At 43.8% G+C, this 62182-nt stretch overlaps 2 protein-coding genes across 2 annotated transcripts; both read left to right on the forward strand.

Annotated features, from left to right (window-relative positions):
• Window positions 1-5737: 5737 nt before the first annotated feature.
• On the forward strand, window positions 5738-29255 carry LOC102387802 (meprin A subunit alpha-like). Its single transcript, XM_006035289.1, has 11 exons — window positions 5738-5810; window positions 17189-17242; window positions 18622-18662; window positions 18750-18825; window positions 20675-20792; window positions 22832-23007; window positions 23809-24030; window positions 24678-24824; window positions 27183-27398; window positions 28429-28902; window positions 29068-29255. Exons 1-11 carry the CDS (start codon window positions 5738-5740, stop codon window positions 29253-29255), a joined length of 1785 nt encoding a protein of 594 aa, XP_006035351.1.
• Window positions 29256-35867: 6612 nt separating this feature from the next.
• On the forward strand, window positions 35868-60407 carry MEP1A (meprin A subunit alpha). The gene is made up of 14 exons (XM_006035290.2): window positions 35868-35955; window positions 36044-36068; window positions 36217-36270; window positions 37861-37901; window positions 38021-38096; window positions 38437-38554; window positions 42244-42419; window positions 46287-46508; window positions 47110-47259; window positions 50339-50554; window positions 53115-53588; window positions 54226-54399; window positions 59245-59449; window positions 60046-60407. Exons 1-14 carry the CDS (start codon window positions 35887-35889, stop codon window positions 60191-60193), a joined length of 2148 nt encoding a protein of 715 aa, XP_006035352.1. The 5' UTR covers window positions 35868-35886; the 3' UTR covers window positions 60194-60407.
• The last annotated feature ends 1775 nt before the right edge of the window (window positions 60408-62182 follow it).

A 62182-nucleotide genomic window follows, 5' to 3' on the forward strand; every position in this document is an offset into this window, starting at 1 on the left:
AGAAAACAAGCAAGAGCAAGCTGGGGTGCTAGCCGTGAGGTTGGGAAAACCACCTGGCAGTTGGGGAGACATGGCTCCCAGTCCTTGCTCCAGTTACTATTTATATATTTGAAATGAAACAGTGATTGGATAAAATGCATAATCCCTCTTGAGCAAGGAATGGGTTCCAGGTCTCACCTCTCTTATGGGAGGACCATAATCCCAAGGCTACAGGCACGGGCATGTGGCTTTCAGTGTTTTGGCCCAGTGTCTTTGCCGAGTAAAGCAACTTGCAAAGAAGGGGCTGAACCCAGGTCTCCGACACCTTTCTTGAAGCCATTGACACTTGAGCTCCCAGATGAAGACAGAGTCATCACTGCTGCCATCTCTGGCTGTGTCCCACAAGACAAATTTGATCCCTTCACAATTCATACCCCAGGCCAAAACTCAGTAGAGTGGAAGAAGGTGCTTTATTGGAGCTCAGAGTAAGGTGCCTAACTCTGCGAGAGGGGCAAGGATTAAAATGTACCTATTGTCTAACAACCCTTTATGGATTTCGTACCTGTTGTTTTAAATGTTTCAGGCATCCAAGCAGCTATTCAGTTAGGAACAGGGGAAAAAATCATATGACTTGGGAGTCCAGTCTCCAAACACAAGTAATATAGAGTGAATTGGAAAAAAAAAACATTTATGAATAATCACCTTGTGGAATTGTGATAATCCAAACTATTAGGTGAAAACTGATGGCATTATAAGTGGCTTATGATCACTTGCAAACTGGGAAAGAAGAGTAAATTGTAACTAAAACAAGGCATTGTCCACTAAGTATTTTGGAGCCTAAACTACAAGAGGCATTAAATAAGCCGGTATCCTGAAATAATGAAAGGTGTTGGTTGCCCCACGCTTAACAGGTAATGATTCCTTATTGCTCATCTGTGGGCTTTGATGCCTTGGAAAAACCAGTGTTTTTTCTCAAACGAATGAACGATTTAAACATCAGTTGTGGAATAACATCAGCTAGAACTGCCAGCATGAATGTGAGCAGGGCTGAAAATAACCATGGCAGCCCTGCTCCATGCCAAGATAGTTTCATAGTTTCATAGTTGGTAGAGTCGGAAGGGACCTGAGCAGGTCACCAAGTCCGCCCCCCTGCCATGGGCAGGAAAGAAAGAAAGCTGAGGTCAAATGACCCCAGACAGGTGATTATCTAGCCTCCTTTTGAAGACCCCCAGGGTAGAGCCAGCACCACTTCCCTTGGAAGTTGGTTCCAGATCCTAGCCACCCTGACTGAAGTAGTGCCTCCTGATAGCTAGCCTGAATCTACCCTCAGTCAACTTATGGCCATTATTCCTTGTTACTCCCGGTAGTGCTTGGGGGAACAAGGAATCTCCCATTGCCTGCTGGTCCCCCTTGGCCAGTTTGTAGATGGCCATCAGATCCCCTCTCAGCCTTCTCTTGTGGAGGCTGAACAGGTTCAGGTCCCATAGTCTCTCCTCGTATGGCCTGTCCTGCTGTCCCCTGGTCATGCGAGTGGCCCTCCTCTGGACCCTCTCGATGCTCTCCACATCCCTCCTGAAGTGCGGCACCCAGAACTGGATGCAGTACTTCAACTGTGGCCTGACCAGTGTCGCACAGAGTGGGAGGATCACCTCCTTGGACCTGCTCGTGATCCATCTGTGGATGCATGACAAGGTATGGTTGGCCTTTCTGATTGCATTCCCACATTGGCGGCCCATGTTCATTTTGGCATCAATAATGGCACCAAGATCCTTTTCTGCCTCTGTGCTGACAAGAAGGGAGTTCCCCAGCCTGTAGGCATGCTGCTGGTTCTTCCTCCCCAGGTGCAACACCTTGCACTTGTCAGTATTGAATCCCATCCTTTTCTCATCCACCCATCCCTAACCTGTCTAGATGTAGTTGCAGCCTGTCCCTCTCCTCCAGCATGCCCACTTCTCCCCACATTTTAGTGTCATCTGCAAATTTGAACAAGGTGCTTTTCACCCCCTTATCCAAGTCTCTGATGAAGATGTTGAACAGTGAGGGCCCAAGGACCGAGCCCTGGGGGACCCCACTGCCCTCATCCCTCCAGGTCTGAAATGACCTGTCCACCACCACTCTCTGGGTGCAGCCATCCAGCCAATTTGCGACCCATCTGACTGTGTAGGCGTCGACACCACAGTTGCCTAATTTTTTATGAGGATGGGGTGAGAGAGTGTTGAAGGCCTTCCTAAAGTCCAGAAAGACTAGGTCCACCGCGACATCTGCGTCCAAGGATTTTGTGACCTCGTCATAGAAGGCCACCAGGTTGGTCTGACAGGACCTGCCCCTAATGAACCCATGTTCATTGCCTCGAAGCATGATCTCCCTGCTGGTTCCTCGCAGATGTGCTCCTGGATAATTTTCTCAAAGAACTTCCCCAGGACCAAGGTAAGACTAATGGGCCTGTAGTTTCCTGGGTCCTCCTTCCTCCCTTTTGTGAAAATGGGGACCACATTGTCCCTTTTCCAGTCCTCTGGCACCTCGCCAGAGCACCACGAGTGCTTGTAAAGCCGTGCCGGGGTCCCGCAATGACCTCTGCTAATTCCCTCAGTGCTCTGGGGTGGAGATTGTCAGGACCTGCTGATTTGAACATGTCCAGTCCCACCAGAAGTTCCCTGACTAGGTCCTTTCTGACCCTGGGCTTGGCTATGCCTCCCCTGGGTCTGTCTGGGATCCCTGTGTGGGGGATGCCCCGGTCCCTGCTCAAAAAGATGGAGGCAAAGACATTGTTAAAGAGGTTAGCTTTGTCATCTGGTGTGACCACTAAATTTCCTAGCGTATCCTGCAGAGGCCCTACATTACCCGGTACCTTCTTTTTACCTTCTGTTATTCTTGATCCGGGATGCTAGTCCCAGTTCCATCTCTGCCTTAGCCTTCCTAACAGCCCCCCTACAGTCCTGAGCAATGGAGGTATAATCCTCCTTGGTAATGGCCCCTCCCTTCCGTTGGGTGTATGCCTCCTTTTTGGCTTTGAGACATTCCTGGATGCTTTTGGTGAGCCATGGGGGCTTTTGAGCACCCTTGCCCCCTTTGATCCGCATTGGGATTGTCACCCTTTGGGCTTGGAGGATCATTTCCTTAAGGAACAATAATGTGTCATAAGTTCTTCTGGATGAGAAAAAACCTCTCTATTCTGAATGGACATTAATGTTTCCAAGGCCCTTCTCATAGCAGATGGGATCTGTAAGCTCCTTCAGGGCAAGGACAATTGTTTTGTTCTGTCTTTGTACAGTGCCAAGCAGATGGGATCCTTATTCATGACAGGGGCGATTAGGTCCTGCCATGATGTAAATAACTACATACTAAATAATGCTATAAAGCCTAGTCTATTTTATATGTAAAATACATAGCTAGATCTGAACACTCTCTCTCTCACTCACACACACACACACACACACACACACACACTCCTGAGAAAACTGCTTATTTTTCTTGTGCTGGTCTTTCTTGAGTTCCCAGTCTTCACTCTGCGGAGTTTAGTCAGGGGTCCTGACATATTGTTGTACCAGCACTTCACCTCTACCCCTATCTCAATAGAAAAAATAAATGTCCCTGCAATTCTGCAATCCAAACCAGATAGTCACGCTGGGCTGCTAGGATTAGTTTAGATTTCCACTTAATCAGTCATCAGCAGCAAACACAAAGGGTACAGGTAGTATTTCAATGAAAAATACTCAGTTCTCTCCTTCTATTACTTATTATAAAAAATGTAGTTTAGGGGGAAAAAACCCCTCACCAGAGACATGTTTCTTCAAAGTAAAGCATCTGCTTCTGGATGAAAGTAAAAGGGAGGTGTATTCTGTTACTGAGTATCAGTGTCACTCCCTGGTATTTGCATTCTATTTTGAAAGAGTTGGGTATAGAGTGAGCAGTGTTGAGATGTTCTTATAGGAAGCCTGAAATTCAGGCTAGAGCAATAAAAATGAAATCTAATATGCAGACCAGTTCCCATTTGTCTCATTAAACTGATTTGATGTCTTTTAATATCAGTTCTAGTCTGAGCATTAAATGTTTTACTCTGTGCAACATGTTTCTTGCAAACCACATTGTACCAGGCTTTGCACAAAGAATGTAGATTTGCACTGATGGAAAAGCCTTGCAAGAAATATATAAGGAAAGGTAATAAAAATGGGCCTGGCCTGTCCACCTAAGATCTGTGCCTGGATGCAATCATTCTGTAAAGTTATAAGCATCTGAAGCCCAGATTTTAGGGTATGTACAGGTTACAAATCTGGATCCAAACTTCTGAAGGGCTTGGGAGTGTTTCAGTGTGCTTTACTGGTTATGAGCTCTCTCTTGTGCTAAATAATAAAGAAGAGCATGACGAGGAACTTATGTGAAATATCTGGGTTTTGGGTGTTTTCTGATGAGGATGCTGATTAAATTAGTTGCCCAGCACGCTCCCAGAAGCCTGGTTTGATCTAGCTAAAAAAATTGTTCTCTGCTTGAGAGGTGAAGTGGATTGTAGTGGCCACTGTCTTTTAGGAAAACTTCCTACATGAAGAAAAGAACAGATGTGAAGCAAGATGGTCTGTAGATTCCTTAAGCATAAGTAAAATCAGAAGAGAACTAGTCAAAGTCTAGATGTTTGCTATGTGAAGGCCAAAGTACAGTATTAGAAAAACATGTGACTTTAAACTGACTGGTTTGTGACGGCTGCAGTTACTGCTATCAATAGGAAGTGGTTAATGGGGTTGAATCATCCATTTTCTTGTCTCTTATTCCAATCAGACTTGCCTGTCACCGCAATGTCTAAGCATTATAGATGTTTAAAGCCTGGTGCCAGGGTGGCCATCAGCCCTGCTCTTTGTCCAAGCTCCAGATCGTCAGGAATCCAGGTTTTGTCCAGGTTTTTCATCTTGTGCCAATTCTTCTTCTTTGTCTTCATTTTTGTCTTCATCTTCTTATGTCTCTACACCATGCTTGCCCATTATGTTACACATGCTTGTGCTCATTTATTGTATTCTGCAAGATCTTTCATTGTACGTGTGCCTATGAGTAGAGGGCGTTGTAGCAGGTGTTGCCTAGTCTGAGGCTCTGGTGGTTGAACCAATGGTATAGCCCCACATCTTCATTAGTTCCTTGGAGCATCTGACACCATTGTGTAGGTGGTTGAGACACACCACCTTTGCCATGATCTGTCAGACCCTGGTGGGAAAGACTTGGCTGCTAGAATGCCCATTTTTTTTTGCTGTCAGGTGTTTTCTTCAGCCTCTCATTCCACATCTGTAGTTGTGTCTCCTTGGGTGTGGCCTCGACAGGTTGGGTGCTGGTGAGGAAGCTCCTGTGTGACTTCAGTGTGCTGAAGGGATGGTCATACAGTGGGTGTCTCACATTTTCAGTTTTACATCATGGATGTCTCACATCATCCTGTGCCAATAACGGGTCCAGTGTTTCCCTTCCCTTCCCTTCCCTTCCAGGGACCAACACATGATTTTGGTGGTGGAAAGGGCAGAAAGAGCCCAACAATGAAGGGAAATTCCTTTCACTCCTTGTCTAATCCAGTGAAAAATCCACATGATTTGCTGCAAGTCCACATGATTTGCTGCAGCCCTACATTGGTGCAGGAACCAGATAACATGGAGTAGTGTGTAAGTATTTGTAACCTACATGATTTCATACCATCAAGCTGCTTTTATAAAATGTATGTGTATAGCAAAGTATGGGTGTCGGAATAGGCAACTGAGTAGCTGATACGGATGGCAGTGACTTTTGCGGAATGAAGGGAAGTGAAGGGTTACTCATCTTTTCTCAGGATGCCGTGATTGTGTCCATCGTAGCCCAGTCCCCAGGTCTGTCTGATGTGAAACTCCATGGACACTCATAAAACTGCACCACAATAAGAAATGGCCATGCTCTTAATTTCATACAACTCTAAACTAGTTGTTCTTCTATTACTAAGCAGGACATGGAAAGAATGTTCCTGATGTAGCTCAAAATATACACTTGCTTTTTTACAGTTATATCACATTGCTGAGTCCTCCTGAGTCTGTGATCCATCAAAACCCCTAGACACTTCTCAGTGGACTCATCTACATGAGATGCTTTACTTGGCATTAGACTGATCTAATGAGCAGTAAAGCATCAGTGTCTACACATGCACAGGATTTACTGTGCATTAAATTAGTCTAATGAGCCGTTTGCTAGTACAAATACAAACAGGCACTAGATAACTGGCACATTAGCTAATGTGCTGTAGTGCATATATAGATGCTGACAGACCAACTTGTTCCCAGTCAGCCCAGGCAGCAGGGGGTCTGCTGTTGCCTGGCTAAGCCCCAAGTGGGGGGGAGCTGTGCCAGCTGAAGGGGCAGCTGTCTCCCTGCCACATTGGGATCGGGATGGGTCCCAATCCCTACGTGGCCAGGAAAGCTGTGCTGGCTGCAGGGGCAGCTGTCTCCCCACCATGTTGGGATCAGGAACCTGCCATGTGGTAGGGAGATAGCTGGCCCTGCATTTAGCACAGCTCTCCCTGCCTGATGGAGATCAGGACTAGGCCTGGAGGCTAGCACTTCTGGGAGGCTGGAGCTTCCCCTGGCTGCTACAGTGAGGCAGAGCAGGGCATGAACAACCCTGGACTAGGCTGCTTCAATCAGGTGCAATTTGCTCCCAGTGGGGCACATGTGTAGACATGCAGCTGGGAATGTATTAATGAGCCTGACCTTTCTGCACAGAAAAGTCAGGCACATTAATTGCACATGTAGATGTGCCCAGTAATACTGTCATCTAGTCTCCCATTCTGTATTTGTGCTTTTGATTATTCTTTCTTACGTGAAGCACCTTGTATTTGCACTGAAATTCATTTTATTGCTTCTAGCCCAGCTTTCCAATCTATCAAGGTCCTATTGAAATCTACTCCTATCCTCTAGTATGTTGACAATCGTTCTCAATGACTGCATCTATACATGCTTTACTGTGAAGTAAACTAATTAGCTGTGGAGTAAAGCATAACAGTTTACATGTGTGACAGCATTAGGCCGCAGTAAATTAATTTATGCCAAGGACAGTACTATCTTACTCAAGGGACACTACTCCCTTACACAGGGACAATTAACTGCAATTAAATGCATGTGTAGATGCTGACCAGAGACAAATTGTGCCCGGTCAGCCCAGACAGCGGGAGTGAGACTCCTGCCTGCCACCTAGCCACATGGCTACACTTTCAGCACCCTCGTGCCCCAGCCAACCCCTGAGCCACCTAATGCTGCCACCGGGAGCCCGGGGCTGACCCCCTGTATCCCCTTCCAGCTGGGGCCTGCTCTGAACCAGCTAAAATTGCTGCTGTCCCAGACACACATGTAGACGTGCCAAGGAGTAGTTTATTGCAGCTCAAACTGCTCTGGAGTTTATTGCTTCACATTAATTGCACATGTAGAGGCACCCACTTTTGTGTCATCTATAGATTTGCTCAGGAACTTCTCTGTTCTGGCATCCAAATAATTAATAAACTTGTTGAACTGCACCAGACCCAGGGCAGATTGCTAAAGCTCAGCAGCTGTGAAGAGCTCAGTGTTTGCTGCTCCAAACACTGCAAGATAGTGCAAACCAAAATGTAGGTTGCAAAACTAAAAACCAAGCAGATACACACACTTAAACATGCTCAGCAAATCAAGTCAGTTCAGTTATCAGAAATCTCTTAACATTGATATAAGATAATAAAATTCTGTATCCTGTGCAAACAATATCCCAAATTGTTTTTCACAATTTTCATAGATTCATAGATTGTAGAGTCAGAAGGGACCCCAAAGGATCATTGTGTCCGAACCCCTACCCCAGGCAGGAAAAGGACTGTGGTCAGATGACCCCAGCCAGGTGCCTATCTAGCCTCTTCTTGAAGACCTCCAAGTTAGGTGACAGTACCACCTCTTTTGGCAGCCCGTTCCAGATTCTGGCCATCCTTACTGTGAAAAATTTCTTTCTAATGTCTAACCTGAATCTACTCTCCACTAGTTTGTACCCATTATTCCTAGTTACTCCTAGGGGTGCTCTGGGAAACAGCGAATCTCCAACTCTCCATTGTCCTCCCTTAATAAACTTATAGGCTGCTATAAGATCTCCCCTCAGACATCTCTTGTGAAGGCTGAAGAGATCCAGATCCCTCAATCTCCGCTCATAAGGTCTTGCACGGAGGCCACTAATCATACATGTGGCCCTCCTCTGGACCCTCTCCAGATTCTCTGCATCCCTCTTGAAGTGCAGCGTCCAAAACTGGACGCAGTACTCCAACTGTGGCCTGACCAATGCCAGGTAGAGGAGGAGCATCACCTCCCTCGATCTGTTCGTCATGCATCTGCTAATGCACGATAAGGTGTGATTGGCTTTGTTGATGGCTTCGTTACACTACTGGCTTATGTTCATCTTGGAGTCAACTCTGACTCCAAGATCCCTTTCAGCCGCTGAGCTGCTGAGGAGGTCACCCCGCAACCTATAGGTGTGCAGGGGATTCCTCCTTCCTAGGTGGAGTACCTTGCATTTGTTTTTGTTGAACTGCATCCTCTTTCATTCTGTCCATTGCTCCAACCTGTCCAGATCGGCCTGTATCCGCTCCCTGCCCTCTGCTGTGTTAACTTTGCCCCATAACTTGGTGTCATCTGCAAACTTGGACAGGGTGCTCTCCACACCCTCGTCCAAATCGCTGATGAAGATATTAAATAACACTGGTCTAAGGACCCAACCCTGTGGGACACCACTGCCTACCTCCTTCCAGGCCGAGAATGACCCGTCCACCACTACTCTCTGAGTGCGGTCCCTGAGCCAGTTTACCACCCACCTGACTGTGTAGGCGTCCACTCCACAGCCTGCTAGATTCCTTATTAGAAGAGGATGTGAAACTGTATCGAAGGCCTTCTTAAAGTCCAGGCAGATGACATCTGCCTCAGCTCCAGTTTCAAGGCAGTGTGTTACCTGGTTATAAAAGGCTATAAGGTTTGTCACACAGGATCTACCTGTGATGAACCTGTGCTGGTTTTGTTTCAGCATCAATTCCTCTGCTGGGCCTTTAAAGTTAAATATTTATAGTTAAATATGCAACACTATAAATAGCAGCAGAGGGAACAAATAGGCAAGAGAAGACAGCTGAGATTTGGAGAGATGAAGACATGACAGGCCACTGCTGGATACAAGGTAATTATTTCACTTACCTGTCTCAGGCCTCTGGTCTGTTCTAATATCGCAACTTGTGAAACTAGCTGCATAAATCTCTCATAAAACAGTAGGGTCCCATTTCTGGCGGTCCCGTCAGCTCCTGGCTGCACAGCCTGGGGCTGGCTGGGAACTGTCCTGGTCTGGGGCATGTCCCAGCCCCACAGATTTTTCCTAACCTGGGTGATAGAGGCATAGGGCTTGGATCTACCAGTGGGGCAGCTAGTAGTGAACCCCTGGCAGGGTAGGGAATCCCCACCCAATGGAGGGTCACTGCTAGCATCCCCACCAGTAGATTTGGGCAGGGGGCTGGGACCTCCCTTGCAAGCTCTTTCCAAGCCCTCTGTCCCAACTGGGGAGCCGGGGCTGGGAGCTCCCTGCTGCCAGGGCAGGGAGACATTGTCTCTGCCCAGGCTGCACCACCAGAGCCCACCGTGGCAGCAGCGCCTGGGGGCAGGGAGCAATCTCTCAGCCCCTTCCAGGAGACAGCTGTCTCCTGGCCTGGTGCTCCCTACCAGCCCCTGGGCTAGCATCAAGGGGGGAGCCAAAAGCTCCCCCTGACTGCTGCAGGAGGCCCATGCAGGGCCCATGCAAATCTGCTCCTGAATCCCCACACATGTAGACACCTACCTGGGTGCCCATCCTGCATCATTTGCATGTGTAGATGCACCCAAGGTGTTTCCTATGGAGTCTTTCAGGACCTGATTCAGAGAGGTGCTGGGCACCTGCATAAGACACTGATGTCTGGGTGAGTGAGGGGGAGGATGAACATTTCTCAGGACCCGGCCCTCATTACTCTGTGTACTTATGGTCAATTGTAAACTTTTCTGACATGGAAAATTATCAGTTATATTTTTAAAGCAGGAGCACTGATGTAAAAATCATGTCTGAAATATTTTACCTCTTTGGACCCCAGGAGTGAATTCTACCAGTGTTGAGATAGTGCTTAATCCATGTGAAGTGCTATAATGATATCCATGGTGTTCACTGTTTGTTTGGAGGCTGCACCCTCTGCTGTGAGAGAAGATGGGCAGGATTCACCTTAGTATGCTTGAACAGCATTAACATTTTTATTGTGTGCAGAGATGGCTGTATTTGAGTGTTTCTATATTTAATGGTAACAGTCTCTGCCCTACTTTGTGAAATATTTATGTTCCTTTGGAATGGAAAGGACTTTTGACTTTGATGTTAGACTTTTTGTTTGCTGGCTACCTATAAGAGATTTTTGTTTTCAGGTGATAAAAAATGAAATCCATGAAATTCATAACCAAAGCTAATCTCTGCAAAAATGTTTAACTTTAGCATAAGACAGGGAGATAGTTTTCTTCAGAAAAAAATCATCTGATAAATCCTAGTACAGTAGACCTTTAGGAAAAGTTTTAGCAGTACTGTGGACAGGAATATAAGCTGGAAGATGCCCAAGATATTACCTGTAGCATCTTTTTTGATCCAGTCAGCGCTATTCATATTTAGAATAAAAGCATTTATCCAAATTGCTACAGCAGATTCATTTCTCATAATGAATAAGGTGGTGCCCTTTTGCAGTGTTCGTTGCCTGCCATTCTTCCAAGTATACAGAAATTATGTATGAAGCTAGGAACACACATTGCATTTATTTCTGGATAAGTTTTACCTGGGTGTATCTATACATCACCCTACGGCAACGTAGCAATCACGTGGGTCTACAAATGATCACTGGCAATGTCGCTGTAGTGGTGCACTGCCTGGCTATAGCGCACTGCTACGGTGACCTAGCCGGTGAATCTCATCGTGTGCTACCCGTACGTTGCAATATGGGCAGCTACTGCACTGTGTTTTATTACTTCCCCCAAGCAAGAAAAATGGCTCACTACTAATGTCTCTGGACAGCGATGTGTAGACATGCCCCCTGTGTTTGTCCCAAAACAAATTTATCTTGAGATTGACATATGCACACATCACCCTTCCAATCATGGTTTAATTAGCGGCTGAATGCAAAGTTGCTTTTCTTCCATTAATTCAGTGATGCAATCCTAAGATAACTGTGCAGACATACTTTATATATCCCAGGATAAATGGTTACTTCCTCTTATCCAGGAAATATTTTTTAGAATTTATCGCTGGACAATAGACACATATCTCTGTATGACTGCACTTTGTTCCAGGATAAAATGGTTTATTCTGGGATAATTGCAATGTCTATTTGCAGACTGAAAGGAAAAGGCTCTGTTAGTATCTGAGTGATTGGCATTGTAACCTTCTATTTCTGTGTCTCATAGGAAAAGCATAGTTTTGTATAGGTTAAACAAGACAGTGGAGATGTTTCTCTTTAAAACAAAGTCTCGCAACACGAGACATGCCAGCCTGTGGAGTATTCTCTTACTGAGGAGGCTATGATATTTGCATGTTATCTGAAGAACTATGAAGAGACATAAAAACAATTTTCAAATGTTCTCCTGGGCCACTTGAGATTCATGAAGACACAAGAAAAACTTTTTCATGTTGTATATAGTTTCCAAAAGACAGTGCCTTTGTTTTTATACAATTGAGTTGCACCAGATTACAAATTAAAAAAAAAAAAGTGAATTCTGATCTCAGAGTCAATCAGGACACATTTCTGTCCATTCAGAATAATAACAAACAAGTTTTATGGAGGCAGGATTTAGGTAGAAAACAGGCTTCCCTGACTCAGCCATAATGTCTCCCAGACCTCCCTCCATCACAAGGTTTCCAACTGTCCTTAAATTTATGAACACTCAATAAATAACCAGGATAAAAACTCCCATCAATAAATTCCATAAAAAAATAATGCTGTCCTTAAAAATGTGAAGCAAAATCAGGTCCATAAAAACACAGAGCTGATTGAAGATCAGTGGTTAGAAAAGAAGCTAGATGCAGCCTTGAACCACAGACAGAGCACAGCAGCTTTCCCACTCCTGGTGTCTGAGTGGGAGACAGTGCCCTCAAGGGACTTCTTCTCAGGGCTTTGTGGTTCCTCCCCCAAACCCCATTCATGTGCTGCTGCTGGTGTTGGTGCTGCTCCAGGTGCTGCCTCCCATCTGTCTGTAACACTGCTGCGTGGCAGGTATGTGGACACTGGTCCTTTCTTGGGGATCTGTCCTGGGACGGGGGAGATGGGCTTGTGGGGTTAATACTAAAGGGTCAACATGGTGCAGGGTGTAGTTGGGTGTACCAGGGCATGGAGGTGAGTAAAGGATCTTTGGGGTAGAGGCAGTGTGGTGTAAAACCCTTGCAGTCAAGTACGTTCCTAACCCAAGAATTTTTTACTGATAATTGACAAACTTTTTACTGACACCCAAACTTTTTATCATGGTTTGAACTCCACCCATGTCTAGGGGCTGGCAGATGAGTTACATTTCCATGATGTAAAACATTTGTCAGTCAAAACATACATCAGTAATAATGTCTGGCTGTCAGTAAAAAGTTTTCAGATGGTCAGTGAAAAAATAAGTCTGCAGTTCTCAACCCTGCTCCAATGCCTCTGTTGTCACAGGCCAGGTGGGCACTGTGAGTGTATCAATTTTATCACAGGCCAGCTGTGCTGTTTGATTCAGTTTCAGATCGAGGAGGCAAAGTTGGGAGTGGAATAAAGGCAAATTTATTATAGTTTACGCACACACAACAGGTAACAGAAAGATAAATGCTATAAGCAGATAATGCAGTATAAAAGAGCTAATAGTAAATAATAACAACAGATAATAATAACAGATAGATAGATAGATAGATAAATCTGTCACAGGCCAACTGGGCACTGCAAGGGTATTAGCCACACTGGGCTGTTCAAAACAACAAATAGACAGACATGGGTTGGCAACTTATCGATAGTCCCTCAATGCCAGGTGTGCGCCAAGTGATTCCAGTGAAGTCAGGCGTCCCTGATGATTGACGCTGTCAGAGGGATTATCGGGGAAGGACCCTTGTTCAGGATCCGATCCTCACTCACACCGGGAGTCTGGGGTCTGGGTGTGGAACAGAAATGACCGTTCTGTTCCCTCCTTCCTGCTGGTTACCTGATGCACGTGCTTTTTATACCTAGTCTTATGTTAATCTGTTGGCCTCAGGGCCACTCACAATGTTGCCCTATAGCTGTTACCCTATGGGATTGAAAGGTGTTAAAATTATCATAAAAGGTTACTACCCAGACTCAGGTTTATCCAATAAGCAAATTATGATGCAGCACATTTAGGTTTGAAATCGACATCGCTTCACCTAAATCCCAACCCCTTTTAGGCTTCATTTGAATATGCTTTCTTGGGATATGCTTTCCTGGAATGTGTTGGGTGTGCCAAGCAGTTAGATCCAATTTTTATTGCTAAGGCTAAACCCTGAGCAGCTACAGTTAGGCCAGATAATCTCACAGCTACAGCTTTGCCTATGGGGCCCAGTCAGTTTCATAAACAGTTAATTTATCATTTTGGTTAAACTTATGACAGACAAGTTACATTTGCAGTTTACAAACTTACAAGCTTATATTAACTAATATTACCTGTTTAGGCAAAATACCAAATGCCTCCAAGAAGCACATATTATTGCTTATTAATCCCTCTGGTTCTGGCTGTCACACTCCTTATGCTTAGAGGTCCCTGTGTCCAGTTCTGGGCAGCGCACATTAACAAGCACACGGACAAGTTTGAGAGAGTCCAAAGAAGAGCCACCTGTATGATCAAATTCTTAAAAGGCAAGCCATATGAGGGAAGGCTGAGGGAGCTGGGACTCTTCAGCCTGAGGAAAAAAAGTCTGAGAGGGGACCAGGTAGAAGCTTACTGCTACGCTAGGGGAGTACATCAAGGGTTCGGTAAGCAACTGGTCACCAGGGCACCCAAGGGGAAAACCAGGAGTAATGGCCACAAACTCCTGGAAGATCGATTCAGGCTCAACGTTAGGAAAAGCTTCACAGTGGGGTGTCCTGACTGGAATAAGCTCCCTCCAGAGGTGGTGCAATCACCTACCCTGGAAATATTCAAGAAGAGACTGGACAGTCATCTTGCTGGGGTCATCTGAACCCAGTTATCTTTCCTGCCTAGTGCAGGGGGCTGGACCCGATGGTCTTCCAAGGTCCATTACGGCCTTACAATCTATGAATCTATGATTAGACTTGCAGGACCCACAGATTCACCCTGAATCAGTTACTTACCTGACATCAGTTTTTACTTTGCACTGGGCACATCTACATGAGACACTACTGCACAGCGGTTACTGCACATTTATTTAGTACTTAAATAATCAAGTACTGAATAAATATGCAGTAACTGCAGTTACTGTGCAGTAGCACCAGTGAACATGTTTTTAGTGATGTTACTGCACAGTAGCCTAATAATATGGTGCAGTAGCGTATTAGCACTGTTGGTGCTGTGATGTGCTACTATGCAGTAGGGCTGTGCGAAATTTCACTGGCTGTTTCATTTTGACCCTGTTTCGACTCATTTTGAGCTCAAAACAGTGACATCAAAATGAAAGGCTTCAAAACAGCCTTGAAATGAAACGAGGGCAGTCAAAATGTTTCAAAAGTTTCAAAACGTTTTGAGTTTCAAAGCTCAAGCTGGGCTTGCTTGCCGTTAAAGAGGAACTGCGGAGAGGGAGTGGGAAGAGGGGGAAGGACTGCTCTGATAGTGACATGTGTAGCTGGCCAGTGACTGTCATCCTTTTCTGAGGTGCCTTCCAATCCCAGTGCTCTGTGTGAGGGATGGAAAAATAGCATAAAAAGCATTGTTTGAACTGAGCTTTCTCTGTGCCTTCACACTTACAAGTGACACAAGTTTTCCTCTGAGCAGTTTGAGGTGCAGTTTCTCAGAAACACCTGCACCTATCTCCTTGAAACTTGGCAGGCTTTGTGGCCTCACCAGTGGCCACCATCCTGGCAGTTTTCACCCCACTGTGTCTTAACACACACATGACACAAGTTTTTCTTTCAGGATTTTCAGGTGATGTTTCCCATAAACACCTGCACATACCTCCTTGAACCTTGGCAGGCTTCATGGACTCAGAAGGGGCTACCATCCCTGCAAGTTTCATCTGAGGCAGGAAGGAAATGACAAAGATATAGGCAGTTTCCTCCTTCCCCATTATAGCCTATGGGCGAAACGTCACAACAGCATCCAAACAGCAAAACAGTTTTGACAAAACAAAATGGAACAGTGCTTTCAAAATGAAACGAAACTTGAAATGAAAACTGTTCCCTTGAAACATTGAAACAGAAGTCAAAATTAAACAGTGCTGTTTCGCACAGGCCTATTACGCAGTATTATTTGGCTACTTCGCAGGTAGTGTCTTGTGTAGACATGCCAAATAAGTCCTTGATTATGTTTTAATGCAAGTTGCCATGGTACCAACTTTCCCAAATTTGTGTGACAAATATAACTGTGTTGGTCACACAAATTTCAGGTGCTAAGAAGATGATGAGAATAAGGGATTTATTAGCAGCTGTATTCCTATTTTATTTCTTCTCTTCCCTGGAGTAACCAGCTAACATGTATTTGAAATCCACACACCCTGGAGCTTATATAAAATACAAGGTTTGAATGTGTTATAATGCCTACAGAAAACCTGTAGGGTCAGCATTTTAAAAGACATCTTTTTTTGATCTCACACATTTTATTTATTTCGGGCACAAGCATTTTAATAAGTTAGCCTTCAAATTCTATGTAGGAGTACTTGCAGTAAGTTGAACAAACTGATCTCAATAGCTGAGTGAAGGAGGAAGGTAGTTTCTAGGGGTGTGACTTCAAGCAATGAAGAGCACAGCCAGTACTTTGGACTACATCGGAAAATGTGATTGAAGCCAGTACAATTTGTGAGGCATTGGCACAATGTGATCCCAGGAGGACACCTCTTGGGAGACAGGAATCTGCATTTTATATAATGTGAGGTGTCTAAGTTACATTCAGGTAACTTGGGGGAACTGAAGAAATCCGTCCTGAAGTTGATCCTTGAGATATGTATACCTGGATAAACAGGACATCACTTCACACATCTGCCAGTATGACAGTTTTGTGAATTTAAGGGCTGGTGAAGAATATCTACATTTTGGGTTTGGGAATAAAATTTGGGTTTTGATGGAGCCAAATATTTTTTCATGTACTGTGTCTGCTTTCCCTAAAATTGTGTTACTTTTCTTCAGAAGCTTTACAGCTGAACATGGTTTGTTTGGGTTTTTCTGGAAGTTTGTGGCTGAAACTTTTTTGGCTGTAAAAATAAAACTTTTTGTTCGTTTCTGAACTTTTTTCAAGTGGAAACTGAAAGTCAAGAATTTTGATTAGAACAGAAATACATTCTTGGCAACATTTTCCCAGGAAAAAAAATATCCACTTTTCCAAGGAGGTCAAGGGAATTATTCATGCAAGCAGCAGGACTGTGTCCTTTTGCAGGTATTGCTTCCATGCTCAGCAGCCAGGTTTTCCCATGCAAGGAAAATGATAGTGCATGAACTGAAAAAGGGACAGCATTTATCATGAAGAATTCAGAACAATATTATAAAGATCTCTAGTCCTGATTACTACAAGGCAATTAAACTAGGGGTGATTATGAAATTGGGAGGTCGCTTAATCATCAGGTTGATTCACGGCTGTATCTTTTATTATTAGAAACCCAGTTTTCTGTGCAAAGTCCAAGTCTTTGTTGCCTTATATGCATTGCTGCTTTATGAAGCCAACATCAATAGCTTGGTCTATCTGTGTGCACCTGTGTCTGTCTGTGTACTAGTTTGTCTTTTAAAATGGGCTACCTGAAGGTGCTTTGTCTGGCAGTGCTGCTGACCTGCTCCTTCTCCTTTACAGTAGGTTTGCCATTTTCTATTTCTTAGCCTAAGGCCCAACTGGGATTTCACTGGGTTTTTTTTCTGGGAATGTAAAATTATCTATTTATTTTACAGATCAGAAACTCCGCCAAAGAAAAAGGTAATCATGACATGATTATACACATCAGCCTAATAGAAAATGGAGAGGGGTCAGTTAGTTTTACAGGCTAGGATAATGTTTGGCTGGAAGTCGCTGCCATCTGGATAATAATATATATGTGTTGATTTGTTTGATAGTTTATGACATAGATGAAAGGCAGCTGAGAAGCAACATCCCGGAAATAAATGCAGGTAAGGAAACAAGATGGGAAAAATTATACGTCTGTCTGCTGATTTGTAGTTTTTGGGACTTTCAAAGCCTGTGACAGAGGACGGGGCTGGGCAGAGATAGCTTCGCCAGTACAAAGAGAAATCTCAAGTATAATGAAGAAAGTGTGTTCTGTAGAAAAGATGAAAATGTGTGCATCAGCTGGTTGAGGAGAGGCAAGACTTGATGGTAAAAGGAAGCAGGAGGTAGGTCTGGGGGAAAAGGGAGTTGATAGAGAGTTGGTGCCATGCAAAGTCCCTCAAGGACAAAGACACAGCACATTCAACCCTAAGGTTTACTTCCAAAAAGTGGTTGTGGGCAACCAGTGGTCAGCAGAAAGGTCAAAAATTGAACATTTGGGGAGCAAGGCAATGGGAGGACAGGCTTAATGGGCATTTGAGTTAGTTCAAGCTAAGCTGCTTAGTTCCAACTTTTCTCCAAAATGAAACTTTGGGTGAACTCCTTGGAGAGACTCTAATTGAATTGCAAAGGTTTGTACCTCTTACTCTACTTACATGTCTCTTAAATAAGTTACTTCGGTTCATGCTGCATGATAACAGAGATGGGAGGATAAATTATTTCTGCAGTAAAATATCTTCATGCGCTTACGAGAACTTCACCCACACTTTTTTCATCTGCTGATACCACTTGTTATCTGCTTTTCATCGGCTGATGACAATCGGTTAGTTTTGCTGACAGAGGATATTGTGCTGATACTTTTTCTACTCCTAAAAAAATCTTGCTTCTACATGCAAAAGAAAAAAAAAGTCTTAACAGTTAATTTGATGGTGAGGTTTACCGTATGCATTGTGATGTATGATATTAAATGAAGACAAAAAGAGGTGTGTATATATTGCTGGCTTTCAGATGCCTTAGTAGTCTATTCAGACTCTACTCTGGATATTGAATTTGAGATCTACAGTTTACATAAAACAGACATTTGTGTACCTAAGTCTGAAATGAGTGTCCATATGAGCATCTAAATGTCTACAAATAACCTGTTTGTACATTTAAGTTGAACTGTGTAAAAGCACACGAAGGACATAAGCCTATCTTATTCCCTCGCTTTAAATAAACATCCATTGTAAGCACGTGCCGTAGAATTGTCTATTGTGGTGATCTTATCTCTTCCCTACAGTATCTGACATTGGGCACTAGTGGAGAGAGGTTACTGATGTATTCTGGTGTGCCGCTTCTGGTTTTGTTTGGTTTTACTGAACAGAGAGATGGATGGGAGCTGCAACGGTCAAATTCAGTTCTGAAATTCCCTAATGACATGGGTTGAGTTTGGTACAAAATACTGGAATTGTTCATATCATGAATTATCCTGACCTACTTTAAACTACCATTTATCTCATTTCAGCAACAAGGAGGCGACTTTTTGAAGGTGATATTATCTTATCGGTATGTAATACTAATCAGATAATGTTTCTGGGAAATTGTAGAGCATGTTTAAAATGTTAACAAGAAATGTGATGATTTTCTTAACAGCCAGAGAGAAATGCACTAAGAAACAGCTCATACAGATGGAAATTTCCTATCCCCTACATCCTGGCTGACAGCTTGGGTAATAAGGCACTTTTGTTAACTTCATTAGATGTATGATGGATCCTTGCTTAGCTGAACTCTGTTGGAAAATCCCCTTTTATTTGCAAAATGTTCATACATATGAGACATCTGTAGTATAAAATAATACCAAAAAGGAAGAGGAACATAAAAACAAAACTATATGTAACAGTCTAGAAGCATTATAATACTACCATAACAAAATCTGTAGGTGCACGTGTTCACTTTTTGCATTTATGGTGACCAGGTTAGGACTTCAAATAATCCGAGCGTACCTATACATAGGGATCAGAAAAGTGAGAGCCTCTTGTACTCCATTTTGTACAGTTGGCATGTAGTATTGGTTTTAATAACACTGGGACCCCCTGACATTGGAGATACCTACAGTGCAGTTATGACAATTTAATAATTTTAATTAATAGTTAATTACAAATTAATTAATAGTCTCAGCTCAGCAGCTCTATTAATGAAATACAGATTTTTTTAAATGAAAAGTTTAAAGCCATTTTCCTTTTTTTGAGATCTCGTTTAAGAAACTGTTCAGAAGGCTTAACAATTTGTTGGCTGACATTTATAGTAAATGTTTGACAACCATCTCACCCATCTCTCATAAAATATATGCAACCAGATGTAGGGACAGGTAAAGTTCATAGCATGTAGCAATCGAAATTATACAACCGCATTCAAAGCACTAAATGCATCCAGTGAGATTATTTCAGTTAAGGCTCTTTGATAAATCAGCAACTAGAGAACCCATTGCCATTCACCTTTGTCATGGCATAAAAAGTGGTTGTCTTTGATCAAGAAGGATGAGGATGACTCCATTCTCTGATAATAGCCTATTCATTCTGTTTCTTTCAAATCGATATTTTGAATTTTGCTTGCTATTTAATAATTTAATACAATTATTAATTTAATATAGGAGAAATGATTAATATCATTTACTACAATAGTGGCACCAGTCAAGATCTGGGCTTCTCTGTGCTGAGTACTGTGGAAACAGAAAATCTGGGGCCATATCCAAATAGACCTTGTAGGCACTGCTGTTACAATACCTCAGATTTAAGCTTCTTATCCCAAGAGGTTGATCCCATTTGACTAGACTCGTCCTTATGGGCATCTTCAGAGGACTGATTAGGGCCTCTTTTGCTCTGCGGTGATCCTACTCCACCTAGAAAGGTGTATAATCCCATTTGTCAGAGAGACACCATGGAGAGCAGCTGTATGATAGAGGGGAAAGGGCCTTCCACCTTGTATCCTAGTAGCTTAGAAGTGCTTAGGACACTTCCCCAGGGATTGTGAGACACAAATCCTAGACCCACCCTAGGCCTGGGGCTCCCTTTGAGAGCAATGCTCATTTCACTGAGCCACAGAGTGAGGCTTCCTTTGACTTGCTTTCTTGCTGGACCCATATATCTTCCTGTGTTGGCTGCCCAGTGATCCAACTTCAATAGCAGGGGTGGAAGGTGTGCTTGACCCTAAATATCTTGTGGCCTTGTAGTTAGGAAATTTTCCTGGGAAGTAGGAGATATGGATTCAAACTCTCTCTGGGTGAGGGGGGATGGGGGCAAGAACCTGAGGCTATCATGAGCTATTAGGCTAAAAGTTAAGAAGACTTCCCCTGGTCTGCCCTCCAAATCCCATTTTGGGGACTTGTATGGAATTGCTTTATTTCCCAAGTGGAATAATATCACTAATTGACCAACAATTGTTTTAAGTGTTGGCAATATATCAGGTGAGGAGTGTAGCTATGCTTGTGCCACATCAGTTCATCTTGTCTGTCACAGAAATACCTGAAAATCCTATCTCTGCATTTTGCAGGAAAATTAATACCATTTCTTCTCTTTCAGATCTGAATGCTAAGGGAGTTATCTTGCAGGCCTTTGAAATGTTCCGATTGAAAACTTGCGTTGATTTCAAACCCTATGAAGGAGAAAAGACGTACCTCAAATTTGAGAAACTAGATGGGTAATTGTATATTTATGAACTGATTTATAACATAATCTATTTGATTTATGAACTGGTTACATTTTGATTTCCTGATCTTTTCTTGTGCATGTGTGTTCATTTGGTGAATTTCAGTGCATGTGTATTTGCATCCTAGCTATGGTAGAAGACACAAATATCTTTAAGCTAAGATTTCTCCCCCAGAATGAATTTGCATCATGTGATAAAAAGAAGCCAGTGTTGATGGGTTAACCAGGCAAAGCTTTTGCCTGGTCTCTCTTCCTGATATTCTTGATGTATGTTCTTCAAATTGTTTTTGTTCTGAGTTCCAGCTGTAGGAGAGATCACTTCTGTGTGTGTGTGTTAATGAAGCAGTTGAAATCCTCCAAATTAACAAATTCTGCCTGGTAAAAACTGGAGCAACCTGTCAGCAGGTTGTTTTCAGTGAGTGAACTTGGCTTTGGTCCATGAGAGCCCAGCTTTACTGATTTTGGCACATGCTGTAGGAACCACCTGTTTTCTAAGACTTTTGTTGGGAAGACCCAGTCAGGGAGTGGGTTGGACAGGCATGATGATCCTCTCTAGGCGCAGACAGAAAAGAAGCTCCCCATTGTAATTCATGGCACTTCAACGGAAGCGCTATGAGTTTCAATGATCCCTCAGACCTAACAGAAGTTTGCTGTTGGGTCCTGGGGGCTGGGGAATCCAGCTGTTCTTTAGAGCAGCTGCAAGCCTGCAGCTGTTCTCCTGATAGCAATACTCCACTCTCTCCCAGCCATGGCCCTGCTTTCAGAATGGGAGGGAAGAAAGGGAGCGGAGGGAGCTCATTCTGGGTGTTCCCCAGCTAGTGATAGCAGGTAGGGCAGGCATGTGGATTGAAGCCCCCGCATCCTTGGGGGGCTTCAATCCACCCACACCACCCTTCAGCTCCGCCTGAAAAAACACCAGACTGAGCTCCCTTTTTTCTCTTTCCCCCCTCCCACTTTGAAGGCAACATCAAAGCTGGGCTGAGCTACGGTCAGTCGAGTCCTGAATGCAGACACAATTTACTGAAGGTGCTCCATTTTGGAGCATCTTCATCTGAACCCTATTGCATAAGGGTTAAGATTTTCATGGGATTGTGCCCTTTTAAAGTGCTCTGTAGCCATGCACTTGTGTTTGGTAACAACTGTGGAGTGCTTTCAGGGGCCAAATTGGGTGAAAATTGTCACTTCTGTCTGCGTCTCTTGGTTAGAGTTTGGTTAGAGTTAGTGGGGCTGTTTGGTTAGAGAAGGAGGTTGTAGATTGTCCTCTATCTCAGACATAGGAGGTAATTGTTATTCTTTTGACATGTTACTAGTTTAAGGCATAGGCAGGCAAGGTTCTTTGAGTAGATGTGATATCTTTTATTAGACCAATGGAGACATTTAAGACAAGTGCATAAAGCCAAACACTTAAAGCCATGTTTGTGAACACACCCAAGGAAGTCTGTATCCATCAAGCTTTTAGTTAAATCAGTGCAAACTTCTGGGTGCTAAACACTTCTGCAGGCACACTGCAAAAGAGGGCTAAATGGTCGACCATCTTGCCTGCTCCTAGCTGCAGACTATGGGGTGCTAAGGCTCTGCCATTACTCCCTTATGTTGGCTACCCAGATTGGAGGATAAGCAGTCTCTGCAGAGCTGCTGCACCCACTCCCATATCTGTGAGCTGGGATTACACAGAGAGTGGGAAAGGCCTTGCTTTCACCTCCCTAGCACATTGCCCAATGCAGGAGAATGCATGCTGTGCTGCGCCACTGTGTCAGCTCTCCCATCCCAATGGAGCAAAGTGAAACCAGGAGGCTAATTGTTTCCTTTAGACACAGTCTGCTTCCCAATCTGTTTCTGGGGCAGTGCAACTGCATGCTACTCTGGGCCTGGGGTCTGTGGCAGTTTTACAATTAAGGTGGATCCAGGCATGCAATTTTGGAAGCATTATTCTGTGTTGTATCTTAATCTAATAACTGAGTTAGTAAGTGAAGACAAATCATAAAAAGTATTAAACAAGCTGGTTGCAATAACTGAATATTTGTCCTACAGCTGCTGGTCTTACGTGGGGGATCTTCAGACTGGTCAAACTGTATCTATTGGTGACCGGTGCGACTATAAATACCTAGTGGAACATGAGGTCTTGCATGCACTGGGATTCTACCATGAGCAGTCAAGGACAGACCGTGATGACTATGTTCAGATATGGTGGGATCAGATCACTGAAGGTAATCTGCAATGCTGTGATCATATTAGAATAATAGGGTTGGAAGGAATCTCAAGTGTCATCTCAAGCCATCTCAGACTGATACCTCTTCAGTTTCTTCCTGAAAACCTCCAGTGAGGGAGATTCTACAGTTTCTTATTATTCCATTGTCCTAGTGTTCTTATCATCCTGAAACACAAAAATATATGTTCTTTTAGTAACGGGTCTTCTGTCTGTGGACTTAGAAAAAAAATATCTTTATTTCCATTTTAGTATCTGTATTTTAAATATGGGAATAATAATGGCTGCTTATCTGTTGTAGATATGAGCATTAGCTAGTGATGTATGTAAATCACTTTGAATATGTTAAGTTCTAAGTCTCATTCTCAGTGGGCACGTCTACACGTGCATTTATGTCACATTAAATTTACTGCATAGTAAGTTACTGTGCAGTAAGCGGGTTTAGGCCAGCATCTACACATGCAGGTGTTAAAGCACAGTAACCCTGTGTGTAGACCAAATTAGGACTAAATTTCATCCCAAGTCAGTCCATACACACACAGTGCTATTGCGCAGTAAGGCGTCTACATGTGCATTACTGCACAGTAACTAATCAGGCATAAATTTGATACCTGCAGGTATAAAATTTACACTGAAGTTGGAGTAAGTCAATAGATTTACTGTGCAGTATGAGTGAGCATGTGTAGACGCTGCCCATACTGCACAGTAATTTTTGGTTACTGCGCAGTAATTTTGGTTACTCCACAGTAAAGGTGCATGTGTAGACATGCCCAGTCTAGCCTAATTGTATCTTTTTTTCTAGGTTATGCATATGCTTTTGACAAACACAATGATAGTTACCTATTGGACCTAAATACCCCATATGATTATGAATCTGTTCTGCATTATGGACCTTATTCTTTCAACATCCATAGCAACATCTCTTCTATCACAACTAAAATTCCTAAATTCAATGAGATTATTGGGCAAAGGCTGGATCTGAGTAGGATCGACTCACTTGAGCTGAATAAGTTATATGGCTGCTGTAAGTTTATTTTTCTTTTTCCAGTATTTTGATATACTAGTTTGTGTTCTGCAGTACATCAGTAAAGTCATGTGACAGGAGATGTAATGCTTCAGCTTTGGACAAAGGATCTTTTAGCAATAGTAGAAAAATATGGCCCTCATTCTGCAGAGTGATCAATATGGACTGGCTCATTTGAAGTCCTAGTGGAAGAGTCTATAGGGTCCTCAAACACAGACAGCAATACAAGATTAGGGTCTTTCAATAATAATTAGTGTTTCATTCATGGACTGCTGTCAGTAAGCAGGATGTTTTTCAAAGCATATGAGAAATTATAGCACAGCATTTAAGGTAATAGTCTAGGACCTAGGAGACCCATGTTCAATTATTTTCCTGTGTGATCTTAGAAAAAGTCACATGACGCCATATCCAAAAGGCGTGATTTCGGTGGGAATCTTGGCACCTAACTACCATTTTGAATATGCCCTTTCGTGTCTCTGAGCCTCATCTCCCAACTGCAAACTCATGGGGATGCTAAGAAGGTAAATAGGTTAAGCATACATGGGATACTCAGATCCTCTTCTGGTGTTCAGTATGTGAGTTGACAGTGTTCCTCGGTTCCTATGTAAAATGCATGTACAGAAACACACATGCTCTATATCTAACAGCTTCCAGCCTCACTTTGTTGGATCAGTGCACCTTCGAGAACATCAATATCTGTGGGATGGTGCAGGGTGAACAAGATGATGCCGACTGGGGCCATACTCTAGGCAAACCCGGAAATGAGGACCACACCTTACTGGGGCACTGTAAAGGTAGGGTACTTGTGTGCATTTTTCTTTGTAGTAATAATGCAAGAATATTACTATACTTCAACGTTCTCTGAAAATAAATATGATAGAGAGGTAAGTGACAGAGATGCCAGTTTTAAGGCTTAGTCTGAACAGTTGCTATCAAGCCTGTGTGCTCAGCCATCAGACAGAAGGATCAGTGATTTTCATTTGAGGGGACTGTAGAACTCAAGAACTTTTTAAAACTGTTTGAAAACTGCTCCGGGTCAAGTAAAGACACAGAGAGGAAGCAAGGTTATTGTAAACTGGTATAGCTCCCCTGGCTTCAGCAGAGCCCCGCTGGATTGAACAAAGTAAGGATCTGCCTTTTCTTTATGCACACGTGCTCCTACTTTGCATCAATTTCTAATTCTTGAATGACTGAAGCTACCACTGCCCAAGTATTTCCAAGCAATTGGATTGCTGGGAAAATATCATGAACACTTCTCAGGACCTGGACCTCATTATGCAATATCATAATGCACAAAACTAGTTTAGAACAAATCCTGACTTTAAAAGTTTTACAAGTTTAAAGACATATGGAACAAATCCTCAGCAAAGTTTCAGTGTATTTGTTTTTAGTGGAATTGGGGGTGCAGCTTGGGGGAGACGCATTTAAAACCCATGCCTGGTTTTAGTGCACAGTAAAAAGAAGACTGTAAACATGATCATGCATGAAAGAACCCATCGGCAGAAGGGTTGCTGGCAAGGGGAGAGAGAGGCCTAATCTAACAAGACCTTAGTGAGACAAGTGATACAGTTAATGCAAGGACAAAACTGTGGGTGGTTAATAAGAAACAAGTGTGATATTTGTACAGTAATTCAAAGGGCTTACACAGCAAAGTAGAAAAAATTGAGCTATTGGCACATAATAGAAAATTGTCTGTTTTAGGGGTAAGAGACACATGATGGAATAGAAACCATAACTGAGACACAGATATTGTAGTAGGTTCATAGGAAAGTAAGGCTGGAAGTTACCTTGTGAGGTCATCTGTTCCAAGCCCCTTGCTTAAAGCAGGATTATTCCTGACTAAACCATCCCAACCAAGTGTCTGCTCTTGAAAATGTATAGGGTTGGAGATTCCACAGCTTCCCTAGGTAGCCTGTTCCAGCACGTGACCACCCTCACAGTCAAAATGTTTGTCTTAGTCTCCAACCTAAACGTCTTCTGCTGTATCTTGAGACCATTGCTCCTACTCCTATCCCCTATGGCCACAGAGGAAAGTCTATCGCCATCCTCTTTATAATCTCCCTTCAGATATTTGAAGACTTATCAAATCCTCTCTCAGGCTTTTCCTCTTCAAACTCAACAGTCCTAGTTCTTTCATCTTTTCCTCCTAAGTCAGGTTTCCCAGGCCTCTAATTATTTTTGTTGCTCTCCGTTGGACTCTTTCCAGTCTGTCTGCATCTTTCTTGAAGTGTGGGGCCTAAAACTGGACATAGTACTTCAGGTAAGTCGTCACCAGTGCTGAGTAGAGAGAAAGAATCACTTCCCTTGATTTTCAAGAAGCATGTTGGTTAATACAACCCAGCATGCTGTTGATCTTTTTTCCAACAAAAGCAAATAGACATGCTTGTCAGGCAAAGTAAATATAATGCTAAGCACATGGGGGTCACACTGCATGTTAATGACATGACAGACTCTAAAAAAATAAGGGGAAACATGGATAGAGTAGAATTGATTTGGAACAAAATTACTTTAGGGCAATATGGGGTAAAAGAAATTCTATGGGAAAAGTGCTGGAGATCCCAAGGGTCAGCTCTGGAGATGTACAGAGCTCTCTGTAATGTTGCTGGAGAGAGCAATGCAACAGGGAATTGTCTTTTTATGAGAGACTAACTTTCCAAATACAGATTGGGACACAAATGCTATCAGTAAAGGTAGAGCTCAGTTATTCCAGTAGATGGATTCTTTCACTAAATAGTCTCTGAAGCCACAAGAAAGGCCATTTTAGATATGAGGCAATGGCATTTTAGGTATGGTTTTGGTAAACATTGAGGACTTGGTAGAAGAGCTGGTCATAGAAAATAATCTTAGTTTGAGTGATCATGGGTCGATTCAGTTGAAATTACATGGAAGGATAAATAAAAGTAGGTTTGCAACTGTGGTTTTTAATTTCAAAGGGCAAACTTTAATGAACTAAAAAACTAGTTAGTGAAGTCAGTTGGACATCAGGGCTCAAGGGCTTCAATAGGGAGGAGGCTTGGGATGCCTTTTAGTCAAAAATACAAAATATTTCTGGACCTTTGTCTCAGGTAGAGGAGAAAAATCACAGAGAAAAGCTCCAAGAATAATGATAAAGAGCATTTGGAGATTCTATAAAGAATGCATTTTTTTTTTAGATGGGGGATATTTTATGCATTTGGATACCAGGACTGGAAATGCCAGTCAGTCAGCTCTTCTGGAATCTCGTGTCTTTTATCCAAAGAGGAAAGAGAAATGCCTGCAGTTTTTCTACAAGCTCAATGGAAGCCCACAAGATAAGCTAGTTATCTGGGTTAAAATGGATGATGGAACTGGCAACGTAAGGAAGATGGTAAAGTTGCACACCATCCAAGGTGAGAGTTTCTGTGATGTGTATATTTTTATCACCTCCAACGATGATGAGGGAAATTGCATCTGCTTTACTGCTGACAGTTCCAGTGCTGGATCCTCTGACTACCTCATTCTTTGAAAGCCAGATATAAGGGTGGAGGTGTTATAGGCCTATATTCAAATGGATAGATATGGTAAGTCCTGGAAAACATAAGCCTCAAGGTTTGGAACAGACATTGCATAAACCAGTTTGAGCTCAATCACTTAATTCTGATACTACATTCAACCAGGTTTATCTCAAACTGGTTTCGGCCATTCTGAAACTGGCTTATGTGCGCTGAATGTCTGTTCTGCTACAATGTTTAAACCAGTTTCTGATCACTTAAACCAGTTTCTGTGTAATGTCTGTCCCTAGCCCAAAGGTCATTCTGAATGTAATAGTTGAATACAAGAAGGACTCCACCTCAGTACCGTCTCTTTCTACCGGAAGCAGGGTGGGCTGGATAGACTTGTTAGGCTTTTCTGTCATTGTAGGAGATTTAAAAAATATAGGGGCAAATGTTTGTTTTTAGTGTAAATAGAGACTGACACTGTTTACATCAAATGTGTAACTGGTTTTACAATGGTACAACTGTTGTTTTCTTTGTATATTAATGATCGTGAGTTCTTAGGCTACCGTTGGTATCGAACAGCTAGTGGTATAAGTAAATGCAAGCGCCTAAGTGTGGTTTATTCTACCGTGCTTGGATCCCTGAGAAACTGATAATACAAAAGGTAGGCGGGTCCTTCTCCTCCTCACTGCTTTTTTGTTAGCTTAAGAGAAAGATGGTGTTTTGAAAAAGCAGCTGCATTAATAGATTTTCAGGGACTGGAGCATGGTGGAATAAAACTGTATTAAAGTACTTAAGCCCACCTAGGCACCCAGTAAATTAAATATCATCTTGCCTTTAGCATTCAAAGAGATTCCATCACATGATGCTTGAGGAAAACTGACCATGATTTACGACTGTGATACCTATTTATCGCTCTTAAAAATGTTAATTTTCCCTTCAGCTGACGGAAAACATCACTGGAAGTTATCCAATATTCCCTTTAACGTCCAAACCAAATTCCGCTATGCTTTTCAAGGCATCAAAGGAGATCCAGCCAGTTCTAGTGGTGGAATTACCATTGATGACATCAGCCTGACAGAGACAAAATGTCCCACCAGTGTCTGGCACATTAGGAACTTCACTACCCTTTTTAACAGTACTTCAAGAGGCGATTTCATCTCTAGCCCAGTATTCTACAGCTCAGAAGGCTATGGTTTTGAATTGAGGCTTTATCCCCATGGAAGAGCAACCTCCTCATATGTAAATTACATGGGGATTACTTTCCATTTGTGCAGCAGCGAGAATGATGGACTTTTAGAATGGCCTGCTGGGAACAGGCAAGCGATTCTCACTGTTCTGGATCAAGACCCGGAAGTAGCCCAAAGGATGTCCTTAAGCCTTAGCTTTACTACAAACCCTAACCAGCGTGTATATGGTAAGTCTTGGTCCACGGGTCATAAGATGGAAATGAGGAGCTTTTCCGGGGAAAGATGTTATAAAAACTGGATGCATGGTCAGGTTTGTTCTGGTGGTAACTCTACTTGATGGGAGATGAATTTGAACCCATGTTTTCATCAGCTCCAATATTTTTCTCCAACAGAGAAAAACGACACACTCCAATGGGATAAACCATCCATTACTGGAAATTTTTCTTCTTCCTGTAACTGTTATGTGGGCCCAGGTGCAGGCTGGAATTCTTTCCTGACTCATAGAGAAATGCACTGGAAAAATTTCCTCAAAAACGATGATCTTTTCATCTTTGCAGATTTTGAAGGTATAGTATCATAACAGAGTACCCTGTCAACAATCAGAGAACAGAACATTTACTTAGCTTACTGTTACTAAGGAAGATGTAGAAGATTTAGGTTGTTTATATGGCTAGACGTCATCATCTTCTAGAAAAGATTTTTCAATTGTTTAGTGATCTGCATGCCTTGATTGCTGGATGTCCCCAACTTGAGACTCGTTTAAAAGACCTTGATTCCCAGATTTATTTATGAGATCAGATTTTCAAAAAGTGCTTGACATTTTTCCTCTAAGGTGATCCCACTTGCATGCCCAAACACAGAGGTACCCAACAAATCATTAGTCGGTTTTGAAATTCTTGGTTTTGAAAATGAATCAGGCATCTATTGAGCATTGAAAAGCGTGGCATAAGCAATAAGGACATTTTTGACCCTTCTGCACTTTATTATAGATCTGGTTCTATAATCCATACCTGCAAGGGCCCTCATTTTAACTATACTTGCTGCCTTGGTTGTCTTTACACATGCATTTACTGCGTATTAAATTTACTGCATAGTAAATTACTGCGCAGTAAGTGGGGTTTAGGTAGGCATCTACATGCAGGCATTACAGTTCAGTAACACTGTGCGGATCAACTTGGGGCTAAAGTTAGTCTTATGTCAATCCACACACACAGCGTTACTGTAGAGTAAGGCGTCTACATGTGTGTTTTTACTTAGTAACTAATTGGGCATAAATTTGATACCTGTATGATTCAGGTATTAAATTTACACCCAAGTCAGTGTAAGTCATCATATTAACTGTACAGTACAGCTGCGCACATATAGATGCATGCCTGTACTGTGCAGTAATTTTTTGGTTACTGCACAGTAACTGCGTACATGTAGATGCACCCCTTGAGTAGTACCTTACTGCAGGAAATAGTTCATTGAACATAATGGGACTTGTTATACTAGAAAGCATTATACAGGGGGAACTTTAGAACTGGGTTCTGTGCTTAGCAGCTGGGAATTGGGGTATAGTCATACAGTAACACTTAAAATTGGGTACTAACAGCACTAAGAAAACATAATGCAGGAGGATCTATTCTCCTGTCAGCACATATGCATCTGATTAATAAAGCTAATTTCCTTTCTGACAACCACTCTGAGTCAATACCCATTTTTAAAAATATTACTGCATCTTAAAGTTTTGAGTGTACACTGACTTCTATAAGTGCAAGCTACTCATTGGGTACCAACCTAACCCCCGCAGCCCTGGGTTGTATCCCTCAGTAAGCTCTCAGTCTCTTACTGGTAGTTCCAAGGCAGCTCAGTGTGTGATCAGCTAGGCGCTGTCTTGCAGACTTCCTCGCCAGGAGACCCTTCTCCAGCAGCTTGTAGGCCAAACTGCCTGCCTGCTCTCATGCACTGGCTTTATGCACCTCCTAAGCCCTGCCCCCCTGGTCATGTGGCCCAGCCACTCCCCATGGGTGTTCCCTTTCTGTGTCTAATGACCTGCTTGCTTTCTCAGCTCGGGCTTAGCTCAGCAGCCTGCAGCTTGCCACCTGCCCATTTGCTAGCAGCCAGCCCACGAATAGTCAGCTGGTCTCGTGCCTGCCAACTCTCCTACAGCCAGCCTGTTCCATGCAGTAGTCTCTTGGCTGGCTGCAGGTGTCCCCCTCTCCCTAACGCAGCTCCCTGCCCAGGGCAGGGGGATTCCTGGCTGCCTGCCCCCTCGCAGTCCTAACTTCAGGGTTCTCTCCCCTTCAAGTGAAAGGGCCCACAGGCTCCCTGTCACAAGGACATTGAGCAACTTTTGGACATTACTGATCTGAGTGATATACTAGACCATAAACTTTTCCCTCCCAGTCCATTCCTGCAATTAGTTTTAATAACAGCCATAAAACATGTGATTATGCAATGAATCTCATTAATCAAAACTGCACCCTGAATATTTTGGGCTCATTCCTATTTTGCTTTCTTCACTTGAACAGTATTATGCAGTCACTTAATTGCAGGTTGGGGCAGTCATGCAGGACTCTGTTTGCTCCCATGGCAAAAGAGAATTGCTCCATGTGCATACACGGCAAAAGCAAAATGCGGGGAGGGAAGAAACCATTTTAGTCCAACAACCCAGAGGTCTGGGCACTTGCTCAGGGAGCAGGAGACCTTTGTTTCAGACCCTTCTCACCAGAGGAAGTTTGAGCCTGCATCTTTTACTTCCCTGCAAAGTGCTCTGGCTACAGGCCAAGCACTGTCCCAAACCCTTTGCAATCCTCCTCTTAAAGCCTGAATCACTCCAAATTTTGCTAGATGGGAAATCTGTTTCTGACTCATTCCTAGCCAGAAATTTATATGATCTAATAGATATACGAAATCAGGGTTCATATCTCTAGTGTGCAAAATTCCTAACTTTTACCTAGCTCTTCTAAGTCTCCCTTAATAAGAGCAATACCACTCGGGGCTGATTCTGGCCTCCCCTGTATATTGGGAGAAGCTTCATTAAATTAGTTTTGATTAGTACAATGCTGATGTGGGTGAGCCCAGGCATCTAGTAATAAAATGTTGAAGATATATGCAAGAAATTAGCAGTAGTGCTAGGAGGACTGTAGTTCTCTCCATTTATGAGCTAATTCAGCTTGGTATATTAACGTCAGATTTGTGGGCATCCTCAAAGATCCGAAGCCTGCCTATGGAAGAGGCATATTGGTACCCAAGAGCATAAACAGCATTTTAGGTACTTTAATACTTAACTGCTGTGGATGTCACGACTCTATGTTGCACTGGAATCTGCCTTTTGCCGGTTTGCCTGTCATATGGGAAATACGTTACTATATGGTAGTCATGATAGTCATGTCTTTAAACATCTTTTTTTACAGATCTAACCCCTTGGATTAAATCTGAAGTCCCAGCCCGTCCTTGAAACGTGCTGAATCCCAGCACTAGAACTGCAAACAAAGAATCATCTACAATAAAATGAACAGTATTTGACCATTTCATGAAAACAATTCATTTTTAATAGAACTTTTTGAACTGAGCTTCCTTGCTCTGGCATTGAAAAAGCAAAACTATAACTTCATCACAAAGTATTTTACCTAATTATCTAAAGTGTTTCTTAAATGCAAGGAACTTCCCCATACAGAACCATGTTTTCCTACATGACTGAATCCTCTCATTTATCATTATTCTGCATAATGCTGTTATCATCCTTGAATCCAAACTCTTCCTCCACAATTCCCACATTGGTACTGCTGTCTGTTGACCCTCAAGTAATATTGCCTGTTGTCACCATTTCTCATCCTTGACTTCATTTCCCTTCACCTTGATTATAAGAGATTCCTCTTGTCTGGATTCTCCTAACTTCAGCTCTCCAGAGTCTGGTAGATGACTGTACTCAAATGTGCTTCTGAGCATGCACTCAACTATGCCACCAAATTCTTTCTTTAAACAACTGAGACACCTTCCTCAGCTCTTTGGCCATTTCAAGACTCAGCTCAAAATTGTTGAAATAGATGTGAGGGGAGGGAAGAGGGTTCCTTTTGTGTTTTGTGAAAGACTTGATGACATTTTATTACACTTTCTGGGCAAATGTTCCCCTCAGCTATCCCAGTTCATTGGCTTCAAAAGGTCTTGCAAAAGAGAGGAGTGATTGATTTGTCTTCTGAGACACGCAGCTTTCACCAAAAACTCTATACAAAATGCAGTATCCAACTGATGTACTATGATGTGGCTATATAAACATTTTACTTTATTATCCCAAATACATCGATAGATATGTTAAGAATACTAAATATCATCTGTAGTCTTGTGTTGCTTCTCAGTGTAGGAGATTTAGCGGTCAGATTTTTTCAGATTGCTTTATATTGTGTTGCTGCAGATATTTGTTCCTTTTCCACACGCGTTTATGCTATGGATGCTACACACCTGTGGATCCTCTGTTATTGATTCACTATTTCATTTGCCTGTGCCCAGCTGCACTCACCCTCAGTATAGCCCTTGAAATTCCTTCTAACCCTTTGCTTCTAGAGGGTGAACCCTTGAAATGTTTCTTTATGCTAAGCAGCCATGGAGCATCCTTACTGACAACGGCACTTCTGCTAAAGAGATTTGTGTTTTTCCATATACATAGGCTTCAAAACAGGCCAACACAGTATTAGGTATTAGTATTAGTATACTGGGGAGGTGGAGAGGGGGACGACACAGACCTCTCCTCAAACTAACAAGTATATCTATCTATTTATCTATCTAGCTAGATACCTAGCTAGCTAGCTATATTTCCTTATGTCCTCTTTGTCCTTGGTTCATGTTGAGTTTTTGGAGAGTCCTTCTCAGCTTGTCAGAGTAACTTTTGTCTTACAGCTGGAGTAATCATAAGGCCACATTAGTTTCAGATATAAAAAGTTGTCTTGTTTAACATTTTGAATGTGGGGTAGAGCCTGGACCCTCATGCTGATCTGTGTGGCTCCTCCTCAACTCTTTGGGAGGTAATGTTTGAGGTATCATGTGATCTCTTAGAAGACCCCACTCCTCCTCCTCCTCCTCCGGTACTCTTCAGTCACAGAGGTGGTCTGTTGAACAGAAAGCCATTTTCCTGGAAAACGTTGGAAGATATCTTCTCTCATCCAATCCTTTATGGATCTCCTTTGGTTGAGCATGGGGGAGAAGTTGGCTGGAGTCTACATGTCTACAGCCCCAGGGTAGAAGGAGGGAAAGGGAGAGGGGCAACAAAATTGAGGAAAGGAATCAACTTCCATTTTTACTGCTCTGCAGAAGCTCATACAGTGCCCAAAGCCAAGCAAATATTGGGGTAAGCTGTCTGAGCTGGAAATGGCCTCTTTGTCGGTAAAACCCTCAGTGCTGTTTTTCCTTAGCATTTAGAGTTGCTTATATTTTTTTCCAATTACTTACATTACTTACCTGTTGGTTAGTGTCAGACAGAGGTAGGAGAAGGCACCTCGTCTACATTCCTACATTTTGTCGTAGGAACAATTTGAATTAAACTAAATCCTTGCCCTGTCCAGTGTAGACTTGCAGCTCTCCAAACGTGTGACTTCTTCAGAGACTGCTCTCTAGTGATAGTAAGCTAAATATTTCAGTTTTCACCAGCCTGGGCTAATAAGGTGTTACACTTCAGTTATGCTAAAAAAGTAGCCAGAGAAAAAAGTGACCCATACGGCTTTATAGAGGAACCACTCCAAGATTTTTTTTTAAAATAGCTTTAATTAGCTTTCAGTAAAAATGGAACTTTTTAAACAGCTATGTACACACACAGTATTTTCTGAGCTCTTAAATACTATGGGAAACCAGTGTAAAAGGAACTTCATAGAATCCTGCATCCCCATTCATTTATCCAAGGCTATATCAACATATCTCCACTGACTTCAATAGAGTTAGGCTTGATTTTCACCAGTATAAGTCAGGTCCATTTATTCAAGTTCACCCTCACTCAGAAATTGAGCCTGGAAATGTTCCACTCAAAAAGTGAAAGTTTTAGGAAGTTCAGAGAAACTGGGAAAAAAAAAAAGGTTTGATAATGGGAGCATTTAGGCAACCTGTATGGCTATCCTGAACCATTTGGCTCTAAGACAATCAGCAAATGTAGAACAAAGGGTTAACAAGCTAGAAGAAGAAAAAACATACAGTTAGGGAGGCTAACCATTTCATACCAAGGGCAAGCTAGGAGGTGCTAACATAAATGTTTTGCATAGCTTGTATGCAGACTGTCTGACAGCAAGGCTGTTAAAGGCATACTATATCCTGCTGTGATAAGTCCCACTGGGGGAGATAGAAGAGATTACAGTAGATGCTTCTAACCTACAGCATATACCCACTGACCCAAATCCCTGCACAGCGAGGGTGTCATTGGCCATACTTGATAGTGCCATACATAGAAAGAGGTTGGCACAGATGGGACAGATTTTCATAGGGAGACTTCTCAGGCTGTCACTTGAGCATGATGCAGAGACTTGCCACTGCTCTCTCCCAACATGCAAAGCCCCACTTCCTACTGACACCCTTGGAGAAAATTAAAAATAGGATGAACACCAATGAAAGTCATTAAACTGTGATACGGTGTCCCGAGGGAATTGGTGGACGCCCCCCAACAATACAGTCATTAACCTCTAGAATGGACGCAGCTTTGGAAAAAATCCCTAAAATTGGACCTGAGGTCATTGGCGATCGGTTTTTTTTTTCTTCTCTCGCTTCTGCAATTTGGTGTTAATTATTAATTGAAAACAATTTAAAGACTAATTCTGTCACTCCCAGGGATGTAAATCTGCTCAGGCAGCTGGCGTTAATTTAGGTTTATGGCATTGTAACTAAGAGCAAAATCTGACCCAGAGTATTGACAGACAGCAAACGCGACAGAGAGAATCAACAATAGAGAGAAGTCCCTTGATTTAACTCTGGGCAAAATTCAGGATTGCTTACTGTTCCAGCTTTTCATCATTTGGATTGAAAGTGATCAGGGTTCCCAATTAAATGTTGTTTTTTTTTTTACATGGATTTAGGCAAATTACCAAACATTGCCACAAGCAATGTTTTAAAAAAAAAAAGGTTCCCGTTTAATAACTCTCAGAGTAAAAATAAGGAGTTCAAAGTTTCTTGCTAGATACTCTGGGCAAAGTTCAGAGAACTGCCTTATAAATTCTAAGAGATTACGGGGTCTGTTTTCTTCTTCCACAGCAAGAATGGCCTCCACTCGCATCTTCTCCTGCCTGTGTCTGATACTCTTTTTCAGCCATTGCACTCCTTTCTCCGTAAGTATTACGCCCTTCTTTTCCAGCTCCCCCTCTCCCTCTTTGGGCTCTCTGCACTTCATGCAATACATATTTTGCTCTCTTTCAGGTTCAACAGCACCGAAGGGAAGATGGTAAGGGCTGCTTAAACTATTGCATGTTCCAGCACATTTTCTTTTATTTTCTGCGGGTGGAATGAGGGAGGAGGGTGGTGGTGGTTGGGGCACCACGCCTGTCCTGTTGGTTACAAAAAGTTTTCCTTTTCATATATTTTTCTTGCAGCCTTTGATGCTGATGCTGGTGAACTAAGGAAAGATATTCCAGAAATAAATTTAGGTAGGTAGCTTTTCTCATCCCCTTTCAATCTCTGTGAGAACACTGTAAGATGGTGGGTGTTTTCAAGTATTAGGAGTAGAAAATTTAGATGTAGAAGCTGTATTTATTTATTTTATTTCAGGAAGAGTAGACAGTGATATCAAGGAAAATAAGTAGAGGTGATGCAGGCAGTGTCTGAGTGAGATTCTGCATTATTAGTAGCTTGGTCAATACTCTTGAATCTCACCTTGCAACATGCCTGCTTTCCAAGCCATTGCTTTCTCCTAGGTGAAAACTGCAGGTTGTTTTGAAATGGGTAGTAATTTTATGACATGAGTGAATATTCACTAGGGCAGCATAAGGGCTTCTGAAGACTTGGTGCCAGTGGGACCAACCCACAGCTGTTGTGAATCCACAATGAAGTAAATCGTATTTTACTAGCTGAGGATATGGCTCATAGTGAGGTACCCTGATGTACCCATTACAAATGGTTTTGCAAGCTAGCAATCATTTTTTTCCTGCTCTGTCAACTGCTTCTATAGAGAAGGAAATAATTTAGTGTTTTGCCATATATCTGAAGGCTTAGTATGGAAATGATGTGGAAGAATACCAATAAAATGCGCCCTCATCTCATCTTTTTGTTTCTTGTAATCCAACTTTGCGTACATACATGCACATGTGCATACATTGGCAGACAAGGTTCTTTGGGTAAATCCAATATCTTTTATTAGACCAACTAAAAGAGTTGGAAAAATTCTTCTTTGCAAGCTTTTGGGTACAAACACCCTTCGCCAGGCTGAGGAAGTGCATACACATATTTTATATATCTATATATATCTAATATTCATTATATTGTTAGGTTGCTTGTTCTAAGGGTGAGCGGAATAGAATAGAATAGAATAGAATAGAACTGAGATAGATATGTATCCATTCATTCCATTCATCTTTAGAACAATCAGCTTAAGAACCCAGAGGATTTTCAATCTTGTGAAGCGTTAAGGGCCCCCGGGCTACACAGATGCCTCTGCTAGTGCACCACATGCCTGCATAGTCCTCTGCACTGTACCATGCAGGGCCCCCCTTCTGCCAATGCACCATGCACCCACATAGGACCTCCTCCCAAATGCAGAACCAAGGGCCTGTGTGGCCCTGAACTCCTGTTCTGCTCCCACCCCATGTGTCACACTGTGAGGGGCAGGGGACAGAGGTGGGAGGCAGCAGTTGGAAGAGGACGAAGGAGCCTGGAGCCCTTGGCTGCTGTTGTTGCAGCTGGAGCAATAGAGGGAGCAGTGGCCAAGCAGGAGCTTGGTGGCTGCAGATTAACCCCTTTTAGTCTGCCAGTTGAATAGGTGCGATCTATAGTTTGGCAAATGCAGTACAGCATGGAAAATGATGGAGCACCAACCTACAATAGTGTGCTTTTTAGCAATGCAGTGATACAGGTAGTGGAATCTGCTATTTGTTTGCTTGGAAGCAGAAACCGATCCTAATAATAATCCAAAAATGTCCTTTGAGGTCTTGAAATCAACTTCTGCACCTCTAGCATTTTCTGTAATCTAAAACACCACGTTTAAGATTTTTAAATCATCTTTTTTCTGAATTGTTTTTCAGCTGCTGGACTGGACCTCTTCCAGGGGGATATCTTACTGCCTGCAAGTATTTTCAGTTAGATGGGTATCATTTATCCTACTGATATTCATCTTATAAAACCCATTTTGCTCTCCCAAGGAATGCATTACTGGCTATTAACCTTCCTCTCTCTTTTTAACAGAATGAACGTAATGCCCTGAGAAATGAGAGCTATCGATGGAAGTTCCCCATTCCCTACATTCTGGCTGATGACCTGAGTAATGCAGACTGTGCTTTGTTTTTGAGATTTTGGGATGAAATCCTGGCCCAACTGGAGGCATCATGACACTAGAGTTTGACCCAATGGCAAACGATAGGAGATTAGACTTTTAAAAATATGCTAATAAACACCTGCAACCTGTATGCCAAAACCCATTTCCCCAGCCATGACAGATATAAAACTTGTCATTTTAAGTTTTGATCCTTTTTGGAGGTATATCATAATGCATGCACCGTATATAATATATGTCCACAGAGATATAGAGATGTAGACCATGCGTATTACTGATCTGTCACCTACTACGTATTAAAGGTATGTTGTTGAAATATATTTTCCAGACCTAAATGCCAAGGGAGTCATTCTTGAAGCTTTTGAAATGTTCCGCCTAAAGTCTTGTGTGGATTTCAAACCGTACGAAGGAGAGAGAACCTACATACTCTTCCAGCAAGGCAGTGGGTAAGTGTTATGTCAAAGTCCCAGATTCCTGTTTAACTTTTATTACATGACTTTGTTTCACCATTATCGTGGTAGGTGGTATGATTCTTCCGGAGCCCTACCGACCTTAACTTCTTTGCAGGCCTTTTTAGAGGCAGAGTTTGGGCTTTGCAATCTTTGGGAGAAAAGAAGTGATGAAAGTTCAAGATAATGAAGTATCATTATTATATCTGGTGTATAAATTGTCTTCTGATCACAGGGCATGAAGGAGGCAGCTAGAAAGAACTGAGGTTCTTATTCACTCTTACCAGCTATGTATATAGCAGCATTTCCTAGCCAGGCCATTCCCTCCTCTGCCCACCTACTGCAGCACTTCAAACCTGGAAGTATGCCAATGAAGATGCTTTACCGAGCATCCCTCTAGTGCGCTTGAGACATCCGTATCTGGGGCTGTGTGTAGACAAAAAAAGAGGAGTGTGAGCATGACGCTTTAAAGCAGGCTCAATGCTTTTGTATAGCTTTAATGGTGTCAGTGTTTGCACGCCTGGGCAGCATATTGCGCAGTAATTCCAGCCACTGAAGGAAATTTGGTGGTGTAATGTGCCTTAAAAGACTTGGGGTGCAGCAAACTAAAACTCCTTTAGGACTTTTAGTTTGCTGCCCCTACAGCCGTGGAGTGAAGCACCAGGCAACTCAGGGGCTCTGCAGGAAGCCCATGCAGGCAGCAGCCTGGCAGCAGCCCGGCGGCAGGAAAAATGGTGAGCCTGATCTTCCCCACCCCCCCGGAGCCTTCCTGCCTGTCTGAGCTGCGCAGGGGCCCGGTGCTTCCCTCCATGGCTGTGGTGCCCCCTGGGACCACCCAAGCCAGGTGCCAGCAGGCAGGTGCCACCCGGGGGGGGTGCTGCCACTGACGCGGAGGCAAGCACCAGCCCCCACCCCACAGCCCAGGGACCGCTCCACTCGCTGGCAGCTCACCCTCCCCTCCCTGCCAGGGAGGCAGGTAAGTCAGCGGGGTGTGTGCATGACACGGGGGTTTAATCAACCCTAAATTGAAGTGGTGTTTTTTTAAATCCACTGCTTCAATTTAGGGCTCCTGCTACGTTTGCACACAACGTGGTGTGCACCATGGCAGCACCATGCAAAGATGCCTCGTATTACCTTTGTACGTGCTGACTCTGGAACTGAAACAAGAGGTTATTGCCCCTAACACAGCACTGCACCCATGTGGCTTTACTGGTTCTGGAGCTAGCACATGCGGAGCTAGCATGGGGTATCTCTGCATGCTGGTGCCTTGCGCTGTATAACCAGACCCATCGATTTCCTTCCTGAGCCATGCTGAGAGGTTGCCTATGAATGGAGCTGCTCTGCTACCTTTCCCCTGGAGCTACCTCTGGAACAGCTGCAGTCCACTGGCATGGATCTGAGTTGGAGGTTGTTATCAGGATCCTAGCCCATAGTATTGCTATAACAATAGAGGGAGATATGGTTCCAAACCCTAGGCCAGTGTATTACACACTCTTATGATAATGCCTGAGGTTGAGCTTCACCAAGGAATGTAAGGGTCTAAAATGGGACTTATGTGGAAGTAAGGCACCTAAGTCAAAGACGGCAATTCACAGAAACCCCATCAACACCAAGATCCCCACAGCCAGAAGAACTACTTAGTAAAGTTACTTGACATATCCTGAGACACCATTGTCTTGGCTGAGCTGAATTTTTGGTTGCCTAAGGCCATTTGAGATTGCCTTTTTATAATGGCCTAGTTAAAATGCTTGCCCAGGAAAGGGGAGTCCTGGGTTCTGAGCCTTCCTCAGCCCGAAGGGACTCAAACCCACGTCTCACCTTGCAGAAGAGTGCCTGGTCCAGCAAAGTAGAAGGTAGGCTGCAGAGGTGTAATAGGGCAGCGCCAGCACTGGGAACAGCTGTGCCTGCTGGCACTGGCACAGACTGCTGGCAGCTGCAGGGCTGCTATATTGGCACCTCCCCACAAGTCGTTCCCCCTCCATTACACTACTGCAAGGCTGGCCTGAGAGATCACTCCACATAATCCTGTTGGAGCTGTGTCACTTTTGCAGAAAGGAATAGAAAATTCAAGGGGTTGGAAGAAGAGGGCAAGCAAGGAGGCGTATGAAAGTGCAGGCCAGGGATGAGAGCACTCCCTGGGGAAGAATAGTGTTTTTTTCCTTCTGCAGCCAATGTTCTTTGTTTGTGTATTTTATCTAACGATTCTTCAGGGTAGAAGAGTTGAAACTGGAACTCATAATTATTTTCTCTCAGGGAAGTGCCCACACCACTAGGCTACAAAGTCAGGCACTCTTTCTCTGTCTCTCTCTTTCTTTCTTGCATTCATGGCTATGGAGTAGCCCATCTTCCAAAGGAGGGTGTACAGTGCCCCATCCTGCTCTGCAGCCCTGGTGTTCAGAGCATGCTGGGGATATGGGAGACAATCTGAACTGCTGCTTTGCCCAGTGTGACTAAATTTACCTACTTGTGAACAATATAGCTATCAAATACAGATATGGATAGACACAGATAAGGATAGATATCTGGCTGGGGTATTATGATCCCAGCACTTGTTCCCGCCCAGGGCAGGGGGTCGGACTTGATGATCCGTTCAGGTCCCTTCTGACCCTAGAAACTATGAATATTATATTATTGTGGGGTTTATTAAAGGGGAAATGGGACAAACAATTTCAGAGAAAACCTGAATGGTTAATAGCCCACTCCAGCCAAAGATTAACAGTTTCTCCCAGTCAATATGGTTAGAGGTAGGTAGCCAGGTAAGGCTAAAGTCAGGCAAATGGCAGGGGGGATCTGCTCCTATAGACTAACTAAATCAGAGATGCATACGTTTTCACAGGCAACAGCTTACTTTATCAAACGCTATGAAGGGACTGCAGCAAGCAGAGCTTCTAAACAGAAAGCAGGAACTTTTGCCCAATTTTCTCTTACAGCCTTGGTACTCCTATAAACTTTAGTTTTGGAAGGGCACGTTGGTGCACACAAAGGCCAATTCACCTCACCCCCTACATTTAAACTGGTAAAACTCAGTTAAAATGAGTTAATGCAGTTAAAAACAGCCCAGTGAGTTCCCACTCACTGACCATGCTTACTAATGTGGATACAGATAAGGGACACAGGTCCCGACCATGCATATCTACAGAGTATACAATACAGATCTACAGAGAATACATAAGCATCACAGAAGGGTTGTCACACAATACAAATATGTTAACTGGATTACATTAGCAAAGTGCCCTAGCCACCAAGCTGTTTCAAAAAAATGCAGCCACTAGTGCCATCAGCTGCATCTTAAAAGGAAACAGTGATCCAGTCAACCTTACATAGAAGGAGGATTTATGGGTCTAGATTCAAGGTTTGAGGTTGGAATCCAACTCTCACACCTGCTTAAATTTGGGAGAGTATGGGGGATTTCAGGTGCATGAATTTGCCTTAGTGGGGATGCGTATAACATAGTGGTCTAAGGCATGTGTTAATGCCTCAGAAGAGGGACTCGATTCATTCTGTGCTTTGTACAACCCTGAGAGCATTATCAGCCCATAACAAATAAGCACTAATGTGCATTATTTGAGCAGGTGTATGGTTAAACTTTTTTCCTACAATACTTTGGATAAAGCAACAAGGTTTATTCCTTAAATATAGACCAGAAAACTCTTCTTAAGACACAATGCAATCTCCCTCTTTCTCAGGTGCTGGTCAATGGTTGGAGACCTTCAGACTGGGCAAAACTTGTCCATTGGGCTGGGGTGTGACTATAAAGCTATTGTGGAGCATGAGATCCTACATGCTTTGGGATTTTACCACGAGCAGTCAAGGACAGACCGGGATGATTATGTGAATATCTGGTGGAATGAAGTTACTGCAGGTTGGTTTTACACTTCCAGCTTGAGTTTGGAACATTTGCTTATTATCTTCCTTAGATTTTTAAAGTCTTCATTGAATTTTAGATGAGAGTCAAGGGTGCAATATTGGGTGACTCTTGAGGTACATGTAAATACAAATACTCTAGCACCTTTAGATGCAGTAGATATTCCTGCACAAGTTCTTCTCAACTCTGCTGTTTTCTGACAATGACACAGAAATGGGAGGGAGCCCGGCCTAGTGGAGAAGAGTTGCCATCATCACTCGAGAGACTTTTCCTAGCTCCATCACTATCTATTTCTCTGGTCTGTTCATTCTGTAATCTCTTTGGGACAGGAACCACGTCTTCCTAAGGATTGTTATACAGTGCCTAGCACAACATAGTTCTATTCCTGTATGTCATGGCGGGCTGCCAGTTGGACAGCAAGGGGTTAAATTATGGCCTCTGGGCTCCCAGCAGGTTATTACTCCCCCTATTACTCTGGCTGCTACAGCAGCTGGAGTCTCTTGGTTCCCCTTCCCTCCTCCAACTTTTGTACCCCCCGGGGGTGGTGCGGTGCAATGTGGCACGGCACAGTGCAGGGGGTCAAGATGAGATGAGCTATATAGCATGTACTGCAGCAGTGGAGGGGGGGAACCCATGCAGCGGTGGGGCAGTATGGCGCACCGGGAGGGGACACACATGAGTGTGTGGTGCAGAGGGTGCATGTGCCCATGCAACATACAGCCTGGGTGCCCGTGCCCCTCACCGGTGCAGCCTAAAGGATATGCAGCCCCTGCTAGTGTGACCCCTGTTGGACAGCCCTGCTCTAGGTATTAATGATGTATAAAAGTAATGAAAACCTAAACAAGGAGAAGAGAAGAATAATTGGCGTTCAAGAATAAACTGCCCCACCCTTGCTAAATCTGCCCCTTGTTGCTAGTTTTAGCAGAAATAGCAAATGCAAGTGATTCTCTCATTGGCGGTGGTCCTTTTGGCTAAATGCTGGCACACTGGTTGGGCAGTGAAGGAAGCTTTCAGTGCTGTTGTCTGTTTTATATTTGAACAGACAGAGTGCTATTGATTTAGCACAGGGGCAGAAAAATGCGGCCCGCGAGCCAGATGTGGCCTGCCAAGCCATTCTATCCGGCCTGCGGGGCCCCTAAAAATTTAGAAAATTAATATTTATCTGCCCCTGGCTGGCTGTTGTGGCCCTCGATGGCCTGCCAAAACTCAATAAGTGGCCCTCTGCCCGAAATAATTGCTCATCCCTGATTTAGCACCTTCCACAAGCACTATATAGGTGCAAAATATATCAGGAAATGAGAAGAAAAAATGAGGAACAGATAAAGTTTTAACTTGGATAGATAGGGACTGGTGGTACAAAGAGACTCTTCTGCTCTGCTCCTCCCGCTCTCCCCAGGTGGAATAGCTGTCATTTTGTACTGAATAGACTCGTAGTAAGTAGAAGTGCTGGATGAACACTCATCATTGCCTTTCACGTGTGACTCCCCCTGGTGATGACTGAGGGATTGTAGATGTGAAAGAGCAAGCCCTTGCCCAGGCCCATTCAGTCCTGAGCATCTCCACTGAGACTACCACAATGCGAGCCAATTGCTGATGATTGCTTTGCAGATCGTGTTTCTTATCGCCATAAACTGGACCAAAAACAACCCACTTTGCAGAGGCTGCCACTCATCAAATGTCCACAATATTTAATTGTTACTAACTTGGTTTCAATTTGGACTATCAATATGAAATACTAGTACTGCTGCTGCTTACTTCGACTACTACTACTACTAATTACAACAGTAATAATGCCTTGCATATATACTTGATCGAATTTGGGGTTCCGTTCTGCAAGACGTTACATTATTTTAACGACATCTAAAAGATATTAATTTATTGGGAAGCTTCTACAAATATGAAAAAAGAAATCATCTGTGCTGCAAAATGCTCGCAGTCCATGAGCCAAACAAAGGGGTATTATTATCCCCTCTTTAAAGACCTACTGGAAGGCTTCAGAGTCTATTCCCAGCCCTTTGAATGGAGGCAGTAGAAAAGAGAGAAATATGAAGTGGTATATGATAACATAATATCACTCCAGAGGTGATTGTTCACGCAGTTGATAATCATAGGAAAGTAGGTCTGGAAGGGACCTCACAAAGTCATCTAGTCCAACTCCCTGCTCAAGGCAGATAATCCCTAACTAAAACATCCCAGCCAAATGTTTGTTGAGGCTGCTTTTGAAAGTTTCCAGGGATGGAGACTCCACAACTTTTCTAGGCAGCCGGGTCCAATGCTGGACCAGCCTCATAGACAGAAAGTTCCTCCTAATCCCCAATTTAAATTTCCTCTGCTACAGCTTGTATTGCTCCTAGCCTGGCCTCCTATGACTACAGAGAAAAGTCCATCTCTGTCCTCTCTATTATCACCCTGCAGGTATTTGAAGCCTATTATCAAATCTCTCCTCAGTCTTCTCTTCTAACTAACCCTAGTTCTTTCAGCCGTTCCTCAAAAGTCTTGCCTCCCAGGTCCCTAATCAGTTTGATTTTCCTGCCACATCTGTCCACATCCTTCTTGATGTGCAGGGTCCAAACCTGAACACTACTCCAGCAAGGCCTCACCATTGCTGAGCGGAGTGGAAGAATCACCTCTCTTGATTTGCAAGTGACTCTTCTGTTGATACAGCACAGTATGCTGTTGGCTTTTTTTTACAGCAAGAGCACATGAAACTGGTGTTATATGCCAGCAAATGTTGGATTTGTCACAACAAAGGAAGCAAATTCCCTCTTTGGCTCTGGTCCTTGGAAAAGCACTATTAAAGTGGATTTGTGCAGCCTCCTGCATGCACCTTGCTTCTTTTCCTGGCAGTTAGCACAGGATTATTTTAACAGCATCTAAAAGTTATTCATTTACTGATAAACTGCTATAAAAAAATCCAGGTATTTGTTTTAACATAAATAATCTTCAGCCCAGATTATATGCCTCCTGGCTGTAAATAGTTTTAGCACGGTCCTGGCAAGGTTGTCACCCTTCCTGAGCTCCAATTCAAGTCTCTATAAGGAAATAATGGATAAGATAATTGTGACCCGTGAATCATAGGTCTTTGTGCTGAACCTGGAGCTGCTTAAGCCAATAAATTGTGCAAGAAAATAATAGCATTTGAAGAGAGTGACCCTATGTTATTTATGATGGGGGAAAATGACAATTTGAATGGAAAATGAGAAAGGAGTAGCCAATACATTCCCAATGTCACTGGAAATGCTATTTTTTCTCTTATTTTTTTCCGGCTTCCTTCAAAATCGCTGAAAAAGGCATAAAATCTTGTGTGGCCCCTCAACCCCTCAAATTTTAATATAGATCTAAATGGAACGTGGACTTTGCTGCACTGGGCTGTCATTATTGTAGATTTGCCATGTCCATCCTTTCCAGAGCAGAAATAGCTTTTACTTATATGAGAATTGCTCTGAATACTGCCAGATGAGCATGTATTGGGGGAAGACTCTGGCCTATGAAAGCCCTGGGTGCAAGTTGCAATACCAATCAAATACAATCATATTTAACACATGGAAATGCCACTTGCTGTATTGTCATTTGATAGTCTTCAAAATCAGCAGGTAGAGTTATATGAGCCTGAAAAATCAGAGACAAGTAGAAGGAAAAATGGGATGCCAGACTAGAACATTTTGCTATCAAAAAGGCTCCAAAGCCACTCAAGTAAAATTAAAATGCTTTGCCTTATTGCATTTTTAAATCAAACTGTTGATTCCATTCTGCACCGGTAAGTTATAACAACTGAAACTTTACATGTCCATCCTAGTGTCATTTTACCTTAAGAAAACATTGTGTTTATTTTTAGAGTGAATCACTCACGTCTTCTTTCATCAGGCTATGAACACAACTTTGTGAAATACAACGACCAGTTTATCACTGACCTAAACACTCCTTACGATTATGAATCCGTGATGCACTATGCGCCATTTTCATTTAACAAAAATGAGAGCTTCCCCACAATCACTGCAAAGATACCAGTATTTGATGACATTATTGGACAGCGGCTGGATTTCAGTGCCCTTGACATCGAGAGACTCAATCGCATGTATAACTGCAGTAAGTCAGTACTAAGCCATTGCCAATTGCTTCACATTTCTATACTTTAATATAGTCAGTTTGCTCCCCTTTCATGTCTACAAAAAGGGGAAGAAAGCCAAGGAGGGGGGAACCACAGCATGATTTGTATCAGCTGGCCTTAGCAAAGTGCAGTTATTTCTTTTCTCCCTCTTAGGCCCCCTCCACAAATCTCTGCGAGTCATTACTTATTTCAGAGCAGTTCAGGTCCTCAATTACAGACTCATACTCACCCATTTCCATGGCATTTTCCATGCTGTGCCCTATTCATGGAATCCCTGCAATAAATTAAAACCTCCACGTCCTCCAAATCTTTCCTTGAGACTTACTGCTTCTGTGACATCTGCAAGAAGTCACCTAAACTGCCAGTCAGGGATAGCCCCTGGTATTTTCCACCTTTGTAAGAGTTACCAAATAATGTTTTGGACTAGCCAAGGGGAGTAAGGACTACAAGGCTGGGCTGTCTGTATTCCTGCCTTGTGATACATTCCATAGAAACTTATGGACTGGGGAAAATAGCCCAGCAGTTCTTAAAAATGGATGCTACTTTGCATTAATCATATGCGGTGGGGGTTTTTTTCAGCTTCAACTCACACCCTTTTGGACCAATGTGCTTTTGAGCATGCCAATATCTGTGGAATGGTTCAAGGCACCAGAGATGATGCAGACTGGGTCCATCAGAAGAGCAGCCTTGTAGAACAAGGGGATTACACGCTTGCTGGACGCTGTAAAGGTAAATGAAAATATTTTACCTCTGAGGCCACTTGTTCATGCACGAGCTGGTTTGAGATCTGTGCTGCAAAGACAGCTTCAGATCTGGCCTTAGAGTTGCCACTGTTGCAGCCAACTCTTGGAAAATCCAGAAGTGAGTAAAACTGAAAGGAAAGTTAAAGTCAGAAGGAAGTGACTTCTGAGGAGACCATCAAGAAGAGGCCCTGTTTATTATGATTCTAGCTAAGCTAAGCTCCTATTCCCTTTTCACATCATCATGGCACTCTACTTCCCCTTTATAATTAGGAGCAATGATACTGCCACTGCAAATTCAGCAAGCTTTTTTGCAACATATGGTACATTTGCTGGACCCAATCAGCAATATGAAAGAGGACAAAGAACATAATTCACTACCAGTCTGATAAATATCATTTAGCATATGTCGTTCTGTATCCGTCAAGGTTTGATTCATCATTTACGAGATGATAAGAATGAAATGATACTCACAAGCCTCCATAAACGTATCTGAGAAGTAATTCCATGACCAGGAAAACAAACAAGAGAAACACTGGTGCTGGAAGAGTCCTGGATAAACATATATTTGATTTCCAGGAGAACTGCAGAGCAGTGATATTTAACAGCCTTCCATTCAAACGTTTATTGACAATTTTACACAAAATCCCCAAATTTCTATTTTTCAAAATAGAGGAATGGCAGAAAAAAGGCAAAATGAATCCCCACTGTGCGCCAGTCATGGAGGCCTTCCATGCCTGTTGAGGAACAAATTATAGTTTCATAGTTTCATAGTCGGTAGGGTCAGAAGGGACCTGAGCAGATCATCAAGTCCAACCCCCTGCCATGGCAGGAAAAAGTACTGGGGTCAAACGACCCCAGCAAGGTGTTCATCCAGCCTCCTTTTAAAGACCCCCCCAGGGTAGGAGCCAGCACCACTTCTCTTGGAAGTTTGTTCCAGATCCTAGCCGCCCTGACTGTGAAGTAGCGCCTCCTGATGTCTAGTCTGAATCTACCCTCTGCCAGCTTGTGACCATTATTCCTTGTCACTCCTGGTAGTGCTCGGGGGAACAGGGACTCCCCCAATGCCTGCTGGTCCCCCTTGACTAGTTTGTAACAGGCCGCTAGATCCCCCCTCAGCCTTCTCTTGTGGAGGCTGAACAGGTTCAGGTCCCTCAGCCTCTCTTCGTAGGGCCTGCCTTGCTGCCCCCTGATCATGTGAGTGGCCCTCCTCTGGACCCTCAACGCTGTCCACATCCTTCCTGAAGTGCGGCACCCAGAACTGGATGCAGTACTCCAACTACAGCCTGACCAGTGCCACAGAGAGGGGGAGGATCACCTCCTTGGACCTGCTCATGATGCATCTGTGGATGCATGACAAAGTGCCATTAGCCTTATTGACTACGTCCTCACATTGGCAGCCCATGTTTATAAATAATGACTCCATGATCCTTTTCTGCCTCTGTGCTGATGAGAAGTGAGTCCCCCAGCCTGTAGGTCTGCTGCTGGTTCTTCCTCCCCAGGTGCAGCACCTTGCACTTGTCTGTGTTGAAACCCATCCTGTTCTTATTCGCCCACCCCTGTAACCTGTCTAGGTCCGATTGCAGCCTATTCCTTCCTTCTAGCATGCCCACTTCCCCCCACAACTTAGTGTCATCTGCGAATTTGAACAGGGTGCTTTTTACCCCCTCATCCAAGTTGCTGATGAAGATGTTGAACAGTGCAGGCCCAAGGACTGATCCCTGGGGGACCCCACTGCCCACATCCCTCGAGGTCGTATAAGACCTGTCCACCACCACTCTCTGGGTGTGCCCCTCCAGCCAATTAGTGACCCATTTGACTGTGTAGGTGTCAGCGCCACAGTTCCCTAGTTTTTTTAATGAGAATGGGGTGAGAGACAGTGTTGAAGGCCTTCCTAAAGTCCAGAAAGACTAGAAAGACCTTAGAGTTTTTTCACCAGTAAAAGTAAAAGAAAGTTCCCAAAGGGAAACCTGATAACTAAACATCAGATTTTCAACTGCTTAGTCAGCAACACTCTCTTGGACTTCATGAACACATGATGTCAGTGAAAATTTTGCCTATCTAAGACTTGGAGATATAATGACCCCAAGTGTGAGCCACTACGGCTTGAGCTATGGGAGGAATTCTTTTGGCTGGCACTTCTTATATTCTTTCATCCCCTTGGTGTACTAGCCACTAGAAGGTAGAACTAGCCTTCTCCAAATGTTGATTACACAAGACTAGGTCCAACTTCAGCTAAGAATGGAAGATGATATTAGGAAGCAATTTTATAGTTGCCAGTAGCACATTCTCCAGATTCACCAAAAATCCTTTGACTTCCCCCCACCCCTCCCCTTTTTTTTTTCTCTTCCAATGGAATTGTGCACATGTAACTGAAGGAGGAATTTAGCTCAACTGCTGCTATAATATCACTGTCTTGAACCATTTTCTTTTTGGTACTTGGACTGAGTGTGAAAGAATGGGGTCTCATGGACTGAGAGAGGGGGCTGACTGTCAGGCCCCTGGATTCTCATTCTGGTTTTAGAACATAAGAACTTCCATTTACTTGGTCAAACCATAGGTCTGTCTTGCCAGGGATCTTGTATCACACAGTGGCAAAGAGCAGATGCTGAAAGGGAGAGTGAACTGGGTATAAGCAGGGTTTTTCCCCAGTTCCTCTCCCACCGGTAGTCTCCAGCATTTAAGGTCTAGGAATTTCCGATTCAGAGGCTGTACTTCTAACTCCCAGGTGTTTTGTGTGGCCTTGAGCAAATCACTTCGTCTTTCTGTAATTCAGTCCCCCCTCTGTGACATGGGGATAATAAATCATTTCTACAACAGAGAAGTGGTGCAAAATTAAATATGTGCTCATGAAGCATTTTGATGTCTTTGGCAAAATTGTTTTTGAGTATAAATTTAAAGAAGGGATAAGCTTGGATGGCGTGCCCCATGAACGACAAGATGGTGTATGATACAAAAGGTAGTTCTGAAATTTGTGCTGCTGCTTCATCTGTACTACATTTATGCAGCCATGAGTCCTGTGCAGCCAACAGAATGGTTAAGAATACAATCATGCCCTCTTTCTCTAGATGCCGGCTATGTCATGTATTTTGACACCAGCTCTGGAAGAGCGGAAAATGCGGCTATCCTAGAATCCCGGATCCTTTACCCAAAGAGAGCTCAGCAATGTCTCCAGTTCTTCTATAAGATGACAGGAAGCCCCTTGGACAAGCTTATCATCTGGGTTATGCAGGACGATGGCACTGGGAATGTCCGCCAGTTGAGTAAAGTCAAAACGTTCCAAGGTACTTCTGAAAATATTAAGCCATGACCAAAAGCTCGGGGGGCGGGGGTGGAAGTGGAGGGGATGCCACACTGTGAAGCTAGTTAAAAAACAAAAGGGCTATCCCAGACATCCCAGGTGGGTAGCTCTCTAGCTTGTTAAGTATTCTGGTATATGAATATAGTATGGGCATGGCTCTATTCAAGTGCTAGTTTGCGTAGAAGGCTTGATGTTACATATCATGGTCTACTGTCCCCTGGCATTCAGCTCCAGCCGTCTTTCCCGCTCCAGCTGTCCTGATGGATTCCCTGATCTTGCCTTCCCTACCTTTGTTATATTTTGTTAGAAGCTAGGAGAAAGCACCTATGGCACTCTGTGCCCCTCCCCACAGTGCGTCTCAAGTGCGTCCAAGCCAAAACCACTGTGTGATTTCAGGGCTTACTCACTTTTGGTCACTATGTAGCAGTACAGTGAGTCCCACCCAAAGGGAGTTCTTTCTCCCTTCTCAGTCTGGGCCACACTGCCCTGCTCTCCTCCTGAGTGGAGTTTACACAGCCTGGTGCTCTACCCTTCTGGGCCACAAAAGTCCAAGTCTTGAAGATGCCTCCCCCTTTAACCTGGCCTTCCAGTCTTTTAACAGTAATGGGACTCGAGTTCCCTGTTACAGCTTGTAATGGTGAAATTTTGATGGCTCAAGTAACAGAATTCCTGATGTAACTGTTAGTGTTAAGGCCTTGCTTTAAGAAGAAATATGACCTGTGGAAAGTTTGCATTATATACTATGGGCACATCTACATGTGCCAATTTAAGGTTCATTAGCAATGTTTAAGGTGCATTCAGCGTATGGGTCTACATGTGCATACCCTTAATGCATCTTAAAAATGGCGATTTTAGGCTATTTGCACTTAAATTTGATACCCGCAAAGGCAGGTATCAAATTTAGGTGCGAATAGCTAAAGCACCTTAACACACATGTAAACACACTAAGGCACATTAATGCTGTGTGTGTCAACTGACTTGGGACTAACTTTAGTTCCAAGTCAGTCCTCACACCACATGAATGCGCCTTAGCATGTGCATGTGTAGACATGAACCTAAATTGCCTTAATGTGCATTAGGCAACGGCGCATTAAGTTTAGGTACATGTAAAAGCATGTATAGACTTGGCCTTTGAGAAGTAAATTCATTGTTACTAATATAAATAAAAGCAAAGCTCTTCAACCTTGTTAATGCAAAATAGAGCTTTGAACCTTGATAGTGTCCATTTGTATTCACTTCTAGAACATTTCCCAGGCAGATAATTAATCAACTTATTTCCTTACCAGTAAATCATGATACCAGTGACCCACAGCATTAAAATGGCACCATCTAATTCAAGGACTCTGACATCAAACTTTAAATTCATGTCTTAATAAAGGACTCTTTATGGATCCTAGGTTTATCACCAAACAATAGTGAAGGCTAAGCAAGAAATCATCACAAGAAATAGGAGACATACTGAGCCAGATTTTCATGCCCTTACTTATACTAAATAGCAACTCCCTCCTTGAGAGCAAAACCACTGATTTCAGTGCACTGGATTCCATGAGAAGTCCCACTGAAAACAGCTGAAACCCACTGGACTTCTCATGGGTTCTTGTGCTACTGAAAGTGAGCAAAGGTAACAGAATCTGGATAATGGAAAATTTCAGATATACAACAGGAAGGACCACAAAACCCCCTAGTGTTGCTCTACTGGCTTCAGAAGAATCAATGCAAGGATGAATCTAACCCAGGTGGTTTCTTTAGGTCAAGTTAAAGAAGTGCGAAAAGTCATGAGGGATAAGAAAATCCACTCCCGTGACTTTGCTTGACACCACAAATGCAGCGACCATGGAATTATGTTGTAGTGTTGTTCACTCCCAAGGAGTTTTGAGTAGCCACAGATACCCCCCAGATGGCATTTAGAGGATGAAGGACATTAAACGGAGGTGATTCTAGGACAAGTTGGTGCTACCGGTTTCAGCAATATGTTACGTCTTGTCTTTCAGGCTGTAAAGTCTTTGGATTAGGGACTGTCAACTGCTAAATGGTTGTTTGATCACTTGACACTATGGCTCCTTGGCCTCTAGGTGACACTGCTGTATAAATGTACAATGATTATTACCTTGGGACTTCTACCCTTCCAGACTCTGTTGGACATTTGTCTTAATATGTGGTTTATAATATATAGATCAGTGGTTGTCAACTTTTTTAGACTCAAGGCACCCCTAGATAGACTTGTGGCATCCCTGGGGAAACACCAGCCCTCGGTTTTCACTCTTAATACAGAAAATTAATAGAGCCATTTTTCAGTTGCAAGGAACTGGGAAAGATCAAAATTCTGGATTTCTATTTGAAATCTATGGGTTTGTCTTGTGAATGATGTTTGCAAACCTAACAGGGCTAACATTGTGTGGCATCCCACAGCACCCTTGAAATGATGTCAAGCATTCCTGGGTACTGTGGCACCTTTGTTGAGAATCACTGATATGGATGGTCGAAGCATGCTGCTACTTCATATCATCACTAACCATGTAACTGGCTCTCGCTTTTTTCTATAGGAGATGCTGATCTTAACTGGAAAATTGCACATGTGACCCTCAGTGTCCAAAAGAAGTTCAGATATCTCTTCCAAGGATTAAGTGGCAATCCCAACATCTCATCCGGTGGAATTTCTATTGATGATGTCACCCTAACAGAGACCCCGTGCCCCAGTGCTGTATGGGTTATTCGGAATTTCACTCAGATCCTCCGCACTACGACCAAAAATTATGTTATGCTTAGTCCCCGGTTTTATAGCTCTGAGGGCTATGGTTATGGCATATCTTTGTTTCCTCACGGTCTGATTAATTCCACTTACGAGAACTACAGTCGCATTTCTTTCCACTTGTGCAGTGGAGATAACGACGCTGTTCTGGAATGGCCAGCTGAAAACAGACAGGCCATTTTAACAGTGATAGACCAGGACCCTGACATCAGGAAAAGGATGTCTGCAAGCAGGAGCTTCACAACAGACAAAACCCAAGTCCTTCTAGGTACATAACTTCTTTGTGAAAACATGTAGTCAGGAGGAGAGCAAAGATGTGCGCTCCACCGGGTTGAGAACAATGGAGTTAGCTGGCTAGGCTCCAATATTACCTCCGATTTGGCTGGCGGTATCCATTTGCTGCCTCTTGTCTTATATAAGGATCGTAACCTTTTGGGAGCTGGGACTTTCTTTTCTCCTCTCCGAGTACAGTGCTTAGCACAAAGGGGATGAAATCCATGACTAGGATTTCCAGGTGTTATGATAATACTAATAAATAACAACAATCACAATCAGATGATTTGATGATAAAGTAAAAAAGCTAAGATAAGCCCCCGTTTCTCTATACCTTTCTCAGTAGAAATTGGATCTATGATTTTTGATTTGTACCTGTTTGTAGTTACATCTTTTATGACAAAGATTTTTAACAGGCCAAGAATGATGAGCAAAGCCCACTCACCCGAACCTCTCCAAGATGGGATCAAACTATGTAGAGGACTCTAAAGCTTTAGCATGGAACCACCACTGCTTTCTAATGCACAAATAGTCTATGCAGTGCTTCAACATTTACTCTGCAAAAAAATAATTGGTTTTAGCCTTTTTGCTGATTAAAAAGAGAGATGTGTAAACCATATTGTATTTTGCAGATAAAAATGACACCTCAATGTGGGATAAACCATCTCTTGTTGGAAAATATGATGATTCGTGCAAATGTTTTAGAAGCTTAGATTGGGGCTGGAGCACCTTCATCTCTCATAAACAGCTGACACAGAGGAGTTTCCTGAAACATGACAACCTCATCATTTTTGCAGAATTTCACGGTACGGATTCTCCTTCTGATAGACCAGAACCTTCCTTTCCATCTCTCTTTATGTGAGTTCTCCAGTAATTATTCCTCCCTGTGACAGCATAAGTTTAATTTTATGCTGGTTCAGACAGATTTTTAAAAGCATATAGATAACTATAGATGCAGATAGGCACCTCAGTGAGATTTTAAAAAATAACTGCCTATCCAACTCTCATTGGTTTCACTGAAGGGTAAGTACTTAGGCACTTTTGCATATCCAAATAGGCAAGCTTTTTGAATCCAATATGCATCTTTAGGCATCTGATTATTGTAATTTCCCACAAAAAGCAGGACCAAAACGTATGACAAGTAACAATTTGGACTGGCTAATTTGATGGTCAGGGTAAGCAGGTTGCAGTGGCGGCAGGTATCCTGCTCATGTCCCTGAAGAACTGTTGAGGCAAAAGAGAGGATGGTCTTCTTCCTTCTTTTTTCTTTTTGTAACATAATCTTAAAGCTAAGATGATGGTGAGCTACAAAAGTAGATGCGCTAACAATTCTTTAAGGACTCAGGCAAGGCGCCCTTGGATTGCATGTAGGCACTAAGGCTGTGTGAAGCTTCGGGTGGTGATTCAATTCGGAGGAGATTCGGCCTGATTTGGTGGCCAAATCTCTGAATCCGAATTGAATCGGGACCAATTAAAAGGGCCGAATTGATTCAAAACTCTCCGAATCTTCGGAAAAGATTCGGAGAGCTTTGATGATTTGAGCAGTCCCCGGTGGCTGCAGCAGAGAGCTGCAGCCGACTCTGAGCTGGTAAGTACTAGGGGCGGGGAAGTGGGGAGGGAACCATGGGGATCGCCTCCCACCCGCTCCCCCAGCCCCCTGCCCCACGGCTGCCCTGCCCACCCCAGCTTCCGGTGCTTAAAAAAAAAAAAGCCCTGGTGCTCACCGGGTGCTGTTGGGCAGAGGGGGAGGGCAATCCCTGCTGCCCCCTCACTGCCCCATGCTGCTCTGCTCCTGCAGTAGCCTCAGGGCTTCAGGGGGCTCATTCAGAGCCCCCCACGTGGTGAGGGGAGAGCAGTGGGGATCACCCCCTGCCTGGCAGGAGTGGTGAGTCTGGGGCTTTTTTGTTTTTTCTTCAAGGGCCAGAGCTGCGCAGGTGGCCCTTGGTGGGGGCTGGGACGGGGGTTGGGTGTCGGGGGAGCTCATGGAAGAGCCCCCCCACACAATGTGGGGCAGTGGGGGGCAGCAGGGATTGTCCCCCGGCCAGCAGCACCTACTGAGTCGGGGGGGGATTTCCCCCATGTGCTGGGAGCTGGGGCGGGGGAGCAGCCATTGCCGGGCTGGGGGGCATGGGTCTGGCTGATTTGGAGATTCGGAGATTCAGCCGAATTGATTCGAGACAGTGATTCGAATCACCAAATTGAATCACTGTCCCCCAATCAGCCGAGTCTGAATCCAAAGTGAATAATAGTTGCTTCGCATAGGCCTAATAGGTACCTAAGACCACCTATATATGTGCCTGATGCCTACTCTGACACATGCTAATTAGCAGACTCAATTACTTAATTAGCATGCTCCAGAAGCCTTGGCATCATGTGTATTCAGCGTCCCTGTGCTTCAAAATGGCAGCAGGGGTGCTTTAAATGAGCTTTAGTTAAAGTGCCCCTGCCACTGTTTTGAAGTGTGGGACTCTGAATACACAAGATGCTGCGGACGCTTTAATTAGAGTGGCTCCCGAGAGCTGCTCTAATTAAAGTGCCTCCCCTCCCACACCTCAGAGCAGGTGTAAAGACACCTTTAAAGGCTTACTGAACAGTGTTGCCACTGTTTCATTAATTATATGATTTATTATACTTTTATTATCTTCTTTCTTGCTTTTTTGATCACTCCTTGTTCTTCTGCTTTGTTAGCTTATTCTTGACTTTTTTTCGTTTTTGGTTTGACTGACCAACTTTTATTCGACTAACCTCTTGAACCTGGATGTTTAGTTGCTTGGAATAACATTTTCAAAAGCCCCCAAGTCACTCTAGAATCTAACTTCCATTTTCAAAAATAATTGAGGCATTTAAGAGCTTGAATCCCATCTAAACTGAAAAGAAAATCAAAATCCTTGAATTCAGAAGTCCAAGTCATTGGCTTTCAATAAGACTTAGGCTCTTATTTGCTTATAGAACTTAAGCTCCTAAGTTACTTGAGCTCTTCAGATAATGTTTCCCTTGAGTTTCTTTTTATTTCCTACATGCTTCCCTTGTATTAGAGGATAGGCATGTCTTCTGGAAAGCTGTCTTTACCTTGCTTGAATCATCTTCATCCTCAGATAAGGGTTTTCATTTTCTTCTTTTGTCTTTGGAGTGTTTCTGACCATCTTTCTGCTTGTATATAAATCACCCTTTATTAAAAGTATACTGTTACACCTCAGTATCACTGTACTAGTTTTGCTTCGTTGTGACCCAGGAGGTTGAATTTCATTACACCATGAGTGAGTAGTTCTACTAACTTCATGAAACAGCTTTGTTTTGTTACTGAAGCTAACATGACACGAACCTGTTCTCCCGCATGCTCCATCATGCTCCTTTCCAAAAGCGAACTGATTATGATGTTGAGAAATTGCAACTCTAGACCTTGTTTCAATGTGGCATTTGACCTATTGATGCCTGACTAGCTGTAATCACCCATTACTACTGTTTTATTAGACTAAGTTGCCCTTCTGACCTCCCTCAACATTATGAGCTCAGTAATAACCTTTCTCTGATTTGGAAACTGCTAGAAGCTTCTAATATATGCGTATTCTAAGTACATGGGATTTGTATCCTTGCAGATGCTACAACAGGGGTCCTCTCCACTCAGATATCTTAACTACACTAGTTCTGTTTTAGCCATTACTCAATCCTCTATAATCTAGTCCGGGGTAGGCAAAGTTTTTTGGCTGGAGCGCTGAAAAAAACCACAATGTCTACCTTGGAAGGTGCGAGAGTGCCAACATGCTGGAGCCCAGAGCAGCTGTTTGCAGCCTCCTGGCTGCAGCCGGCCCATGGAGGCCAGTCTGCTTGCACCAGGGCTTGCAGCCTGCCAGCCGCCTGCTGGGAGCAGCCTGGGCTCCATGGCTGGCAGCAGCTGCTTGGAGCCCAGGCTGGCAGTGGTGCGCCGAGCAACATGGCCTTGCGTGCCAGTCTCGGCACGTATGCTGGGGGTTGCTGGCCCCAGTCTGTTCTGCTTGAGCAGTTTAAGGCCAGGTACTGCAGCATTTCATTGATCTGTATTACTCTACCATGTTTCAGTAAACCCGTTATATCAAAGTCCTCTTCCATTGTCAGGCGCTCCATTGCCTTTACGATCTTAGTTTAAGTAATCCCCATCCAAGCTTTGTCACGCCCGGTGTCCTCGATGCTACAATCTGCTTCCACTTCAGTTAATTTAGAGCCCATTTGTTCCTGCAAAACCTGAATTTTTCCTCAGAGCCGAATAAACTGAAACTCCTGCTAAAACCACCTCTGCACCCTTCGTGTCCCCTTCCTCACTAACCCTGTATGTGGATGTTTCAGAAAAAGCTCTATACAAGCTTTAAGAATTCCCAAGAATTTAGGTCATTTTCTAAGTAATCTCACTTATTGGGAAAAGTACTTCTTATATATATTAGGCCCCTTGCAGGTGTTAAAATAATGGTCTGTCATTGGGATCAGAGGAATTGTATGCTCCCATCCCCAAAATTGTGTGTCCTGCCATACCACGTGTGTAGTGGCAAGATGCATGATGTTTTAGATGGGGCATAAAACTCCTGAGCCCCCAGTTGTGTAACTGCCAGGGCCTGGGGCTATTCCCTTTCCAATCCAGGAAATCAGGCCGGGGGCAGCTTTTTCCTGACATAGACCCTGGGGCTGTCCTAAGCCTGATCCCAGTGCTCAGCTGAGAGTCAGGATCAGGAATCGGCAGTCATGTGTCTGACACATGCCGCAAGTTCAATTTAAGATGCAGTACAAACCAGCCAAAACATGTCCCATGTTACATCACATTATATTACTTTATGTTACTTCAAGGATTCCCAAACTGTGGTATGCGTACCTCTGGGGGTACACACATCATCTCTGGGGGGGGTATGCGGGAGAAATTGTGTAATGGTGGATTTAATTTTCATTATACTAATAATTGATTCATAGATGTTAGGGGTTGGAAGGGACCTCTCGAGATCATCAGGTCCAGCCCCACTGCGCTTGGGCAGGAAAGACTGCTGGGGTCAGATGACCCCAGCAAGGTGAGCGACATGGCTGGGCATTTAAAGGGTTAAAATATAAAATGTATGCTGGCAGGGGTTTGTGGGCAACTGGTAAATCTGGAAGGGGGTACGCAATAAGAAAAAAATTGGGAACCTCTGTGTTACATTATGTCACACGTGAAACAGTTTTGAGGCTGGTTTGTCATTTCATTGCACCATAAATTGGCTGAACACGTGGCATGTCACAATGTATGGAGAGCTTAACATAGTGATTGACATAAACGTAACTTCTGCCAGGGCTCTTCAGCATGGGCTCAAGCTGCAAAATCTGCCTCTGGATTTCAAATGCTCCAGCATTTACAGTTTCACTTAATGTGGTCCACTATGAAGAAATAAACCACTGACTTGGCTAGATTTCTGATATTGCTAGAATCCAGGGGTGTTCAGATCTGTGGGTTTGGCTGCTTTGGTTTAGTCCTAACAGCAGGAGTACGTTGCAGGGGCATGTTCTTCCCTTGAGACACGTGCAGATCTTCCCGTGCCAGTGAAACCATTACTGTTTGTAAAGCCCTGTGAACTGTGTTGGAATGGAAAGTGTCCTGTGTAATGTCCACTGCTGTTATGCTCTGTGCCTCTCACTATTTCTTTCTTCCTTTTCAAAAGATTTAACTCATCTCAACAAGACTGAGGTCCCTATTCAGTCTCCACAGCCTGCCTCTGATGTTCTTGTGCTTGAAAGGCAGAAGAGATCAGCCCAGAACAGTGGTCCCATGAGAGACTGGTCTTCCTCCATTACAGACCCGTGTGACCCGAACCCTTGCCAAAACGATGGAGTCTGTGTGAACGTGAAAGGGAAAGCAAGCTGCAGGTACCATCAAACCCTTTCATGCCAGCCCTAGGTTTGCCCTGCACCAGCTGATACAGCTAATCAGTAGGAGAATATAATTTTCAGGTCATTGCTACAAACATCAATTAATGTTTGTAGCAATTACGACTACTAATGTAATCAATGTTTGTAGCAATCAAAACTCCTCCACATTTCCAGGAATGGTAGAATGAGCACGGCACTTCCCTGCAGGACTAGCTCTCACTAGCAGTCATCTGGGGAAACCCAGGCACTGTTTCCAGTGCATGCTCCCAGGAGACGTGAATCATACCACAGAAGGCAAGGGTGGTGTGGGACCTTGGCTCACACCCTTTTAGTAGGAGCTGCTTGGGAACATGGGAAAAGTTTGAAAACTCCTTGAACTCTCTACAGCCTCCACTCCTGAGCTCTGGGTCCCCTTTGTCCCTTACTTGAGGCTGGGCCTAAACAGGACATTTTATCACAAACAGAATAGTCCAGTCCACAATGGACAGGTGTCTTCATCCTTTTGGGAGTTCTGAATATACATGTAAGATCTTGAATTGCCCGCAGGAAAAAATGCACACCGTGAATTTGCATTTCTTGCCTTATTTTCTCAGGTGTCCATCTGGCCAAGCCTTCTTCTATGCAGGTGAGAGATGCCAGACAGCACAGGTCCATGGGAATATCATTGGAATGATGATTGGTGGAGCTGCTGGGACTATAGTGCTAACAATTGTCATCATCTCCATGATTGCTAGAAAGTAGAAGCTGTGGTTGAATAACTGTAAGCCTGGCACTCTTCCAGAGCTGAAAACATTTTGGTGTGGTGAACGAAATGACAGAAATAAAGTCTGTAAAAGCCATTCAGCATGGTGATGCAGAAATCCGCTATCAAGATCCTTTGCTCCCCAGAGCATGTCATATAAAGAGCAGCCTCTTTGAATGGCTGCTTTAATAAAGAGTTTTAGCATGAGAACAACATGGAGAACCCTTTTTCCATCTACTTTTCCCACTTTGTTCCTTCATTTTAAGTCCTTGTATTGGGCTGTGACTGGTGGAATATGTGCCATGCTCAAACTCAGATGATGTCACAGGAGAAATGCCCTTACAGAAAAGTCCTACAGAACATGTTAAGAACAAATCCAGTAAATACAATAGAGTTCTATAGAAATCACTCAAAAACTTTGTTGGCCCTGACCCTCAGTGGTTTAAATTGGTGTAGCTCCATTGATTTCCACAGACCTCTAGTCATTTAATTAGTGGAGAGTCTTTTAAATATAATTTAGAGAGAGAGCTTCTTCCTATGTATTTTTTTCAGCCTCCTATAAGATTCTATAGCAGAGTTATAATTTTATATTAAATCAGATTATCATTTTATAGCAGTTACCAAACATTTGAGTGTAAATCTGCTTTCTAGGTGTAGCCCAATGCCCACCAAAGGCAATGGAAGATATCTCCATGATGTCCGCGGGTACTGGTGGGAAGACCACAGGGATAAAATGACAATGGAGTTACAACAGGGACCCAGGCCCTTCCCAGTGTGCCAGCACTTTTCAGTCTGTTTTATCCTCAATGGTTCAAATGATTTCCCCCAGCAGGGGTGTTGTTATCCACATCATCCAAGAGCAATATACTGTTGCAGTACCTCTCATGGGCAGGGTGGCTATACCCCTTTCCTGTGGAGCTGTGCGGGTCGGGCCAGGCAGGGCCCCATCTGCTGGGTGCCCCCTCCACCCCAGCCCGAGCCCATGGAGCCCTGGGGCAGCCCCACTTTCAACCGAGCCCCTGCCTTCCCAAACACCTGGCCAGGCCAGCCTGCCCACAATGCCTCCCCCCAAGCCTGCTTCTCACCAAGCGTCTGGCCCCAGCACTCAGTGCTCTGGTGGGACAGGGCATCCGTCTGCTTGAGCCCGGGGCATAGCTGGAGGAATCAGGGCTGGGGCCTGCTGCACCTGTATGGCTGCTCTTTCCCCTGTGCTTGAGGTTTTTGCCTGGCACTGGCAGCCCCCATGAACCACCGCCCATAAGCTCCACACCGGCCCTGGCCCTGCGCTGCCTAGAGAGGCCCGGAGCTGGAGCGGAGCCAGTCTCAGCTGCACCACTGGGCCAGAGGGGACAGAGCCCCGAGTCATCCCCAGCAAGAGTCTGGTGCAGCTCAGCAGCCCCTCCAGAGATGTGGCACCAGGGAGCCAAGATGGGGGGCGCACATTGCCCCCCAATCTTTCAACTGGGCAAGGGCAGGCTGCAGTTGCAAGCTGGGCTCAGCCTCTGTGCCTTGCTGCTGCCACTGCTTTGAAAGTGGCACAGCATGGGGCCATATGCCTCGCTGCCCAGCCAGCCTCGCAGTGGGATGCACATGGCGCCGTGCCACTTTCAAAGCAGTGGTGGCAGCGAGGTGCGGAGGCAGAGCCCAGCTCACAGTTGCGGCCTGCCCTTGCCCCATTGAAAGATCAGGGGGCCAAGTGCCCCCGCCCTTGTCTCCCTGGCACCGTGCCTGTGGAGGAGCTGCCAGTCTCTGATTGTCCCACAATCTGGCCTGACAGGGACCTGATTCATCATGAGCGGGGCCCCAGCTGGGCTGGGTCATGGGACAATGCCCACAGTACAGGAGGGAGCGGGGCAGTGGTGAATGATTCACCCTGCTCCTACCCTACTCTCTCCTGCACTGTGGGGGTCTCCATCTGTCCCCCTCCCCAAGCCCAGGCAGTGATAAAGAAGGCAGATTGAAAGAAACTTACCTGCCTGTGGCTGGGC

This window comes from Alligator sinensis, unplaced genomic scaffold (genome assembly GCF_000455745.1).
Source record: "Alligator sinensis unplaced genomic scaffold, ASM45574v1 scaffold1666_1, whole genome shotgun sequence".
NCBI lineage: Eukaryota > Metazoa > Chordata > Crocodylia > Alligatoridae > Alligator > Alligator sinensis.

Excerpts from the sequence above, each read along its gene's own strand:
- MEP1A (XM_006035290.2), top strand. The coding sequence starts at position 35,887 with ATGGCCTCCACTCGCATCTTCTCCTGCCTGTGTCTGATACTCTTTTTC. Across the intron at positions 36,271-37,860 it reads TATTCCAGAAATAAATTTAG|CTGCTGGACTGGACCTCTTC; the intron begins GTAGGTAGCTTT and ends ATTGTTTTTCAG. Across the intron at positions 37,902-38,020 it reads AGGGGGATATCTTACTGCCT|AATGAACGTAATGCCCTGAG; the intron begins GCAAGTATTTTC and ends TCTTTTTAACAG.
- LOC102387802 (XM_006035289.1), top strand. The coding sequence starts at position 5,738 with ATGAAGGGAAGTGAAGGGTTACTCATCTTTTCTCAGGATGCCGTGATT. Across the intron at positions 27,399-28,428 it reads AAAGTTGCACACCATCCAAG|CTGACGGAAAACATCACTGG; the intron begins GTGAGAGTTTCT and ends TTTTCCCTTCAG. Across the intron at positions 28,903-29,067 it reads CCCTAACCAGCGTGTATATG|AGAAAAACGACACACTCCAA; the intron begins GTAAGTCTTGGT and ends TTTCTCCAACAG.